The following is a 72,089-nucleotide window of genomic DNA, read 5'->3' as shown; positions in this document are numbered from 1 at the left end:
AAAGAGAGTAAACAGGAAGACAGCGGCCACTTGATGGATGCATGCGAAAGGAGGTCCTATATGTCGCCTGCTGCGGGAAACAGTTGGCCTCCTGCCCATGAGTTCCCCGACTGAGCCGCTCCATGTACAGCAAAAAAAATCTGAAGAAAAGTAGAAGTGCAGCCCCGATTGACTGGGCCAACAGAACAGTGACCTTTCATATTTATTCTAGTGTATTTTTTTTCAATTGTTTGAGCACATTTTAGAAAGCACGAATATTTTTTTGCAAAATTTCAGATACTGAAATAGTTTTAAAGTACAAAAAATAATTCAGCATTAAAAACAAGTTTTGAAAATTTCTTGACATTTTTTAGGAACAAGAACAAAAATAAAAACACAATTTTTTTAAAAGTGCAAACTTTTTTGACATATTGATCATTTCCTGAATTTATGATCAAGTTTTCAAACCGCGAATATTTTTTCAAATTTCGGAACATTTTTTGAACCTTCAAGACTTATTCAGTCTGAGAACACGTTTTCCCAAAAGAACATTTTCTGGAGTCCCTGAACATATTTTTTGAATTCTTACTAAATATTAAAAACATGAACATTTCTTAAAAAAACGTATTTAAAAAAAATGAATAAATTGTTTTCGAGAACGTGAGGCAATTTTTGGAATTTGTGAACCAACTATAAATTTCTATTTTTTTTAAACATGAACATATTTTAAACTTCTCAACAGATATTTGAAAAAGGGATCATTTCATGATATTACGAAAAAAACTGAAACCGTGAACATTTTTCAAAATGGTATATTCCTTGAAATTGCGAACGAAAATTTCAAACACAAACATTTTTTTGAAATTCTTGATCATTGCTTGAACTTATGACCAAATTTTAAACCGCAAACATTTTTTGAGATTGCTGAACATTTTTCAAACCTTTAACAGTTTTCCAATTTGAGAATAAATTTTCCAAAACGAACATTTTTCGAGTTCCTGATTTTTTTTATATTCTTACTAAATATTAAAAGTACAAACTTTTTTTCTAAATTCCTGTACAAATTTGAAACATCAACATTTTTTTCTTTGCGAACAAATTTTTAGAAAAATATTCTTGTTTCAAACTTTGTTTGTGAGTTTAAAAAATTGTTCATCATTACAAATTTTGTTTGGGATTTTTTCAATTACAGGAACAAAATTTGAAATTCCTAGACACTTTTTGAAAGCGGTTCTTTTAGGTATTTAAAAATAATATTTTTTGAAATTCTTGGACACTTTTTAAAACAAAAACATTTTTATGGAAATCCTGAACAAATTTTGAGAATGAGACTAGTTTTTTAATAACGAACATTTCATAAACAATTCTGAACAAATATTGAAAATGCAAACAAAATATGTATAGGTATGCATTTTTGGAAAAGTGAACAAAATTTGATAAATGTTAACATTTTTTTAAATTGCGAACAAAATGTTGAAAGCACGTACATTTTTATGAAAAAAATATGAACCAAATTTGAATACACGAGCATTTCATGAAATTATGAATATTTTAACATACAATGCAAAATTCGTTTAAATACCACAAACATATTGTGAAATTGTGAACAAAATTTTTAAAAATGAACACACTTCGAAGCAGAGAACAATTAATGAAATTCCCAAATTGTTCTTAATTTCTGAACAAAAGTTAAAAGCCTGAGCATTTGTTGAGTTTATGAAAAAAACGGAATTGTTTTTGTAAATATGAACAAAAATTTTAAATGAAATGTTTTTCTCAAATTTTGAAAAAATTATGAAATTATTAAGAAAATCGAAATTTTGCTAAAATAATTGAACGACTTTTGAAATTCTAAACTTTTTGAATTTTGAACTTTTTTCTGTTTCTGAACAAAAACTGAATATAGGAAATTGTGTGAGATTTGGAACAACTTTTTAGAAAATGTGTTTTTCTTTTGAAATTTCTGAACATATTTTGAAAAAGAAAGAAAAATTTAAAAGGTAAGACAAAAAAGTAAAACAAAAAACAAAAAATAAAAAAGTATAAAACTAGAAATAAAAAATAAAAATACAAAAAATGAAAGAAAATCAAGAAATACCGAGTGGAAACAAGGGAAAACCCGGCGTCGGCCGCATTGTAAGTGGGTCGGCCCAAGTATCGTTGTCCGTGTGCAAAACACCAACTATTTGCCGCAGAGTGCGGCGAATAGGGCTTTCCGAGGAATGGCTCATCATCATGAAGCCACTAGTTTTTTTTGGGAAATCTCGTGTGCTTTATTCATTCAAAACAAGTGTTATAGGTATAATGTTTGTGTCGTGGGGGCTATCCAACCGCACATGCCTACCGATACTTCAATTACAAGTAAACTTGACGAGATTATTGGCCTCTACATTAAAAGTCCGAGACTGAGGAGTAAAAAGAACTAGAAAGAAATCTATTACAACGATGTTTAATCTCGTGAACTCTCGCTGCATTAGGGCCTCTTGTCCCCCTAATGATGTCATTCACCACGTCCAGACGAGCCGAGGCAACACAAATGTTATGCGCATCCAAGTCCTCTGCGAGAGATAGTGCTTCCCGGCACGCATAGGTCTCCAAGATCAATGGATCATTGGCCCCTTAAATACCACCACCAAAGACCCCAAGTATAGCCTCGTATGGTCTTGGCATATAGCCACCACGATGCCTCCATGATATAACCGTGAGGCAACTTCGCTAACATTGATCTTGACCGTTCCAGGTGGAGGAGGACACCATGACTCCGCCGATGCTTGGGCTACAGCAGTAGGGCTTCGGTTCCCATCGTCGCTTGCAACTTGTCCAAGCTCAGATACAAAGTTATCAATCAAGAACATTATTTGCTCACTGCTTTGGAAGATGGCCTCATAAACGGCCTTGGGTCGGGCATACCAGATAGACCACATGGTGACCGCCATGCGAGTGAAGCTTTTTTGGTCATGTGTATCGCTGAGTTTGAAGGGCCAAACCTTGCATTAGGTTTAGTATTGACCGACATGTGAGAGACTATCCCCTCGTGCGACACTGCCCATACACACCTTACCATGGTACAAGATACCAGGGCATGACGCCATGAGTCTAGGCTGCCACAAAGTGGGCAGATGTCTCGGTCAACCATATTCCGTTTCTTCAGCACATCGGTGGTAGGAAGTGAGTGGTGCGCGAGTCTCCACATGAAGATTCTGATTTTCGACATAAGTTTTAGCTTCCACAGGGAGCACCGAGATTTCTCATCTCTTTGGACGTGAGACCAGCCACTGCGCCCTTCAATCCACTCCACTTGTTGCAGTTTTGTACTTAGCAGAAACTTGTAGGCTCACGAAAGGGAGAATTTGCCCTTCTTGTCACGTAACCACGTCCAAGAGTCTACAATATTATTAGTGCATGCAGGGATCCTCAAGATAGCATTCACGTCCATCGGCAGAAACGCCAAGCACACTAAGGCTTCATTCCATGCCGCTGTTGCTGAAGATAGCAGCTCTGAAACCATAGTAGGGGTGTTTGCGACCAGGGAAGTGATCGGACCTGGTGTTGTTTCTTTTGTAATCCAGTTGTCTACCCAGATGTTGGTGCTATGACCATTGCAGATCCACGTTATCAGTCCTTGCTTTGAGCAAGTCCCTCCCCTTAGTGATGGCCCTCCATATCTGGTATGGTTTCAACCCAAGCTCCACTTCTAGGATAGTACCATTGGGGAAGTAAGAGGCCTTCAAAATTCTTGCACTCGAAGTTTCTCGCTCGTGTAATAATCTCCATGTCTGTCTTGCCAAAAGAGCCAAGTAAAAAAATCTCTAGATCTTTAAACCTGAGTCCCCCATGTACTTTGGCCTCGTCATGATGTCCCAGGAGACCCACGTCGGTTTGCGCTCTCCTTGTTTGCAGCCCCACCAAAACTTCCGGATGGTAGATTTAATGTGGTCACGTAAACCTCGTGGGAGCTTGAAACACGACATCGAGTAAACTCGGATAGCTTGAGCCACATATTTAGTTAAAACATCTTTACCGCTAGCCGAGAGACATTTGCTCATCCAACCTTTCACCTTATTCCAAACCGTGTCACTTAGGTACTTAAAAGTTCCCTTCTTGGAGTGCCCGACATCTGTTGGTATCCCCAAGTATCGGTCGCCCAAGGGTTCATTAGGGACGTGTAGAAAGACCTTGACCACTTTCTGGCAATTTCTAGGCAACCCTTACGAAAGAAGATTGAGAACTTTTTCTTTGTCGATCCTTTGCCCCGAGGCCATGCAATAGGAATCCAAAAGGTTTGATACCTCCTCCGCTCCATTGACACTTGCCTTGAAAAGCAGCAGGGTGTCGTCCGCGAATAAAAGATGGTTCACTGCCGGGGACATTGGTGCAACCTTAATGCCGCTGAGTTGGGACGACTGATTCTGGGATTTCAAAAGGTCTGAGAGGCCCTTTGCTGCTAATACGAACAAGTATGGAAAGATATGATCTCCATGACGAATACCTCGTGTTGGTTTAAACTCTTTAGACTTGTTGCCATTGAACATCACTGAAAATGATATTGAGCTTACGATGTTCATAATTACTGACACCCATGGTGCTGCAAACCCCAACTTCTCCATAATTGCCTTTAGATAGGACCATTCCACCCGATCATATGCTTTCATCATGTCAAGTTTCAGTTCAGCGAAACTATTGCTCTTGGCTCTGTTGCACTTTATAAAATGCAGACATTCATAAGGAGATATAATGTTGTCGGTGATTTGCCTCTGAAGGACGAAAGCTGATTGTTCCTCAGAGATGATCTTCGGAAGAATTAGCTTGAGACAGTTTGATCGAACCTTAGAGGCAATCTTGTAAAAAACGTTACATAAACTGATAGGTCGAAATTGAGACATCGGCGTGGGGTTTTGACCTTAGGAATCAATACGAGTAGTGTATCATTAAGCCCCTCAGGGCTCTCTTCGTGACCTCCTCGCCATAAATGTATCAATGTTTCTGAAAGAAGTGAGCTGGGAACCCATCTGGTCCAGGAGCTTTAGTTGTTTTTTGTTTTGAAATAGGGAAGTTTTGACCTCTTTTGGATCATATGGGGCCATCAAAGTGTCGTTCATTGCATGGGTTACTTTGACGGGGACATGTTCTAGTACTTCTGCTACCCCTTGGGCCCCTTTGGACGTGTACAGATTCTTATAATACTCAATTGCTAATTGTTGCACCTCAAATCATCTGTTAACTTCCCATCAGTCTGTTGAAGGGCCTTGATCATATTCTTACGATGTCTCACGGACGCCCTCATGTGGAAGAAACAAGAATTGTGATCGCCTTCAGCCAACCATTGCACACAGGACCGTTGTCTCCACATCATCTCTTTACGTAGATAAAGCTCGATTAAACGGTCATCGATTTTTATTTCAGCATGGGAAGGACTCACGCGTGTCACATCGCTGCGGAGGCGTTCCAACTCCTTCTTGAGGCTGCGAATCTCTCCTCTGATGCTGCCGAAGGTAGACTTTGCCCACGCGCCCAAGTTGTTAGCTAGGTCCTTCAGTTTGGCCCGAACACCGTTCACTAACAGGTCATGGCCTTAAGTTCACCAACATCTAAGAACTATCAGTTTGAGCTCGGTGTGTGTCCCACGTTAACTCATACCTGAACAACTTCCCCTTCTTTCTTCCATCTAGTGATTCATCAAGTTGTATTCGAAGAGCTGAGTGGTGTGAGGTTGCCAGTATGAGATGCTCAACTATAGCTGATGGGAAACGAGCACACCATTCAGGGGTGCTAAGGGCTCAATCCAGACGAACACGAGTGAAAGTTCCACCTGCCACTTTCTTCTCAAAGCTCCATCTCGTCCCCTTGAACCCGAGGTCCAAAAGTTCGCATACATCGACCGCGTCACGGAAACCTTGGATCTGAGCTTGACTTCTAGAGCATCCCGAAACCACTAGTGCATTGGATGCATATAACATAAAATTCGTGGGCTAGCGTGGATGGGTTGGGGCCACACTAAGAGCAAATCCAACCATGCGACCCAAACAGATGCGCGTTTTGTTTGTTTTTGTTCGTTTGGATCGGCTCGTCCGCCTTCTTTTGTAAATGGGTCGGTCGTGCGTCCAACATGCCGACCCATTTTTCATTCGCGTAGTAGGCTTGCGGTCATTTTTAATCGCTTTGATAAATAGTATTACATAAAATAAAATTTATTTTAGATTAATAAATGTTCAATACAAAACATTTCATAGTTCAAGAATTACAAAAATATCTCATAGTTGATACATTTAAAAGAAAAGGTTGCCGATACATCTACTGGTTGCCGAGACGAGTCCACATATACCTAACCAAATTGTTTTGCAGTTGCATGTGAGTATCTCAATCGCGCATCTTATGATGAAACTTGACGAACTATGCAAATGTTGCCTCTCCTCCATGCTCAGGCTCAACATTGCCACAAGAAAACTCAAACCCTCGATCACAGAGATGTTCTGGACGCTCATCCTTTATGATCATGTTGTGCATGATCACACAAGCTGTCATCACCTCTCACAATTTTTCTTGCTCCATTTTCTAGCAGGATATCGAATGATGCCCCGTCAAAATTGAAGAACGCCAAAGGCACGCTCTAGATCTTTTCTAACACTCCCATGCTCTTGGGCAAATCTTTTTCTCTTCTCTCCTACAGGATTGGAGATTGTCTTCACAAGAGTAGACAACTGTGGATAGATACCGTCAGCTAGATAGTATCCATTGGTGTATTGGTGGACATTGATCTGAACATTGACCTCCGGGCAATTGCCTTCTGCCATCCTAGCAAACACTAGAGCACATTGATATCGTTGTGACATCCGGCCATGCCAAAGAAAACGCGCCAAATCTAGATATCTTGGGAAGCCATGGCCTCAGGTATGCACAAGCTCGGACATGGTCCTTATACTGTCCTTGCTAAGCAGAAGGACGGTTCTTTCACTTCCATTGCATATAACCTATGCTACCAAACATCCCCTGAACCCTCCTACTAGCATTCATCGACCATAACCGTGTTGTATCGACAGTTTTTGGCTCTCTCAAGTACTCCGACCCAAACACAGTTACGACAGCCCTGCAGAATCTATACATGGACTCAAGGTAGGTGGACTCACTCATCCGAACATACTCAACAATGAGATCGCCCAGGACTCCATATGCAAGCATCCGAATGGCAGCAGTGCATTTCTGATAAGAGGAGAAGCCAATCTTTGCAAGGGCATCCGTCTTGTACTCTAAATAGCTATCATACTCAACCACCCCCTCTCAAATACGGTTGAAAACATGTCTAGCCATCGGAAAACGGTGACAGAACAAGTGATGTTTGAAGAGCGGATTTGGGGTCTCGAAGTAGTCTTTCGAGAGTAGGAAATGGCCAGTCTCCCGGTTGCGATTCAGTGTCGGTGTGTGCCCCAGCATGGAGCCCTTAAACTGTGGTCGCTCCATACTTGCGTGGTCATGGACGACCAATGCAGCCACCACCATCTCCTCCTCACCAGATGAAGAATCATCCGAGTCCAACAGAACGTTGTAGAAAAAATATCGGAATTCAGTTGTACCTTGGGTAAAGAGTCAAACACCTTGCGGGCGTTGTGGAAGACTCCGGCCGGAGAGGAGCCTCCTGCCGAGAGAAAGTGGCGGAGCTGGGCGGCGGCCGCGGGAGACGAGGCTTTCGGAAGGTGAGTCCGTGGGGCGGATGGCTGGCGGCGATGGTGGAAGCGGGTGGCGGGGTGGGAGGCACGAGACGGGCAGGGGCGCTCGGGTGATTTAGAGGCGAAGAAGGAAGAGGAGACCGGCGTACGTGCCACCAACTGTCGGGCCATGGGAAGAGAAGGACGGGTGACGTGCATGCCCGCTTTGTGTCCGCGGCGACGCAAATGTTGTCCAAGTTTGGGTCTGTAATGGATCGCGGATGGACGAAAAACGGACGCGTGTCAGTTTGGATGGACGCATTGGATCGATTTTTATATGTGCGGCAATCCAAACGGCGACCCAAACGGACATAAACAGACGTAATGTGTGGCCCGGTTGAAGTTGCCTGCTGCCACCATTGCTCATGCCCTTAACGGATAGCTTTGGATGGCCGCTTTCGGCATAAGTATTTATGGACTGGTCCAGTCCCATCAATCCGCAAACAAATATAATGTCTAGTTTGAGGGTTAGTGCAGACGACCTTAACTCCCTCGAAAAAGAATACTTTTTTGAAGAGTTGAAGAAAATTTGAGAGTTCAGATTAGAGATGCCTTTAGCTTTATGCACAGCATGACAAGTAGACTAGACGCTTCGCTTTGCTTCTACGGAGCTGTTGCCTTTCTTCACTCTCCGTGTCAAAGTTCTCATCTATCACAATTCAATTCAGAGAAATGTTCTCATCTACTAGTGTGATTGAGACTCAGATTCAACTCACCAACTAATCAATCGACTCGACTGCATAATGAAGTAGGTTTTTTGCTTCCTTTCTTTGTGGATTGGGGGGTGGCTGTCGAGGGAAGTGACCACATGTTTTTATTCTTCCTTGCTTCTCTAAGTTTACATGCGAGCTACACAAAGAACAAAAGCGGGTTTTAAAGGGGACAGTGCATGTGCTAAAATCCACGATTTTGTTTTGCAAGAATCCACGAATTTATTTATCCACGCAGAAAACTAATTTACGGGTTTGAACAGTGAATAGTGCAAGTGCTAAAAATCAACGATTTCTTTTTGCAGGTCAAATGTTATAATATCTCAAAAGGAATTCTGTACAAATGTAGAATTCATTCTTTTTTGTGTGTGTGAGGAAATGTAGAATTCATTCATACATTCATGCGGACTTTTTTCTCAGAACTTTTGAAGCTTGGGATTTTGATTTTGTTTGTTTTTCCTAAAAAGCCGGCCAAATGGAGCCTGTGCTCTAAGACGAATTTCTTGGAGCATACTTACCGCTGTCAATAAAAGGGGAGATGTTAATATTTTGAAATATATTGAATTACTGATCCATATGCACGGACATATGTGTTTATTTCTTATGCTAGAAAGAAAGAGGTCGGATGTCAATTTGTTGCACCGGCCAACAAAGCACCGTGGTTTGTGTGATAGAGGTTAATTTCAACTTTCAACCAATCCCTTTCACCGGGAGCAATACATGGCTGTGGTTCAAGCGGAATTGCAAGACTTATTTTTTCTAGGGTAAAATTGCAAGACTTTTAGTCTTGACGTGTTGTTCACGCACAGGCGCAGTATTTGCCACAACTTTCAACCAATCCCTTTCACCACTAGCAATAGCATGCTATGTTGTTCACACGGAATTGCAAGATTTTTAGTCTCTCTTTCTCTCTCAACCAACCCTTTTCGGCAGGAGCATTCATGCGGAATTGTAAGATTTAATTTTAGTCTCTCTTTCCTAGCCTCCCCCCCCCCCCCCCCCCCTCTCTCTCTCTCACTCATACACACACAAGAAATACGAAGAAAGGATTGAAGATGGAGATGATTGTCTCAGCCATTGCAGGCGACCTAGTAAATCGGCTCATATCCTTCTTAATAAAGAAGCACGAGGGCCATGCAAATGTAGAGAAGAAGGTGGAAAGGCTACAACAGCTGCTTCTTCGGGTTCACATGGTCGTCGAGGAGTCCGAGGGGCGATACATCACCAACTCCATAATGTTGCTTGAGCTCAAGAGGCTTGTGGAGGCCATGTACCAAGGTTATCATGTCCTGGACACCATCAAATACAGGACCCTTTGCAGCTCAAGGGCCGAAAAAGAGGTTAGCAGCAGCCCCGATACCTTGTCAATCACGAGTTCTATCAACTGCTTTCGTACCACAAGAAGCACTAGTAAAATGTGTGATGACCTTGATAGTGTATTGGAGAACTTAGAAACAATGATTTCTAACATGACAGAGTTTGTCCTGCTTGTTGGAGGATGTGAGCGGATGCACCGCAGCCCTTATGACACGTACCTCTACACAGACAACTTCATGTTTGGCCGTCAAGTAGAAAAACAGCAAATCATGAGTGTTTTGCTACAAGAAAATATTCCTCCTTCTGCTCCAACTGTTCTTCCGATCATCAACACCAATAGAGTGGGCAAGAAAACTCTAGTCGCACATGTTTGTAACAACGATAGAGTTAAAGCACACTTCTCTTCAATCTTGCATCTGAAAGGAGAGAACATTCAGAAAACAGAGCATGGAGCTTTCATTCCAACCGGGAGGACTTTGGTTGTGGTTGAAATTAGTTCAGACATAGATGATGTTAGTTGGCAGATGTTTTATTCCACAGCCAAACGTATGGGAAAAGGAAGCAAGATCATCATCATAAGTAGGATCGAGAGTGTATCGAGGCTTGGAACCATAAGGCCCATGCACGTAAACAGCTTGTCGCTTGAGGAGTACAGTTACCTCTTCAAGGCCCTTGCATTCGGAAGCACGAATCCATACGACCACCCCCAGCTATCATCAACAGCGAGTGAGCTAGCTGTATTGATGGGAGGTTCACTCGTGGTAGCAAATGTGTGCGCCGATATCTTCAGAAAGAACCAAAATGTTCAGTTCTGGCAACATATACTCAACAAGTACAGAAACGTGGTAGCAAACAACCTCTCAGTGTTCCATGAACATCCAAAGCTTCTCATGGAGAGAGATCGGCAGGTGGATATAGCAAAACTTGTGTCGTCGACCTCTGCCCCGCTTCGCCTCATGCCGCCGCACTGCGAAGATGACGATTCTACGAGGGATTTACCCAAGGTGAGCTTTGGGGACCTGATCGCCGGCTCGGTTGTTCCACCGAAGGAGGAGTTTGAGTTAGTAGCATGGGAGTCACGGATACCGCCGTACAAAAAGTATGTTAACATTGCTAAATTCTCTGGTCAGATGAATGTTTCTGAACATGCGGTCCCGCCTAGCAAGAAGCGCAGAAAATTTAATCATACCAGGTAGTTTTGTTTATGGGACGAAGTCAAGAGAGGACAATGAGCTGATGTAAATCTGTACAAATTAATTTAGCTTTAGTATAAAGTTGTACTAAGCTTGAAACACTTATTTTGGGACGAAGGGAGTATCAGGTAACTGTTTTGGTAAAAATAACTAACTCATGTCATTCTGGAGCACCTTAATTAGAGACTGCTCGGTTCCTCTCTGCTCCGTCGACTCCGCTCCTAGAGCGGAGCAGGGCATAGTCATTTTAACGGAGCGGCTCACACCTAGCTCCACAGCTCCGTGGAGTGAAGAGATTTCAAACAGGGGCTTAATCAATGTTTTCACCTGCAGCTTGGTACGCATGCATAGCAGCTTCTTGTGCCAGCGCCACCTCAATCTTTTATTTTTTAGAAAGAAGAGCGCCCCACGTTAAATAAATAAAGTCATGATAATGAGAGAAACACAAAGTGTTGAACCCGCTTACAAGAGAGAAAGCCAAAACAAAATTGGTAAAACAAATACTCCCTCCATCCGAAAATACTTGTCCTAGAAATGGATGTATCTAGACTTATTTTAGTTAAAAATACATCCATTCTATACATTTTTAGGACAAGTATACATTCTATACATTTTTAGGACAAGTATTTTCGGACGAAGGGAGTAGAATAAAAAGAAGAAACACCACGTGGAAGCTTCTAAAGCTTTGTACCGGTGGATATAAGCTTCCGGAAACCACTACAGAAAACCACAAGAAGGCACATTATTAGGCCGGCCCACATGTAGAAGCGTACGAGGCGAGAGGATCATACATTACGCGATAAGCGAGACATAGCTTTTGCGCAAGTGCGTCCGTGGGCAAAATTGACAAAAATGACCCCTGGGGGAAAGAACTCACGAAGTGACCCCTCAGGAAAAATATGTCACCCGGCTGACCCTTTTGTGTGGCGTCCGACACCTAGGCGCCACACTACACTGTGTGACGCCTAGCCGTTCGGCGCCACACCCCCCGACCACCTGGTAGAGAGGGCCCATCCCCCAGGCCGTGTGATGCCTAAGCCTCAGGCGTCACACATTATAATGTGTGGCGCCGAGCGCTTAGGCGCCACACAATGACTTAACAGGCCACGGGCCAGCCCCCCTCCCCACCCCCTCCTCATTCCCCTCCCCCAGCCCCCTCTCCCAGCCACTGTCCCCTCTTCAAATCCTTCTCTAAATCACCAAATCTAAAGATTTGGACCGGGCATTTGTTGTCCAATCACTCCCCTAAGGTAATCCCCACCTCTCCCCTCATTCTCATCCAAAGAAAAGCTCGTGCCCACTTGGCCCGAAGTTCAATGTGCCTGGAATCGATGGTGCATGAGGCATTTCTGTGCAAACTTCTACCGGGCATGTGGTAGCAAGGAGTTGGCGGATGATCTTCAAGATTGTTGTCAAGCATTTTCGGACAAACGATTTGCAAGATTGTACAATGCTTTGCTTGTAAACAAAAAACTTGATGCAGGTGGGCTTGAGTTTCTGAACAGGCACATTGAACTTCGGGCCAAATGGGCACGAGCTTTTCTTTGGATGAGAATGAGGGGAGAGGTGGGGATTACCTTAGGGGAGTGATTGGACAACAAATGCCCGGTCCAAACCTTCAGATTTGGTGATTTAGAGAAGGATTTGAAGAGGGGCCAGTGGCTGGGAGAGGGGGCTGGGGGAGGGGAATGGGGAGGGGGTGGGGAGGGGGGCTGGCCCGTAGCCTGTTAAGTCATTGTGTGGCGCCTAAGCGCTCGGCGCCACACATTACAATGTGTGACGCCTGAGGCTTAGGCGTCACACGGCCTCGGGGGTGGGTCCTCTCTGCCAGGTGGTCGGGGGGTGTGGCGCCGAACGGCTAGGCGTCACACAGTGTAGTGTGGCGCCTAGGTATCGGGCGTGTGACAGCCCGATGCCGACGTTCCAAAAGATTCCCCTCTCTTTCCGTTTTCGTCGTGTGTCCATTTTTTATTTGTTGCATCATCATCGCATCATGCGTATCATCTGCATTGCATCGGCGTCTCCATTGCCGCCAGTTTTCAAAACTTGCATTCCTTAGTAGTTGCTGGTTCTCGTCGTTGTCCGTTCCAAGACCGACCGCACTCGCACGCGCCCGCGGCACTCTCGAAACCCTGTTTTAAAGGTGTGCGTAAAAATTTCTCTGATCGGTTTCAGATTTGACGTGCGGTCTTATTTTAATATAGCTAGGCCACCTGTCGAATTTCATCGCGATCGGAGTCCGTCTGGTACCCGAACGGTCGACCGTAGCGGCACCGTCTTCGGTTATTCGTCGGACGTGTGTCGATGTTTTTAAATCATTGCCGCGCCGCCCGTTCTCCCTCTCGTCTCCGGATATCCCCTCTACATGGCCACTTAGCACGTCCCGCGTTCGGAATTGTTTAATTCCGACCGCGCGGTTGAAACCGGAGCGAAAAACTGCTAAACCTAGCCCCCCCCCCATTTGTTATAAATAGACCCCTCCTAAATTTTAGACAGCTAACCCTAGCCGCCTCGAAAACCGTGCAATCCACCAAACCCAAGCCGGCCTCCTCTCTCCCTCTCCAGCCGTCGGGCCCGCGAAGCCCATCCGGGGCCCGCCCGAGCCCGCATCGCGCCGCCCGAGCCCGCATTGCGCCGCCGCGCTAGCCCAGGCAACCGCCGCCGCCGCCCGCCCTTGTCCCGAGGGCCCCGCGCACGTGCTGCATGCCGCGCCCTCGGCCGCCGCCGCCGCCCCGTTCGGTTCCCCGTCCCCGCGCCGCCCCGGACTCCCCGAGCCGCTGCCGCCTTCCTCACGCCGCGCGCCGCGCCGCTTGCTGCAGCCGCCGCCACCTTGGGCCATCGCCAGGGTCCGGATTCCGGCCGGATCCGTCGCCCCAAGCGCCGACGAGCCCTCATTCCCGTCCCGTCTGCTCGCGTCTTCCCCGCCAGCCTCGTCAACCCGCCGCCGGTTCCCTGGTGCGAAGAGAACGACGGAAGGGACGACGCCAGCGTCCCTGCGCAGCTGGGCCCTGCGCTAGCCGGCCTAGGTAGCCGCTGCAACCGCCCGTGCCCTAGGCGCTGCTGGGCCGCGCAGGAGCGCGCCGAGCCGGCCCAATCGCCCCGAGGCCCGACCGGCCTCCGTCCCCAGGCCGCCTCCGCCTCAGCCTGCATGGGCCGAGCCCACCCGGTGAGCTTATTCCCCGCCCAGTGCATCTTTTCTGCTATAATGCGCCTGAGGTTTCGACCCAATAGATTAGTAGGTTTTTCGGAGTTATAATAAATTTCAGATATATACGTTAGATTTTTAAACGTCCGTAGATATTTACCCGTATATCGGACCGGAGCGTTTTATATATGTATTTGGGGTAGAATTTCACGTAGAATCCGAATTTGAAACTTGCACATTTATTTGACGTAGTTTAGCGTGTCAAATGCTTTGTTTAGCGTGCTGTCCCAATAGGGGAACGACCGGTATTTATTTTTCGCGCGTGTTCGGATAGCCCGGACGCCGTAGTATAAATGCCCATGTTTTAGGATCATTTTTGCACGTATTTTAGAGCGGTCAATTGAATTTTTGCGTGTAGGAATTGCCGGTAGTTTATTTTCCCGTATATAGGTTATTTTCCCGCATTTTCGTGTGGCTTTATTTTGTGTTGCAAACCCCACATATTTTATATGTTTTCGGGGTAGAAAAAATCCATGGATTTTTCTGTGCTATTAGTTTTAGCTTTTGAGCAAGTTAGTTCGCGCGATATTTTGCCGTGATGCCTTTTTGTTTAATCCGTAGGATTTTTTTCGTGCGTCGCTTGACGGAGTTGTCAACTAGAGAGTTGATCTCGGATGTTTTGTTTAGCCCCTGGTATTTTTAGTTGCAATAGAAATGCATGTTTAGGTGTGTTTTGCTTGATCTCAAGTTGCTAGAAATAGTGCTGTTTTAGAGGAGCTGAAATATTTCTAAGTCTGGAATCTGCTATTATTTTGTTGTTGTCTTGTCTTGCTTGTATCTTGTGATATCTAGCTCTTTTGAGGTTGGTCCAATAGAGTTAGTTGTACCCCTTGTGTTTCTCTAGCATGCTGGAGATTTTCATGCCATTTGGAGTCCTGTAGCTTAGGATTTTGCTGCTGCCAATATAGCATCAGATCGAAAACTGCACTTTCATGAGGTGTTATTTTCACTAAGTCTGAAATAGTGTGTGGGAAGCCATTTTGTGACTTCTTTTCCTAGTGATCCTTGCTGCCATGTTAGTTGTTGTTAGTTGTTCGTAGTAGTGCTTCTTGCCCTCTTCCGTGTCATGCCTTGCTTGAGTTTATAGGAGTTGTGTAGTCGTAGTTGTGGGGCGTAGAAAATGCTATGTGGCTGATTTTGGCAGATTATAGTGAATTCTTGTTTTGCTCGTAGTTGTTGAACCGTAGCTCCGATTCGATCGTGTCGTACTTGAAACTTTCTTAGAATCTCGTGTAGTTTCATTTTCTCTTGCTGTTTGTTTGATTTGAGGTGCTCGTAGCCGCCGTTGCACACATATTGCATTCATGCCATCATATCTTGCGGTGCTTGTAACTTTTGATCCGTAGCTCCGTTGGAGATGTTCTTTATGTGTAGATTGCTTGCCTTGACGCGTAGAATCACGTGAACCTATTTGTTTTGCTGTTTAACAACTAATTAAATGCATTAGTTCAGATCTGGACAGAATTGGAAATTAACATGTGAGGTCGTTTCAGAGATGCTATATGTCATTTCCGACCTCATTTAAAATGTCTAGATAGGTAGTTTAACTTCCGCTTCACCTTCTGCATGTTTAACCATATTTAATATTGCCGTGTATTTAATCGGGATAGAACTAAATAAATGAATGTGGAGTTTCGTCAATATGCAACCCGTTGCATATTGAACTTCACTTAACGTGTAGTTTTGATTGTGTGAAATTGACATGCCGTGACTTGCATGAATTTAGCTGCTCATGCATCATTTATGTTGTGCATCGTGTGGTGAATTCCGTGTGTTGATTTACGTTTCCAGTTTGCTTCGTCTCGATAGAGTTCCGCAACGTGCCGGATTGTGAGGACCCGTTCGACTACGTCGGTTCGTCTGCTTCACGGAGGCATTCTTCTTCCAAGCAGGATCTCAGGCAAGATGATCATTTCCCCAGATACCATTACTATCATTGCCATGCTAGTTTTATCGCTTCTATCGATTATGTCTCGTTGCCTACCACATGTTAAATACCAGCCCCTCAACAATGCCATGATAACCTTCAACCTGTCCAACCTAGCAAACCACTGATTGGCTATGTTACTGCTTGCTTAACCCTGTGTAGCGTTCCTAGTTGCAGGTGCAGATGCTTTCATGTGAAAGCATGGGTTCCTTGTTATATCACCATATTAAATGCTATTTAATTTAATGCACCTATATACTTGGTAAAAGGTGGAAGGCTCAGCCTTCCTAGCCTGGTGTTTTGTTCCACCTTTGCCCCCTTAGTTTCGGCTACCGGTGTTATGTTCCATAAACGAGCGCTCCTAACACGATCGGGGTTGTTATGGGAACCCCCTTGATAATTCGCTTTAGATTAAAGCTGGTCTGGCAAGGCCCAACTTTGGTTCTACATTTGCCCAACATAATAATTTTGATAAATTGAAATGCATAGGGAGTTAGCGCTACCCGAGGAGTAATTTTACATAAACAAGGGGGCCAGTGCTGATGGTGTTGGTCCCAAACGGTCTGCCTGCGGGGCCACCGCGGGGAAACTCGAGGTTTGGCACCTGTAGCTAGTTCCATCCGTCGTGTCCTGAGAACGAGATACGCGGCTCCTATCGGGTTCGTCGACACGTCGGGCAGCCTTGCTGGATTAGTTTTACCATTGACGAGATATCTTGTGCATCGGGATTCCGGTGATGCTTTGGGTAATCTCAGAGTTGAGGTTTTCCACTAGGGAATCCGACGTGATCGCGAGCTTCGTGATTGAGGATTTCTATGCGGCTTGTGGTAATTTGTGATGTACTAGTTGGAGCACCCCTGCAGGGTTAAATCTTTTCGGAAAGCCGTGTCCGCGGTTATGTGGCAACGTGGATATTTTGTTTAACACTGGTTCTAGATAACTTGAAGTTAACTTAATTAAAACTTGCCAACTGTGTGCGTAACCGTGACTGTCTCCTTCGCGAGATCTTTCTCCGATCGAGGACACGGTGGGGTTATGTCTGACGTAGGTAGGTGTTCAGGATCATTGAATTGATCATCAGTAGCTCAGGTCCGTTATGCGTAGCTCTTCCCCTCTTGTTTCTTGTACTCGTAAGTTAGCCACCAAATATATGCTTAGCCGCCGCTGCAACCTCACCACTTAACCATACCTTACCCTTTAAGCTTTGCTAGTCTTGATACCTTTGGAAATGAGATTGCTGAGTCCCCTGTGGCTCACAGATTACTACAACACCAGTTGCAGGTACAGGTAAAGGTTACATGATGCGAGCGCGTTGATTGTTCATTTGGAGTTGCTTCTTCTTCTTCTTCATCGATCTAGGATGGGTTCCAGGCCGGCAGCCTCGGATAGCAAGGATGGACGTCGTTCTTCTTTTGTCGTTTGTTTTCGTCCGTAGTCGGACCCTGCTCTTACTCTTGATGATTATGTAATGTACTGATGTGACTCTAATGTAGCTTGTGGCGAGTGTAAGCCAACTCTCTATATATCTCATCTTTTCAGTACATGTACTTGTAACGATATCCATTCTTGCGACACGACGAGATGCGCTTCTATCCCTGACGAGGCCCTCGTGCCAAATTGAGGATAGGGTCGCATCTTGGGCGTGACAGGGCGCCACACAAAAGGGTCAGCCGGGTGACATATTTTCCCCGAGGGGTCACTCCGTGAGTTCTTTCCCCCCAGGGGTCATTTTTTGTCAATTTTGCCGCGTCCGTGCCCCCGTAAAATGCCATTTTTGGTGTAAGTGGGGAGAGTGGGCTAGTTCTTGTTTTTAGGCTAGGTGTTTGGTTCATTCTTTAAAATAATAATAGAAAGTACTCCAGTATTAAGGAGGGGCATGGCAATTTAGAGCAACTCTAGCAGACCCCGCATCCCGCCCGATCCGGCAAATAACCGTCAAAATACGGGTCGGGGCGAGAAAACCTGCCCGATCAGACCCCGCATCCCGCCCCGGTCCGCAAATATTTTTACGGGACACGACAAAATCTCGGTTCCAACCCGCGTATTCGCGGGTTTCCACCTCGCCGCTGCGGTGCCCCGCATATGAACGAAAGCGGTTGGTGGGGGGACATTTCAGCCCGCGCTTTACCCCACCAAAGCATATTCCGCGAATATGCACTTTTACGGGTCCGTTTGGGTGTTCTGCATCTGTGTCAGCCCGGATCAGCCCGCAAAAAATGTTTTACGCGAACTGCAAACACGTTTTGCGGGCCGGACGAATACGGGGTCTGCTAGAGTTGCTCTTAGGACCTGGCCTCACTCGTACCAAACAAAAACCTATAGTTTTCTTTCCCCTTGACCCATATTTGATCAATGCGAGCTCTTCTCCTTCACGTCCCCTCCCAGTTTCTTTCCGATCTTTTCTCGCAAAAAAAAAAAAACCTAGCTCTCTCCATAAACCATACCTACATTTACTTGTTGCGGCAGGGTAAGGGGGTACATGATGGATCCTGCTGAGGAGACTTAAGATCGTGAGTGTACATTTCCCATTCGTTTGATGATTTGATTGTTGTGTTGGTTGTTTCACAATGGAAATTGGCAGGATAAATTAGTTCATTTCATAGATGTCCCTTTTTCTACTGGTCTAGCCATCCTACCAATCAATTGTATTGATCGATCAGGATAAATTAGTTCATTTCATATATTTCAGAATTTTAAATACATATATTTTTTAAATAAATTGTATTAATTTTTTAATGGTGTGCCGTCCACTAAAAAATGTCAATGTAATATAAAAAATGCTTCGCAAAATGTATGCACCATGTTAAATGGTGTTTAAGATATTTATAAATGTTCACATGTTTAAAAATATATTCATAATGTTTTATAAAAAATCATAAAATTGTAAAACTTATTCATGTAATATATATTTTTATTTATAAATGCATTAATGTTTTGAGAAATATTTCAAAAAAATCTTCTTGACATGGTGTATTTATTAAATGATGTTCACTTAGTTAAACAAAATGTTCAACATGTATTTAAAAAAATATTCAGCATGTATCTGAAAATATTTAATGTGTATTCAAAAAATGATCAACATTTGTTCGAGGAATATGTAATATGTATTAAAAAAATATTCAACACATACTCAATAAAATGTTAAATGTCTGCTAAAACACACACACACACACACACACACACAGATATATATATATATAATATGTAAAGTCCAGTGTATAATCAAATGTCCAAACATTAAAACCAGGTGTATAAAAAAAATCATGGATTTGAAGAAAGAGATGAAAAAAATCCATGATTGAAAAGAAAAAGAAATGACGGAAAATGATTTTCTTTTAGCTTTTGTATTCACACTTCTATCAGAGGCACTATGCATTTTATAGGCTTTGCCATAAATAAATTTTACAATAAAATCCAGTTCCGAGACAGGAAATGCAATTTGGCTCCCAGAAACACGTGCTCATGTTCATGAAAAATAATTTTTCATATGTCAAAAAAGTCCCAACAAATATATTATGTGTTCTTTGTCACATCCAAATGCTACCTAAGAATTTTAGGCGAAAAGGTTAAGCAATTTGGCTTGTGCAAAAAAAAAACAAATTACACATCAATTGTTATCCCAAAATGTCACACCAAATTTGTTTTTTTAACGAGGAAAAATCATTGCTCCATTTTGCAGGAAAATTGTCAATCATGCTTGAGACAGTAAGACGAACATCTATAAAAAAATCAGAACTCTTTGAAATATTAACAATGATTTTTGGATTACTGTTTATCCGGGTGCCAATGCATCCGGCAGTCAAAACACATCTCCCGTTCCGAGACGGGCTAGAAGGCTACAGGGCTAGAGCATAGTAGAGCACCCCATCTTCTTGTGGGCCAGCTCCTTGAACATTTCCTTTTTTTTTCTTCAAATTAAAATTTTCAAAACTTGACCATGTTTAGAATGAAAAATATTTACATTCAGAATACCAAATGCATATCATTGGATACACCATGAGTTAAGTTTTACTATTGTATATTTTTGGTATTATAGATATGGATAGTTTTCTTTATAAACTTGGTTAAAGTTTGCTAAATTTAAAAATTTAACTTTTTAGAAAAGCTATATGCACTAGATTATGAAACATAGGGAGTATAAGCAAGCTCTCTTCTTCTGCCTTGTGTGATCGTCTCGCACAAAAGGATCAAATGTAAAGGAAATTTATTTATTTTTCAAAAGGGATGCAAAACATTTGCCTCATTCATTAATTAAAAAAGAAGTTAAGAGTTGCTTTTACAAACATTAAAGGGAATTTATTGGCCCGCCACTCCCTCAAAAGTCGAAAGTGTCCTCAGGCCGACTGAGCCGGCGTGTCTCTAACCGACTTGTTCCTGTAGGTCTAAAACCATCGAAGCTCAATATCTTGTTCAGAGAAAAGTTATGGATTACAGTGAGTCAAGTACTCCTATTTAGTCGTAGATTCACTAGAGGCTTGTTTGGTAGATTGTATGGATTTTGGGTCCTTTGCATGTGTGGCCTGAGTCAGCCATGCTAAGTGGAAAAACAAATCATGTTCTGTACATAGTTCATTTGTCTACGTCACCTCTAGCTTGGCTGAGCAGAAACACAAGCATCGTCTTTTGTTGCACGCCTGTTCTACTCACATGCAAAGTGATGTTGTTTGGTTAGATGCAAGGCATCTGGTATGGTAACCTTTTGTTATAGTGATGAGGTTACTAGCGCAAACACAAGCACAACATAGGCAACTAATAACAAGCATAAGATTAACTAGTTTTAAACACACACTCCCACCTTTCTCCATAAGGTTGTGCTTTTGGGTGAACTGGCTGATGCGTGCAGTTCTACACTCGTGTCAATCAATACATTATTAATTTACAAGCACTCCATTCAATTAATCTGTTTCTTAACTTCTTACCCCCTTTTCAACAACACTGCATAAATAACCAAGCTTCATTTCCGTTCTTTGGTTAATCCGTTGTTTTATATACGATTCAATCTTTTATGTGGATTTGAAAAAGTTCATGCATTTAAAAAAAGTCCACACATTAAAAATGTTCACGGATTTAGAAAAAGATTATAGATTTGGAAAATGTTCATGCATCTAAAAAGCTTCATGAGAAAGGAAAAACAGAAATAAAATAAAACAAAACAGAAGATCGAAGAGAAAACCAAAAAAAACAACAAAGAGAAGCCTCTTGAACCTTTCGAAAACACATCAAAAGCTTCTAGAAACTTCATAAAACCGGCTAGGAACATTCGCAAGATAAAAATAAAAATGCAACCTGCTACATGGGGCAGCCTATTACGTACAAGACGTGTGCGCTCTGCACCGATTGCCTGCAGCACTATAAGGGAAAATGCTACCCTTCCGACTATATTTGGGGCGGCCCAGTTTTCTTAGCCATCGGTTTTGGAAATTTTCTAGAGGTTTCCTGGACCTGTTTCTTTGTTTTTTTACCATCTTTTTCGTTTTAATGTTTCGGCTTCTTTTTTCTTCTTTCTTCTTTCTTCTGTCTTTTGTCTTTTTTATGTTTCTTATTTATTTTTAATTTTCTCTCAAGGGTATTTTATCTTTTTTAATAATTTCATGTCCAAAACTGTTTTTAAAATTCGGAAAATGATTTTGTTTTTTTCAAAAATATTTCCAATTTTAAATAATTGTCGTTTTTCAAAAGCATTCATGACTTCAAAAAATGTTTGTTATTTTGAGAAGATGTTTGGTATTTCCGTAGTAGTTACTTATTTTCAGAAAATGTTCGGGAGTTTCAAAACGTGTTCTTGTTTTTCAAAAATAAATATTGTTTTCGTGCTCAGTTTTTCCTTTTTTCTCTTTTTCCTTTTCCTATTCATTTTTATGACATTTTTTTATTTCAAAAAAATTCTCGTGTTCACAATTTATATTAAAATGTTTGTGCTTCAAAAAATAATCATAAATTTTAAAAAAATGTTCGTTTCCAAAATTTGTTCACAATTTAAATTACAATTTCCGATTTTTTTTGTTTGAGATTCACACAAAATTTTCAAAATTTCTAAACATCTCCATTTTCAAAATATGTTCACGAATTAGAAAATTGTTTCTGTTCTCAAAGTTTGTTCACAAATTCATTTTTTTTATAAAATGTTCCGTTTCATAAAATTTTGTTCTGATTTACAAAAGTTTTTCCAGTTTTCAAATGAAAAATATGTTCGTGGTTCCAAATTTGATCAAAATTTATAATTTGTTCACAAATTCAAAAAAATCTTCACGTTTTCAAGTTTCCACATTTTCTAATTTTTGTTTACATATTTCAAAACGATGTTTGTCTTTTTAATATTTATTAAGAATTTAATAATAATGTTCAGGGACTCCGGAAAATGTTGGTTTTGAAAAATGTGTTCTCAAATTGGAAAAGTGTTGAAGGTTCGAATTTTTTTCAGGAATTTTAAAAACTGTTCGCAGTTTAAAATGTTGGTCATAAATTCAAGCAATGCTCAAGTTTCCAATTTTTTTTGCAATTCATAAAAAAATTGCATTGAATTTTTTCTTCTTTTCCCTCAAAAACGTTCAGGAATTTTAAAAAAACTGTTTCTAATTCATAATTGTTTATGCCTAGTTACGCATTGGAGTATTGTTTTGTTTTCTCTGATGGAAATTCAAGTTTTGTCCTCTATTAGAAGGATAGAGTGGCAGTTACGTATCTTCTATTCTTAAATAGTTGCAATCCACTACTTGTTTTTCCTTCTCATGTAACCATGTCACATCATTAAATCATGCACTTAGTCAAAAGTACTAATTTTTTTCTTATACAACCATGCCACATCATCAAGTCATGCATGTGGTCATAAGTTATAATGTGTGCACTAATCTACACATTGCTTCACTAATTTTTGTTATGGGCATAAGCGGTATATACTTCAGAGTAAATATATGTAGATCATGTTACACTCTTTTTTTACGCATCTTTTGTCAAATGCTTCATATGACTTATTATTTTTAAAATATAAAACGAGAGCAATCTTAATGTTTTTAGCAATAGTTTTGTCTTTCGACACCTATTTATATATATGTTTATCATATTTTTTACAGCAACACGTGCGGGGCATCATCTAGTTATTTTATAGTTGTCCATGTGAACGACAAACGTGGACCCACGCATAAGCAAGAGGTGGGAGTTTGGTAGGAGAGAAACACCGCCGGCCCGATCCCAGCTGCAATAACCGGACCCAGATTTACGCTTCGTTTTGCTTCATCGGACTCGTACTTCCGAGTCAAAGTTCTCAGCTGACTCTTACTCTACTTCTGAGTCCCCACGTCAATCAATCAATCCCATTTCTTAATTTCTCGCCCTCTTTTCAACAGCACAGCATAAATAAATAATCAAGCCCCGTTTCTTTTCTTCAGCTTCCACCTTGCCTGCCTCCAAGACGGCAAATAATTAACCGATCAGACTCCGTCGCCGTTACGCATCATCCGTCTCCCGGCCGTCCATACTTAATTAATCGGGAGCGATTAGTTTATATATTTATATAAGGTGCTAACACGCACACACACGCCCTGTACGCCAATGCGTCAACTAGCTGCCACCACCCACACAACAAACCATATCCCACTCAACCGTCCTCTTCTCCCTTCCGTGGATAAATCCCATCTAGTCTTTTTGTCACGACTAAATGTTAGTTTTTTTTATGGATTAGAAAATAAGTTATTTTTTTCCAGCTTTTTTTCATAAGCAGCCTCCTTCATTTATTAGTATTCATAAACTAGTTGTGGGACTTCTATTCTAGATGCCTTAACAAGTTTTGGAACTGGTTTATTTTTTAAGCTAGAGAGAAGCAGCTTAGTTTTTAAGCCGTTGAAAGAAACTGGGCCTGAATTGTCTTAGGGTAGGGGCTGAGACGTGTTGTTGCGTGCTTACTGAGGCGCTTTTTTTTTTTAAGATTGGTCACCATGTCTGCCCCGCGGTTTATTGTGGCAATCTTCGTTTGTCATAAAAATGCAGAAAAAATGGTAGTTGATAGCTGATTGATGATCTTGTACACTCTAGTCCTACTAATAGTTGTACAGGTCTTGACTAACATTACAATTAGATGTGAAAATTCACTCAGAGGGTAGGGGTGCATTGGGCTCTTTAATAACCGTCAAAATACGGGTCCGCGTAAAAAAAACTGTCCGATCAGACCCCGCAAACGCGTCAGAACTGTAAAAAATTTTAGGGGCGCGGTAAAATCCCACCTCCAACCCATGAAAACACAGGTTCTCTCCTCGACCTGGCGGTGCCCTACATCGAAGACAATCGGTTGGCGGGAGGGACATTTCACCCCGCGCGCGTTCCTCGCCCCCTTCTGCAGCCTCCCGTCACTGGTTCTGCTCGTCCGTCGCCGGCTATTCCGGCCATATATGCGGATGGAATCACGCCTCCGGGGCGCCCCTCACCCGGTTCTACCTAGCCGCTTCACCGGCTCCCCGGATCCGCTGAGCCGAGTCACCGTCGCCGCCCTGGGATCCACCACCGCAGAGCCACCACCCGAGCCACCGGTGAGCATTGTGCTTGTGCTTTCGGATGCGATATGCATAGTTGGTTCATGCGGCGCTCGTATTTGTGATTTTAGATGGAATTGAACCCCAGTGAGAGGTTTTTGCTCGAGGATTCGTCCGATTCGGACGACTCGGATGTTGAGACGTTGTTCCTGGTTTTGCAATCTAGGTTTGTCATTGTTCGCAGTCCTGCTCGTTTTTGGGACAAACGATCCTTGAAAAACATCATGACATGATGTGTGATTCTTCACAATATGATTCTCGAAGATGAGAAAGACATGAACTTGGAGTTCTTCTACGATAATGTGGGTAGCCGTGTGAAACCAGCTGACCGCATTAGAGCATTTCTTCAAACTTATCGGAAGATTGAACATGCAAACACACACTTCGAGCTTTAGAAGGATCTCATTGAGCACCATTGACAAAGGACTGGGCGATAACAAATTCCATTTTCCATTCATTTCATTTAATTCATGTGTGATTTGTATTCGGAACAAGTTTTGCATTGAATTATTTAGTTTGCTTCGGTGATTTTAATAATTATTGTAATTTGGATGATTGTTGTATTGTAATATTAGTATTGTATCTTATATTGAATTAATAATTCTAAATATGTGGCATATGTTTTGAATTCAAATAAAACCCGATCTGTTTTGTGGGTTGGAGCGAGCTGCGGCCGAACAGACCCCGCATAGTGGAACTGTAAAACGGAATATTTGCGAATATTCCGTTTTACAGTTCCACTAGGCGGGGCCTGCTCGACCGCAGTCCGCACCAACCCGCAAAACCGTTTTCCGGCGAACTGTAAATGAGTTTTGCCTACGAGTTTGATAAAGATGCTCTAAGCATGGTTGGATGTTTTGCTCCAAACCGTATTTTCTTTTTTGCTCCTCGTGGTTTTATAGGGGTCGTAGATGCACGAGGCATGTTTGACCTAACCAAATCAAGGCACATGCAAGGACCACCAAACAAACATCTCAAGCATATGAGCTCACATTGGAAAGCTTGACCCTATCAGTCTATGTGATGTGAGGTATAGAAAAAACAGACATTAGAGGCAATTGCTCTTTATTACATTACTTTTCGCACCAAGATTCTCTACTTCTTTAGGTTGCAAGTTCTATAAAAAATACAATTCAATCACAGTTTTATTAAACTTAGTAATTTCAAGAAAATATCAACCATAGACGCCAATTTCCTTATTTAGAAAGTAATGAAAGGTAGCCATTTGAAGATACATTTCAGAAACTGTCATGCAAAATTAGCAGGATACATACATTATTCAGAAATCTACAACCGCAGACTGCTCTTGCGTGATTGTTATCAGGCCTAGCAATGCCGATGACATTTACTCAAGCCACAAGCACTAATTTCAGTAGTAGAACTTGTCAGGAAATCAAACTCATATCAAAAGCTTGCATGCGACACCTTTGAAAGCTTTGGCCAAGAGTAATAATAATTCAAATACCGATGGACTGGTGGTTGAATCTCACGCTGGCTCGGCGCAGGTCCAATGTTTTTTATCATACAATGCTCGTCGGCTGAGTCGAAGCTGCCTAGTCGTCGGCGCATGTGATCGACTGTTTGGCGTTGTCCAACGCAGGCCTCTTCGCTCATCTGTGGTGGAGGCTACATCCGTGGTCGTCGATGGTGAAGGCGGAGTCGCCCTCCTGGAGGCGTGATGACGATGACGCGGGATTTCAACCTCGACGGAGCTCTTCCCCTCGGCTGCGTGTGTGCGTTTTTGTGTAGGTTGCCAGATCACCCTGTGCACCTTATTGTGACAGGCGCATTATGACGGTTTTAGCTCAGTTTTTCGATTATTAACCGGACAACTCTCTCCGACCTTTTTTAATGAGATCGGTACCTAAGGGACCACGTTTAAAATAATAATAATAATTCAAATACCAGTAGTAGGTACAAATATTCAGATACTTGATGTACTTTGATCCCTTTATTTTCATAGAAACATATATATAGACATCGATGGCACCCAAGTATCTAGGCAAGACACAGACACGTAGAAATGTTTTAATTGTTACAATATGTAATTTAAATAGCATACAGCAAAAAGTGATACATTTGTTCAGTGAACTATGCTCCAAAGTTTGCAGAATATTGACATGAAGGTGATTATTTCATATTCCTATTTTTCTATAGTGTAGGTGGAAGAAGGAACTCATATATTAAAGGTGGTTTCCCCCGAGGGAGGCGTTTTGCCTCCAAGGAGCACGTGCTCCCGTGTGAGCCGGGAAAAATTAGTATTTTAAAAAAAGATCTGATTTTCTTTGTAGATGTTTCATGTAAGTGTCCTAAGCATCTTGACAATTTTCATACCAAATGCAGCATTAGTGTTTCTTCGATGAAAAAAAAAAACAAATTTGGGTGCCATTTGGGTGTAGCATTTGTATTTAATTTGATGTTTTTGTGCAGGCCAAAATGCTCAACTTTTTGGCCTAAAAATATTTAGGTAGCATTTGTATGTGACTGAATTTACATTTCAATAATTATTTTTGCACACAGGGGCATGTGTACCCGGGAGCCAAATCGGAGTTCTAGTTTTTCTGGTGCAACTCATTGCAGTTTGAGTGGGTGAAATGGCTTCCACATAACTTCGAACTTCTATTATTGTTTTCGGCAACCCCATACATTTCACAATCAATAGCATGCATGTTTTTTGAGCTAGCCTGCTAATTTTTCTAGATGTTACAATAAATTTATGTTAGTCTCTCCATCCCATAATATAATAGTGTTTTTAACACTACACTAATGTTAAAACACTTTTATATTATGGGACGGAAGGAGTACATACCATCATCTACAATGAAATGGTGCAGGCAGGCAGACATAAATGTACAACAATATCCACTTCAATTTCGGCTTTCATTTTTATGCTCAAACTTATTCTCAGGGATAAAAGAAAAACTATGAGCTTTCTGATCGAACTACTTGCCAAGAAACTAATCCTCAACAAGATGAGAATGAGAGTAAAGGGCAACAGTTTATATGTTTAGTTTATCTAATCTGGCCATGAAGAGGTACAATATCTACCCATCTTGGATGCCACTTATTAGGACAATGATCATGAAGAGGTGCAAAATCTTATGCGGAGCATGATGACAGGCTCAAGATACTTCTTGGCGAACGCCCACACTGAGTATTCAAGTAATTGATCTACCCGAATTTTAAGGTATATAAAAGTCAATTTTAATTAACAATGATTTTTAATTTAGTAGTGAGGACAAGAAAACGCATATCACAGAACAATGGAGTCTAACTACCTTCATATGCATTGGCATATCATACAAAAACAATTCATGCACACAAAATAAAGACCAATATGTAGCATAAACAGTTTCTTACAATTTTATCGCATTAGAAATATAGAGAGGTGGAAATGTGGTTCATCTCTCATAATAATTACAAGTGAAATCAACCTACGTGGTGGGACAACTTCTACCATGGTACCTTAGAACATGTATAATAGTTGATAAAATAGTCTTATCTTAAATTTTACATGTAATTTAGGGATGACAAATATATATATATATATATATATATATATATATATATATATATATATATATATATATATATATATATAACGGATCATTTTTTAGGCTTGATGAGACAAATTGTGCTAAGAAATTATTTGTTGTCTTCTTTAACAAGTCTTTTTTTATGATCTCTTTCTCTTCCGTATTATCAATTATTCCATGTGGCATTTTAAAGATAAAACCATGTACATGGACATGCCCTTACTAGAACCACCAAAGGTAGGAGTAGCACAAAACAGCTTACCTAACCACACACGCCACCATCGTTGTCAAGTCAAGGCGACAGCCACGTCGACGGCCCCGTTAGCATCACAAAGTCCAACCCATCCCAGCCAACCAGCCCCTACTCCCTCTCCGGCGACTGCCCTCCCGCACCTCCCCTGGGCCCGCCGTCAGCGACGCGCCCAGGCCCACGTGGCATCCCGATCATCCATCTCCCAGCCCATTTCCCCCCTCTCCAGAAAACAACCGAAAAAGTAGAAAAGAAAAGCCAGCGCGTGACGTCAGAAAGCGAGGCGCCAGTGCGGGAGGATCTTATCGGTGTCAGCTACCACCCGTCCCCTCTCCCTGCCGTGCGGGCCCGTGTGGCCACGCGGGCCCACGAACAGTGAGAGGGCGGTAGGTTTGACTGGGTGAGCAGGCATCGCTCCTCGGTCCTCGTCTCCACTCACAGACTCAGGCGGGGCAGTCTTGCAGAAAAGCCCCTCCGGATCCCGCAAACCTCCGCGCACCACCCCCGCTCTCCCTCCACACAGGAGAGGAGAGGAGAGGAGCACCAGAGCCGGGGAGCGAGCGAGCGAGCTCGGTCCCGCCGGACGGAGAAACCCCACCCCCACCCCGCCCCAGCAGCCAGCGCCGGAGCGCCTCCCGCCGCCGGTAATCGGTCTCCGGCTCGACTCCGCGCTCGTGCTTCGGCCGTCGATTTCCCTTCCCTTTTCCCCGGCATGATTTCTGTTTTCTCGCTCGATTTTCCCCCAGGTCCGCTCGAATTCCAGGGTCCGCCGTCTGCGCAGGGGAAGAGGAAGGAAGGAGGAAGCGGGGGGAGCGTCGGGGCCTTTGGTCGGCTTACTCCGTCGCTACGGTCCGAGGCCGTCGCGTCAGCTTCGCTTGCTCGGGCTGCTGGAGGTTCGTCTCCTTGTTCCGCGAGCCCGGATACCTCTCTGTTCCTCTTGCGGGCAGCTCCGATCCGTCTCGCCGCCCGCGGATTCGGCAATCCGGCTGTGGTTTTAGAATTTAGAGTAGAGTAGCGGCATAGCTTGCTCCACGCAAAAAGGGGAAGGGGGCAAGGGGGGTTGCAGCTGGCTCACGCCGTCGGCCCAGCGTGAACTGCGTCGGCGTAGCTCCGATCGGAATTTAACTGTGTGGTGACGCCTGGCTGCTTCTGTGGGGTGTGGGCGCAATCCAGCACTTGCTTGCACGCTTTGCGCTGGGGGGTTTGGAGTTTGGACACACTATCCATGTCTTGCTGGTGCTGTAGGCATGCTGTGGCCTTGCCCATGCTTTTCTCGCTTATGAGTTGAAGTGAGGGCTACATGGGGAGTGCACTTGTGTTGTGTGCAAGCCTTGTCTGCAGGGGATAAGGCTGCATCGGTAGGTAGCTCCGTGCTCGATTGGTCGATTTGCTATCGGCTAAGAGCTCCGGTGGCACTGCCGACGCCCATTTTCTGTGCTAGAATGTGAAATTATGGAGTATGGTGCATGGTTTAGCATGGCTTGTAGTATGAAGGTATGGTGGTCATGTCCACAAATGATGTATCATTCCTGTCGTTGTTGAGATCAGCTCTGTTAGAGTAAACCAGAGAATAATAAGGTACCTGCAGAGTTGTATGGTTGCGTGCCGGTGCATTTTGCCTTATCTTGTGCTAATATGCTATATTTCTAGTTCAGTTCATGATTCCCTGTTCTTTCTTATATCAGCATGGTCTTATTTCTTTGTAGGGTATGAGAGACGAAAACAACAGCTAGAGGATAGCTCAGATTAAGCCCTTTCATTAAGGATAGAATGGGTGGCTGCTGTTGTTTTTCATCAAGAGCGGAAGCGGACAGAGCACCGGTTCATATCTATGTATGTAGGCCCTGTTTTATGCTCTTTGAATTTACAGTATTCTCTGATTTGTGTGCCACTGTCAACTATGGAATGACCTGACATTAGCATCAGGATGGTCTCTACCCTCTGGCTTACATTTGTTTTATAGGAAGATCAAATCAGATTATCCACAATCACGATACTCATATATTTATATTTAAGTTGTTGTATGTAATACGCTATGCTCATTTGTTGATCTGGCATGTGCCGTTGTTCCAGAATTAGCTGATGTTTTACTTGCACATGCTTATAATAGCAGAGTGCTACAAGCTTAACTGTGTTCTTTGCAGTTTTGATGCACATGATAAATTATGTTACCTACGGTGTGCATCTCCCATTTCCCTGTCTTGGATCCTTGATGATTTGGCATTGTAGAATCTAGTCTCTAAACAATATGCTGCTTTACTGTAAACCTGTAATGTTGTGATATGTAGTGTACAGCCTTTTTTGCAAAAATCACCGCCTCCTATTTTCTTCCAATAATTTGCATAAATTGTCTTGATTAATACTGACTAGGCGGTACCTCTGTTTTTGTCAACCTTCCATATTATTAGTCACTTGATTTTGCTAAGAGCGTTGGCTTTGATTTATCCAGCATCAACAAAATCAAGAAGAGCATGAACCTTTGTCTTCTGCCTTTGATGGATCATCTCCGGCTTCTGCTATAGTCGCAGTTGACACAAACCTGGACACATCCACTCCTGACACTTATCGGGCGCCCCCTGCACCATTGCCTTATGATGTTAGCTTGCCAGTTACCGAAAACCCAGGTAAAGTTCTTATGAACTTTGAGGCTGATTAGAATTAACCAAATACTGGTAGTTATGCAAGCTTATAATTCTTTCATGTGCAGATTTGGAGAAGTCAGATATTAAAAGCAAAACAGATGATCAGCAGGAATCTTTAAAGGTGGATGAATATGAATCATGTGAAAAAGGTGCCCCTGAAGATAAGACTGAGGAGGAGGATGTTTGCCCAATCTGCCTCGAAGGTCCTCTTTCTCTTGATCCTGGATAAATAATTCTTTATATTGCCAGGATAAGAACTGAGTACTTCTTGATACTGTCTTTTACTTGGTTGTGGAATTGGATGAACATGTTTGTGCTACTCTTCCTATAGCCTGCCGATTTCTTGTTAACAGGGTAAATTGGTCAGGAAATTTATCTTATTTAGTTGAAACACAACCATTTGTTATTTCTCTAGTGACGGTAGAGGGATATGTTACAGAATCTGTCAGTCACACAAGTGCTGGTGCTCCAGTTATTTTTCTGTATTTGGTTCAGATGTATGCATTATTTGTTCATTTATATAAGATGGATAATTCTGCATTTTTATAAACCTTACTTTATCAGAACCTTAAACAGTTCACTTGTAGATGAATGCATGCAACCTCACATAGTGGACCTTTTTATTAGAGGAAAGCTGCATCAATGGATGTTCTAAATCTAAGTTATATGTTGTGCTGGATCATAAAATTCCCTATAATAACCTTTCTTTGTCCTCTCACCAGAATATGATGAAGAAAATCCCCGCTCCATTACCAAATGTGACCATCATTTCCATCTCTGTTGCATCCTCGAATGGATGGAGAGAAGTGAGACTTGCCCAGTCTGTGACCAGGTTAGTACAGTAAAACCCAATATAGCTCTCTCGAGGCACTGCCATTGAAACACATGGATGCCATTTCTGCTGTCATTTCCTGTATTCTTTATGTTTTTGTTATACATGTTGCATGGAAAGGTATATTTTAATGTATTTATGCTCCATAGTATATTCTGAAAAATGCCTAGATTGGAACTTACCGATGATGCTGACCAGCATGAATATTTTAATGTATTTATGTTTTTTTTTTGCTTAATATGGCTGCATGCATCATACCGATGCAGAGGCCGGGGATAAAAGAGAGGACAGCCTGTGAACATATCTTTGATTCGATCCGTGACGATTTTCTATCGGCTGTCATTTTCTTCAGAATCCCTTATTCGTGATAATTCTGTATTTGGACAAATTTCTGTATATAAACATGGTACCTTCCCTTGACAAAGCTTCTCGTTCTACGTTGCAGATAACTTTGATAGATGAGATGTACGAATAGCATGTTGACCCCGGCGGATCCTCTCTAGGAGCTCTTGCGTGCCTACCGAGGAGGTTTAGTACTAGTCCTTTTTTCTATGGGGGAAGTAAAACCAGCAACTATTCTGCTCCTAATATGATAGTATGATCTGGTGGAGGTGCTACTGGAATGCATCTTGGGAGAACAAAATGGGAAATAATGAAAGGAAGGAAACTGGAAGAAATATGCTCTAAAAAAACATCCATCCCTGCGTTTATACTAGCATTTGTGTCAAGCTGTGGCTGTTTATGGTAACAGGAGGATTAGCAGGCTGCATCTGCAATATGCACTTCATACTAGTTGAAAACTCTTGAATCTAGCTCTCTTTTTCATGCTTTCTGGATTTTGGGTCGCGTTTTCGGATTGAGCGTCTGTATAAACCATCACATACTAGATATAGGGTGACAGCAAGTATAAAAGAACTGCTTCTGAACTATGTTTTCATTTGTATATCCTTACCCCTGAATCTTCTCCCGATTGGCGATCCGAGCTGTCTCTGTTCATCTTATCTTTCTTGTTGAGTAGTCCATCTCCCGGCGCGGCGCGGTGCATAATTTTATCCACCGCGGGAAGTTGATGCTGTTGCTCTTGTTGACAAATATGTGTGAGCTCAGCTCTCTGTCCTGTCCGGATATTGTGGGTGATATATTTATCATGGTTAGTGTTGCGTGTAATCCCATGAAGGTTGACCTTTGAACAGGTCTGGTTGTGACAGCGAAGCCACACTTGAGACTTCATCCAGCGGTTTTGGTATGAAATGCTGCGCTGCTCTCTTGGGCCACAGGTGGCTGCAGTCCGAGGACATTGACACGGTCTCTCCTAAGTACATTTACTCGGCAATATCTTCATATAATAGGGTTATGTATATCCAAGTCAACTGCTATTTTCGTAGTACTTCTGTACCGGAATATTTGTAGTTGTAGTAGGCCGCTGACGCTTCCGGTCTCCTATTTGTACGTCCACGCATGCACATTTTTCATTTTCTTCTTCCTATATCGGTCATTTGCACGTAATTGATGGAGAGAAAGAAAGAAAAAAATAAGAATGAATAAATAAAAGAAAATTGTGGTTTGGGATGGGGTCGTATCCTATGTGACGGACTAACCGGGCACATATGAAATCCTCCGCAAGCCATCATATCATTCTCATATTTGAGATAGATAACCCAAACGTAAAGGGATGATATGGAGGATTCGGTTGAGTCATTTTTTTCTTCTCTCTCCTGTCCGGTTACTGACCGAAAGTGTTCGCATATGAGGGGCCATTTGAGGGGCTTGACTGTAAATGTTTTAATGTATTTTTCGAGACCAGCTTTGGCGATATGTTAGTGCAAGTCATACATGACATGCAAGTTACAAAAAGCATTGCCGTCAAATTCTTATGTGAAAGGAGTTTTGAATGCTTTTTTTTTACATTATATATCCCATATATTATTAATCTTATCAATAGTTAAATACAGTCTCAAAAATGCATTAGGCCATGCCCTGTATATATGATTGTTGGAAATCAAGTCGTGTGGCTTGGTGATTCTTAAATGAAGGATGTTTATAATCATCACATGTATGGTTAGGGCAACACCAGACCACACGCGTCCTGATCATAGAGTGGGTCATGTCACCGAATACATGCACAAATAACGAAATTGATGATGTTAGCAGGCAGTGGCGGAGGCAGGGGGTGCTGGCAGGGGCCTTGGCCTCCCCTATGCTCTCACAAATACATCTATATGTACTCTTAATCCTTCATTTTTCAGACAAAATTAGCTAGGTTTAGATGATTTGGCCCCCTCTAACAGTATATGACATGTTTTGGCCTCCTTTATATTCAGTTTCTGGCTCCGCCACTGTTAGCGGGTTTCTTTCGTCTTTTCAGTTTTGAAAATGTTTTATTTTTTAAATAAAAAATCTGACTGAAAAACCATTTTCATCATCAAATCCGTCGCAATGAGATCTTCGAAACTAGTTCTCGTATCAATATGTTTCGATGACTTTTTTGTTTAAAAGTTGCCATCTTTATTGCACATAAAGTGACATCATGATTACACCGAAGTTGCCATGATATATTTCAACAATTTTTTCTTCTACGTTTAAAGTAAATTTTGACATGTTATAAAAAATTAATTAAGAAACTAAATTTGCCATGAAGAATTACTAACATTTTCCATGATGCATGGAATAATTTTAACATTGTTCATACGTCAAAAAATTATGTCGTCAATTACTTTAAAAATGCATGGTCAATGATTCAAATTTGCCATGAACCAAAAACTAAAATTGCCATTGAATTACTTAAATTTGTCATGATACATGCACTAATATTTGCCATTGTTCATACAAAAAATATTTTTCATGTTCAAAATACTAGAATTATCATGGTTAAAATACAAAAATTGCCATGATCTATAAACTCAATTTGCCATGATGAATTACTACAATTTATCTTGATCCATGAATTTAATTTGTCATGTTTAACTACTAAAATTTGCCATGATCAATTAATAAGAATTCCCATGAAAATTAGTTGAAATACAATGATAGCTTTAAATGTAGAAGAAAAAACTAGATGAAACATGTCGTGGCAGCCTTACTGTAAACACTGTGGTAACTTAAATGTAAACATCATGAAATTTTTTGGCAAAAAAAAGTCATCAAAACATATCAATATCTGATCTAGTTTTGAAGATCTCATCAAGACGGATTTAATGATGAAAACGATTTTTAATTGAAATATTCATTTAAGTAATAAAACATTTTTAAGTCCAATAAACCAAAATAAGAAAGAAAAACTGCTGATGTCATATGTTTAATATGACAAGATGAATGATTATAAAGACGTGTGAACCATGTTGTCTCGTGTCACACGTATGAGCTTCATTTGGGTCTGTCTATGGCACATGTTGATGTGGTCATAAATATTGCACATCTAAGTGACTCAATCAACATAATAAGAAAAAAGGAAAAAGAAATACTCGCATGAATCTTCATATAAAATCAATGATATATTCCCTCCGGCCCGTATTAAGTGACGCGAAGAGAGAGTTAAGTTGGTATAAAATTATATGTAAATAACGTTAGTTAAATTTGGATAGAGAAAGTATGATTTAGATATGCAATTACTTAAACTTAAAACACGTCTAAATATGCCTTAGGCCTAGTTCGGTTAATCCCTTTCCTGCGGTGATCGAAGGGAATATGGAAGAATTTTGGCTTATAGAGGATTTAATCCTCCTCAATGCCCTTCAAATTCACCTCAACCGAACAAGTCCTTAGGTATATGAATCCTCGTCGCTGATCTCGCAAAGGGATGGCGAGTGTGGAAGAATTATCTCCTCTGCCAATGGGCCTTTGTTTATGCAAAAGGTCGCCAGCGACTGCATGTGGGTCCCGACGTGTTCCGGCCCACTTGCAGAGGCACACGTTTAATTCCATGGAGAGGGACGCCCGCTTAAATGCTCGAGCAAGCTGAGCCCTTTGGCAGTAGTTGGTAGAGAACTCTTCCACTCTTTGCTACGGTTTGCCCGGTCCAGGTCCAGGTCCAGCGCCCTGGATGGCACTGCAGAGTGGGACCGGGCCCACGTGCAGGGACGCATTGTGTGGTCAGAGGAGGGCCCACGTTCGCTGCACCGCTGCCTAGCTGGCCGGCCTTCCTTGGACACGGTCGCGCCGCGCCTTGTCCTCTTCTATAAACCGCGCGTACGTCGACTTCGCCGCCCGGTTCGCTGGCTGGAGTTGTGGCCTGCGGGACATGGACGGACGCGACCACCGTAGGAGGCTGTCGGCGTCGTCGTCCGGCCGGCGGGAGCGGCTCGGGCCGGCGCCCAGCCCCGCGTGGTCGCAGCAGCTCTCCGTTGGCAGCGGCCGGGCCAGGTCGTTGTTCCGGTCCATCGGCGTCTGGTTCAGCTCCCTGTCCACGCCGTCGTCTCCCACCTCCGCCAAGAAGAAGCGGCCCAAGCAGCTACCCCCGCCGGCGCTGGACGACGCCATCAAGAAGCCGCCTTGTAAGCTGCTCGATTTGCCTTTGCCCTGCTTGCTTGCCATCCCGGTCTTCTCGACGGCCGGCCGGCCGATCCGCTTGCTTATTAGTTTTCCGGCCCCTTGCTGACCTTGGATGTGCTGCTTTTACAGCGTTCGGCTACGGCACCGGGCGGGCGTCGATGCTCCGGGGAGCAGGAGGAGGGCTGTACGGCGGAGCGCGGAGGAGCGGGTCGCAGACGCAGTACGAGTTCCAGAGCTCCGTGTTCACCATGGAGGAGATCCTCAAGGCGACCAGCAACTTCTCGCCGGCGCTCAAGATCGGGCAGGGCGGCTTCGGGGCCGTGTACAAGGGCGTGCTCCCCGACGGCACGGTGGTCGCCGTCAAGCGCGCCAAGCAGCGGATGCAGAACCCGCACGTGGACGTGGAGTTCCGGAGCGAGGTGAAGATCATGGCGCGCATCGAGCACCAGAGCCTCGTCCGCTTCTACGGCTACCTGGAGCACGGCGAGGAGCGGGTGGTGGTCATCGAGCACGTCCCCAACGGCACCCTCCGCGAGCACCTCGACCGCCGCCACGGCCGCTTCCTCGAGCTCGCCGCCCGCCTCGACGTCGCCATCGACGTCGCCCACGCCGTCACATACCTGCACATGTACTCCGACCACCCCATCATCCACCGCGACATCAAGTCCTCCAACATCCTCCTCACCGCCTCGCTGCGCGCCAAGGTGGCCGACTTCGGCTTCGCGCGCCTCGGCGCCGGCGGCCTCGGCCACGGCGACGGGGGAGCGAGGCACGTGTCGACGCAGGTCAAGGGCACCGCGGGGTACCTCGACCCGGAGTACCTCAAGACATGCCAGCTCACGGACCGGAGCGACGTCTACTCCTTCGGCGTCCTCCTCGTCGAGATGGTGTCCGGGCGGCGGCCCATCGAGCCGAAGCGGGAGATGAAGGAGCGGCTGACGGCGAGGTGGGCGATGCGGAAGCTCGTGGAGGGGCGGGCGGCGGAGGACGTGCTGGACCCGTGCCTGCTGCGGACCAGCGCGGCGACCACGGCCGTGGAGGCCGTGCTGGAGCTGGCGTTCCGGTGCATGGGGCCAGTCAGGGACGAGCGGCCCAGCATGGACGACTGCTGCCGCGCGCTCTGGGCCGTCAGGAAGACATACAGGGACACGATGTCCGCCATGGCCGCCGCCGCCGACGCCTTCTCCGATCGGGCCAGCTCCTCCAGCGCCAGCACCGGCACCAGCACCACCGGCGATTTCTGCCGGATGTAATTTTATTTTTTTGATTTGGCCATCTTCATTCATGTGAATATTTGTTTTCCTTTATTTTTGGGAACACGACACGTGAGCTACTAGCTTTAAAGACTTGATCAAATGGGCCAATTGACCATGAACACAAGCGAGTGTAATTAAACACTTGATGTAGTACGTACTCATACAAATTTACACGAATTATAGTTTGTATTAGAGAATGTTGTGTGACTCTTCATGATACTTTTCTTAGAAGAAACCTATCTTGGAAGGCTGATTGACTTGTACAAACAAATTAATATGGTTACGATTTGCTATCACTCAACACCAATTTGCTATCACTCTCAGAACCTATCTTGGAAGGCTTGTTGATTGAATTTTGAACTCTTTTCCATTTTCAGTTACTTGTCGTTTTAGCGAAGGAGATGTCTTCTTATGGACAATAGCTAGTATATGGTAGTTGATTGAATTTGTAATTTGGGCAAGTCAATTTTGTGAGAGAAAGAATGGTTGGATGAGGAATAAAGCTGGAGAAATACAAAAGAAGGAAAACGGTTGGATATTAACTTAATGGGCCTAAAATCGACTTGCCCAACATATTGCCAGTCCACTTAATTATGTTTTTATGGGCATGATGTGACTGTTTTTATTTGATTTTTCGTTAATTAATCGAGCAATTTTCTTTAATTTTTTTTAATGAATCTGTTCCTAAAGGACCGCCTTTTAAAAACATATAGCCAGTCTGCTTATTAAAGCATGATTAATAATATAGTCAACAAACAGTTATAAGAAGTTATCATGTCATCTAGAGTTAACCTAATAGCCGACATGTACAATAGTAAGTTTTAAGTGTATACTACTTTATTAGTAACTAGCATAAATGCCCGTGCGTTACAACGGAAGAGAAATTAAGTTATCAGTATGAAGAAAAATGCCAGTTGCGTCATCAACCAAAACACCCACCAAAGGAGCAGAGGCTCTAGAGTCAATGCAATATAGTCTGTTCATAGATTTAATCGGCTTAATCGCCCAAATATAAATTTTAACAGAACTATATTACCAACTTACATATCATTTGTTATTAAGCTGGCTGAATCGCCTGAACCTGGCCATATCGCCCGCCCTGGTGAGGAGGGTGGTCGACTCGTGTAGCGAGAGGAGTGATTCGGGCAGGAGGCTGCTGCGGTTCCTGTCGTGGTGCCGCTCCAAGGACCCCGTCGGATTTGGGGATAAGGAGCACGACAGGGCGATTGCGGTGCTTGCACGGATGGGTGACCTCTACGGCCTCTCGTCACCGATGACAGGGCTGAGCTCCCTTGCGTCCTCGTCGGAAGCAGGCGGCCGGCGTCCTCTTACGCATACTTGACCCCGCCCCCTCGGCCTCACGTCACCGGCGACAAGGCTAGCCGAGCTCCCTCACCTCCTCACCGAAGCCGACGACCAGCTGGTCGCCTCCTCGCCGAAGCCGATGATCGGCTGGGAGCTCCCTTGCCTCCTCGGCTCCTCCTGCACATCCTCGCCCCCGTCTCCTCGCGCCAGCGCGCCCCCTCCTCGACCTCGTCTCCTCGTGCCCGAGCTGAGATGTCGGTGGTGGGCGTGCGTGGTCTCTAGAGAGGATAGGAAGACCCTGACCGCGGGGAGGGGGGATTTTGTAAAAACGAAACGTTTTTCAACTATAAACAATGGACTGTGGGTTTATTCAGCCAAACGACAGGGACTTTTTTGTAAAAATGCCTCGGCGGAAATTCCGACAGAAGCGATAGCCGCTTTATTATTAAGTAAAGATTGGCCCACACTACATTCACAAAGCGTCTTGGGGCTCATGCTACAACTGGCTATTTTATTTTTTTGGAAAAGGAGGTTAAACCCTCGGCCTCTGCATCAATCGATGCATGCAGTCATCTTTATTAATTATTCCATAAAGGTCTAACAAGAGTATACATCAATCCACCCAAAGCCACTACTCACACCTACAAACTCGATAATGTGGAGTGCTCTCACTCCACATATCTAAGACTGGTGTTGTTTCCAATACATCCACATAACGTATCGGGAACAACAGCCGATGTAGCACACCTAAAACACACACCTCACACACACGTTTTACAAGCCGCCATCATCATTGAACCACTGACCCATCTTCAGAAAGAGATCCGCATCATCCTTGCCAGTCCAATCATCCGTCGACGCCACCACGGCACCCAACGGCGCCATCGCCCTGCGCTCATCCGTCCAGATACGAAGACTCCGGGAGATCTGTCGTGCGTAGCACGTGCCAACCAGGCATGACTCAGCGTAGCACGTGTCGGCCGGGCATGACTTGACAGCTCCACCGAAATTCCGTGCAAGACGAAGCCGCTCCACCTCTTGCCTCAGTCTGCCAGCGCTGCTCCACAAACGATGCTCCCAAGAGAGAAATGGCACCGCAGTACCGTCATCGTCCGATCTGGAAGACCAGATCCTAGGGTTTCCCCCAAAGCAGTGCCCATCACCAGCAACCGTTCAGGACCCGTACAGTGCCCACCACCACTCAGCCCTCAAGGCGACGCCTTCAGGAAGGTCACGACGTCAAGGACGCCGCCGCCGCCCACCGGAGTTAGAGTTTTCACCCGAGAGGCAAGGGAGGGGAGCAGAGGAGAAGATGTATACCGACGTCTCCAAAAAAAATAACGGCGCCCTTAAGCGTCGTCGTCGGCGCGGCCGTCCTGGACCAACCAAGGGGTTTCCCCCAATCCGGATCTCCTCCACCGGCTTCACCCGCAGGTAGGGCCCCGGCAACCACGCAGGCACCGCCAAGAATCCGTAGGAGAGAGGCCCATAGATCAGGACCTGGGGGGCGCAGGTGGCGGTGCGGGCAGCGGTCGACGAAGGGGAGCAACACACCTCCACAACGACGCTTCCAAGAAAGATAGCGGCACCCGCGGGCGTCGCCGTCGCGGCTTCGATGAAGACCGGAGGAAGGATTTCTCCCGGAGCTGCGGTGGACATCCACCGCCACCGACCGCTGAGCATGGCCGCCATGTACCATCACGACCCCCAGCCAGGGCCACTGCACCGCACATCCTGGAAATGCTCGTGCCCAGCCGACACGCCCAACTACAACTGGCTATTAACCAAGAACCCGCTTTTTTTTTCTCTCTTCCACCTAGGTAAGGATATAATATTCTAATTTTTATAGCCTGTTTATGTCTCTTATTGTACTTGCTGTTCCGTGCTTCTTAACGGTGATGTCTCCGCCGAGGCATGGGCAGCTATGGCAATTGCTTCTCACAAAGCATAGGAAATCACGAGAGTGCATCACTCAAGCTCGTTTAGCCCTAAGCAAAACCCGATCCTAGTTTTGCACCTGAACTGAAGAATCACATGCTGACCAATCAAGGCATGTCGACTGTGCATCGTTATTTTGCTCAATACCGTTGGCACATATGACCGCTTACAATCATTTTCAGAGCATCGTTGTCCATATTTGTGTCTGTAGCCTGAAACTCCTCACGTTCAACCGCGCAACAGGGAAGGACACTCAAGTGGATTCTTAGTCCACTTGCTAATGTTATTCTTATTCATTTGGTGTTTGATTTTAGGTTCCACGAGGTTAGATGAATTTCGACATGTGTCCTAACCTATTTGTTTTCAGTTTTATCATTCAGTTTCTCTATTTGTCCAATACATGACCCAAAAGGCCAAGGCACCACACAACATTTCTGTTTTATATGTATACTTCTAACAAGTTCAATAACTATGTCAGCTTATGCATCTTCCAAAACTTTGAAACATTAGGTCTCCACCCAGACACATCCATATTAGTTTCAATGAATAACTATACAAGAATGCTAACTTCCAATCGATTGGAAAGTCAGAGACAGATCCGCACGATTTGTATGTCGTCCATTCAGGATCGAACGATCGTCGTCCAAAGTGAACACCAGCTTTAGAGGGATAAAAAGAAAGGGGGCGGGAAAGGATGGAATTCGAACAACCGACTTCCTACATGTACACCACCAAACTAACCATCCCACCTAAACTTTGTTGTCAAAACATCTCACACTGAATTTAATGCATAGTGGCTCTTTGTTTAGAGATAAAAAATCTGAACGAGTTGCTAATTTTATGGCGCATTTGGTGGAAAGATGAAGATTTTCGAAGACGTTGACGTCCATGATAATTTACATACCCCGGGGCGGGTGAGTTGTTGATTATGTATCCCGGTAACTTTCATGTAAATACATGGTAATATACGCCCATCGTGGCTGATAACTCACGCGCAAATATCGTGATAACTTTTGACCCAAGAAAAAAGTTGTTGACAAACATACACTGATAACTTATATGAAAACATAACATGGTAATATACGCACAATAAATATGATAATTTACTTAGCTGAAGTGTGATAATTTTTTGACGAGAGGAAAAAGTTGTTGAACCGCCTTTCCATGGTGACTCATGTCTACTAGGATGGTAATCTATGCACATCAGCATTGATAACTTACTTAGCCGATACATGATAACTATTTTTTGACTTGCGAAGAGGGGGGTGTTAAAAAATCACATGGTAAATCACATGGCGGGCAAGGATGGGCTTCGAACAGCGAAAACCAGAAGAAATGATAAAGTTTGGCTTGGTAACTTTGGCATGACCAGCGTGATAGATATGTTATGAACAACATGATAACTATACTGGTAGAAAAAGATGTTGTAAACAAATATTTATGCTAGTAGTTTCCATATTATAGTTTTATAGCTAAAAAATATGTTAAAATTGAGAATTGAAACCATTTTTTGACCATCCGGGATGGAAAAGTTGTTAAAATATACCCCAGGTAACTTTTGTGTAAATAGGATGATAACTACGTACAATTAACCTGATAACTTACATATAAACGCATTGATAACTTTTCACTTTAGGCAAAAAGTTCTAGAAATATGCCCTGATAACCTAGTGCAAATAACATGGTAATATATGCATCGGTCACCGATAACTTACATACAACACATCCCGATAACTATAGAAAAAAACATACCCGAGTGTGAAGTTACCTGTTCGACACCTACTTGCACTCATGTGTCTCCAAAACCCCATGAAAATTGAAATTCCCATCCGTTATTGTTTATATCTATTCCAACACACAACATTGCTGTTTTATATATTTACTAATTTCAGTTTTCTTGTTTCATAATGTATACACAAATACATCGTTTCTAAAAGATATGAATATGTATCAACTGAGCCAGGGTAATGAGTTATCTTTTTTTTTTAGAAAAGGAGGTTAAACCTCCGGCCTCTTCATCAATCGATGCATGCAACCATCTTATTAATTATTCCACAAAGATCTAACAAGAATATACATCAATTCACCCAAACCATCACTCACACCTACAAACTAGATTATGTGGAGTGCTCTCACTCCACATATCTAAGATCGGTGTTGTTTCCAATCCATCCATATAGCGTACCGGGAACAACAGACGGTGCAGCACACCTAAAACGCACACCTCACGCACACGTTTTATCAGTCGCCATCATCCTCGAACCACTGATCCATCTTCAGGAAAGAGATCTGCATCATCCTTGCCAGTCCAATCATCCGTCGACGTCCAACGGTGGCACCGCCCTGCGCTCATCCGTCCAGATACGAAGACTTCGGGAGATCTATCATGCGTAGCACCTGCCAACTAATTCTCTTAAAAAGTTATCTTACATTCTTAAAAAGTTCATCCTCACTACAATCAATTCTCTCAACATGCAGCATTCCACCTCATCAAGTGTGCCATATCACCATCCACTAACAATATTTTTCGGCCATGTATCACATCCGACATCCACTATCTTTAATTCTTGTAGCATGCACTCTTCCACCTCACCAAGTCATGCATGTCTACCACATCATAATTAGCCACATAATTATACACATCATGCATCTTAGACAAACTCATGTCATTAACATGTAATCTTATTCACGTGGTATGAAAAATTGACTTTATTTTATGATAGATATTGATCGTTAGAATGAGTTAAAGAGTGTAAATAAGACAATACATGCATACAAATATTTGCTAGTCTGTTATCTATTCGTAAATACTACAACATTTTTTTCATGTGGTCATTCTGAAATACTCCCTTCGTAAAGAAATATAAGAGCGTTTAGATCACTAAAATGGTGATCTAAGCACTCTTATATTTGTTTATAGAAAGAGTACTTTGTAGCTCGTGTCACACCTATTTATACATGCACAGGTCAGTTGGACTGATGCCAAGTAGCAATTATAGCACCTACAACACAACACAGAAGCCAGATATCCATTGAATTTTCATCTCAATCACACCAGTTTAGCAATACATCACCAAAGCGGACCATAACCTGTACTAGTAAACAAAAAAAAAATTCTAAGTAAAACAAAATATAATTCCTCGAAAATAAAAGAAATCAAATGGACCAATTAACCATGAACCAAACAAAAATAAGGGCTCCATTAGGAGGATTAGTTCAGGTCTATGAGATTTGTGACCACTATGTGTCGCCCGTACCGATTTCTAATAGAGATCGCCTATGGGTGATGACTAGCTAGCTAGCCCATTTAGTGCAGCTGCTCATTGCCTCATGGCGGCCATTCTAAGTTTGCTCTCTCCGGTTTTCTTTGTTTTTGTTTTCCATTAGTTTTCTTTGGTTTTCCTTTTTTCCTTTTTTTTCTCTTTTTTCCTTCTTGCTGATTTTTCTTTCTCTGTACGCTATACTTTGGTTTTCTTTGTTTCTAGATTTGGTTTTCCTTGTTTTATTTTTGATTATTTGTTGGTTTTTATTGGCTTTTGTTTTATCAACACGTGCCTACTTTTTCTCATTACACAGTGTACATTTTTATAACGGGCGTGAAATATTTTCCTTATATACGTTGGATATTTTTAAAATACATGATGTACATTTTTTTAAACTTCATGTTTGAACACTTTTTACATTATATAAACATTTTTGAAAATTTCATGGATATTTTCTGGAACACGTGAATATTTAGTTAAAATGTCACTTATATTTTTCGAATGGAAATACATTTCTTTTTGAACCAATGCGAACATTTTCTAAAATATATATGACATTTTTAAATATCACAAACATTGTTGTAAGACATGGGAATATTCCATTAAATTTATATACATCTTTAATGGTACCCAAAATTTTATTAGATCGAACAAACATTTTGTGACATTGTTGATCCATTTTTCAGAAGAGCATTCAAATATAGTTTTGAAACACAGGAACAATTTTGCATTTTCAGGACCATTTTTTTGGAGTTGTCAACATTTTTAAAATGTGCGCCAACCATTTTTTATATTATGTCAACATTTTTGAAATATATGCATTAAAAAGGTAATAAAGAAATTCAAGTGATGTCGGTATGACGTTAGCATGACGACCAACATCCCTACTGGTTCGTCCCACCGCATGCTCCCCTTCAGGCGACATGAGCTACAAGTGAGACATAGCCACGCCCTACAAGATTGCTGTGTAAGAAATGCAACCCATTTAACTTTGAAAATGTGTCGCCTACTTACTAAGAGAACCGGCTCAAAATGCTCCGATCATACGTACTAGCCTGCTCACGGCATTCCCTCAAAACAAACAAAAGAACAAACAAACAACATTTGTGGGAACGGGGGCTTGGTTACCCTGGCCCCTCTCTCGAAGGGCCATAAGCCATTTTTTTATCCTCTATTTTGAAATAGCTATAATTCACTAACTAATTTTTCTTATCATAAAATAATGTTACATCATAGGTCATGCAGGAGTCATAAATTACTTTTTTAATTAATCTCTTCATACAAATACGACCTCATGCATTATTATTTTTCTAGGGAAATAAGTCATGTAAGAAAATTTTATATTTGTTTTTGCATTAGTTTTAGTCTTTTACCCCTTATCCATACATTTTTTAACAAGATTCCCGTCGCAACTTGCGGGGCATACTCTAATTAGATAAGAGCATATCTAGCAGACCCCTTATAAAGCCGACCTGCGAAAGCCGTTTGCAGGTCGCGAAAAAATGCTTTTGCGGGCCGGCGTGGGCGACGGTCGAGCAGACCCCGCAAAATGGACCCGTATAAAAGAAGATCCATTTTGCGGGGTCTGCTCGACCGTCGCCCACGCCGGCCCGCAAAATATGTTATTTGCATTACATTTTCAGGCATTTAGTTGCATTTGAAGAATACTCATCCGAGATGCTGCCGTGTGTTGGATGTGAGCCGCAACACTGTTTCTAGGCAGTCGTCGCACTGCATGAGCTGCATCGGTAAGCCGGCGAGCCGCTGCGCGACCACCGAGCCTAGGCGACGGCCGGAAGAGTCTTTGCCGGCAAACCAACGCCGACAACTAGAGGATGAACCAGTACCTGCATGCGGTGCTGGAGCTTTGCCGGGGCTGTGCAGGGTGCTCCCCGACCAATCCATGGCTGTGGCGCAACCGTCGGTGGCCGGAAAAGCCAAATCCGGCGATCGCGGCAAAACAGCCGCCGATCTGTAGCTTTCCGGTGAGCCGAGCCACGAGGACGTGGGAGAGGTCGATCTAGGCCCCCCCCCCCCCCCCCGCGCGCGCGTGATCCCGGCGCCTGGTGTGGCCGGAATCAAAGGCGGCGGCCGACGGTGGTGGGTGGAGGAAAATTGCGGGTGAAATGTCCCACCAACCAATCGCTTCTAGATATATACAAGGCACCGACGGGTCGGGGGAGGGGGGGGGGGAGAACCTTCATTTTCGCGGGTTGGGGTGGCCATTTTAGTGCGCCCCGCAAAAAAAATACGGGTCGGACGCGGTTACGGAGTCTTGTGTGGCAACGTTTCTCGCCCCAACCTGTATTTTGACGGTTATTTACGGGTTTGACCCTTTTATGAGGTCTGCTAGAGATGCTCTAAGAAGGAGAATATGAAAGGAAAGGCAGTCTAGCGTGGCAAAATCAACAAAATTAACCCCTAAACGAAACAAATTCATAAACTGGACTACGTTTAAAATAAATTCACTCAGCTGACCCTTTTGTGTGGCGCCCGACAGTCGGGCGTCACACTACACTATGTAACGCCTAGCATATGGGCGTTACACTTCCGGCCAACGTGGCACCCGGGGCCACACTCCTCATTGTGTGGCGCCTAAGAGTAAGGAGCCACACTATATTGTGTGGCGCCTGACTGTAAGGAGTCACACTATTTTATACTAAAACTGATGTAATTTTTAATCCGTACATCCGATGAAAACGTGCCTTATATGAATATTATGTAATTTTTCGTGTTCTACGCAATGGTGACATTTTCAGCTATATTAGGATAATTTTTTTAATGAAAAATATGTTATAAAAATACATCATAATATAACTAACCATATTTTTAAGACTTAAATTTGACATGATGATAGCCATTGACCTATAACTCTTATGTATTTGAATCCTACATGAGTTTTGCACTACATAATGTGTACGTTCAGTCATGCCTATGCTTTCCATGTTAGTCATCTTTAACATGTTCATGTCTTGCATCTAAGTGACTAACATGATATAAATAACATTTCATTACAGAAAGCTACATTTTATGAGGTCCATGGTAAATCTAGTGAAGAAAGACCCAGTATGTCTTGAGCAAGAAGAATCATGGAGCCCATCAATCCATCACATGCAGCATGTCTTGTGTTCTTGTTTGTCCCCTTACATATTGCAATATATAGGATAACATGTACCTTGCAAAATTCAAAAAAAGCTTCTCCGAGTAAAAAGGGTCAGCTGAGTGAATTTATTTTAAACGCAGTCTAGTTTGTGAATTTGTTTTGTTTAGAGGTCAATTTTGTCGATTTTGCCGTCTAGCGTTCCAGAGCTGTCTGTCGTTGAAATATAAACTTTGATGAAACAAAAATAGAAGGCCCAACCTAAGCCAACACGAAGACTAAAAAGTGAGAAGAAACTAAAAGAGATCTCTGACACAGCCATCAGCCCTCCAAGCCTTAATATCTTCTCTGATTAGCTAATATCTTCTCTGATTAGGTCCAACACCCTGACAATGTTACAATGCCCCCTCTAATCCCTATTTCCACATGTATGACCAGCTCTATCTTGCCGCCGCATCGCCACACTCAACCATCAGCACGCTTGGCGCCCCAAGTTGGAATCAGCACTCCTTGCGAGTTGCGAGTAACATCATCTGCCTTTGAGAATCGCCTTTCTCGGTTATGGCGTGCCTCTCGCCGTTATTGTGTCCCTGTGCATGTCAAGCTATCGCTCTGGGTTTACGCTTTGGCTGCAAACTTGGATTTAAGTTGTTTTGTCGCAAAAATTGAGTAATCACAAGTCATGGGTTAAAACTTGATCTGCACATTTTGAATATTTGGAGTTCAAAAAGAAAAGGAGGAAAAACACATAGAAGGAGTGCTAACTGCTAAGGTAGTGCCGCTTGGCATAATACCAAAATGTTGTAATGCAGTTCATCTAAAAAAACTTGTTCTGATGCAGTAGCATTTCCAGGGCCTCAGTTAATTGTCACCAGGACAAATTATAAGTCGATCACCTGACACTTGAGACAGGAGTAGCTAGACACATTTGACCCAAATCCAGTTGTTGAACCAGCCATATGTACTTTATATATGCAATGAAATCTATCTTGATTTTCCAAGCACAAGCCTACAAAATGAGGATGACCAAACCTTAACTGGAAAGGTATAGAAACGGTCCGGCCGTCTGCAGGCCGGAGCTAACCAACAAACAACTTGACCAGAAAAACAAGTGTCCCGGCCGGCAGGATGATGGAAAGAAACACTTAACAAAGGCATCACACACATCACCACACAGTAATGTGTAGTAAGTTAGTGGCATACATTTGCATTTCTCCATCGTGCTTGACCTTGGCTACCTTTGCGTCTCTGATCTTCCCAAGACTAGTACTCGAGCTGCATTCCAAGGCATAAACCCTAGTTTTCTCCAGCCAACAAGAGCATAGGATAGCCCGATCGGTTGAGTTCAGCCATGGAGCTGGGTGATGATGGCAGGAAGGAGGAGGTTGGAAGAAGGGCTATGCGTAGGGGCGGCGACGGCGACGACGACAGGCAGCACCCCTGCGACGGCGACGACGAGGGGACGAGGCAGCCGTACAAGTGCGCGTTCTGCAGGAGGGGGTTCCCGACGGCGCAGGCCCTCGGCGGGCACATGAACGTGCACCGGAAGGACCGGCCGGCCACTAAGGCGGAGCCAAGGGGCGCGGGCGTCTGCAGTCAGGAGTCGCCGGCGGTCATCGACGCGCTCCTGGCGTATGGAGTGCTGGTTCATCCGGAGGCGAGCGGCGCCGCTGGAGGGAGCTCGAGGATCCGTGCCCAGCGGCCGCCGCGGGAGCTCCGGCTGTTCGGCCATGTCAACGACGCCGGTCGTGGCAAAGAAGATAAAGACGGCCGCGAAGCCAGAGATCGAGGAGGATGCTACGATGCGAGGGACGGCGACGATCACGGCGGACAAGAGGAGGGGGAGGAAGAGGTGGAGGAGTTGGATTTGGAGCTGAGACTCGGTGCAGCTGGTCAGTGATCCGATCGACTTGCTTCCATGCATCATCTTACTCCACCATTTTTTTGCTCGGAAATATGCATGGTATCGAGCCCGATCGAGTTCTCAGTTTTGGGTTTGGGAATTTCAGCGCTGAACAAGTTCTTCTGTTCATAATCAAAGCGAATTGTGAGGATGGGTGATGAACATATATATATAAATGACTGCTCAACATTGTGAGGGTTTTGCTTATGATCGATGTTTTTTCATTCATCAAAATGATATGCTTTGCACCAGTAGTGATTAGATCTATATGAATGCACACACTATTGTGCATTGAACTAAAAACTGATTATGTTTCACATACGAGGATTTGAAATCCGGTTCTCAAAAAGATTACTATAGTATGACAAGTGACTAGCTATTCTCATGCTGACAAATGTCCGACTTTACTAGCTACCTTGGATTTGGGATTTTATTTGGGACCTATACATGTCGGAGGACCAATATGATACTAATTCTGATACAAATGTCCGGTTTAAATATTTATGGTCTGATACTAATTCTCTGAAAGAGTTGTTGAACCAACTTCTTTGTATTCAAAAAAATTATGCACTATAATGCCATGAATGATGATCTACAAATAAACATTTTATTCATTAGTACAATGCATTAATTATGTTTTGATGGATGCTGGCAATTTGGGGCGCGTTGGGCTGAAGCACAAGGAAGGATGGTTTACGGCATTCTAGAATTTTAGGGTTGTGAGTTTCCCCTTCCGCAAGGCTAGGGTTTCATCTCCTCTCTGGCGACTCCGTCGCCTGAGAGTCTTCTCGTCCCGATCGACCCCCCGCCCCTCGTGTGGAACCTCGATCGGCTGTCCCCCGATTCACCCTCCTCCTTGGAAGCGATGGACCCCCTTGCGGATGCCCTGTCGGGCACCGGTGCTGGCGGCGGCTCCATGGGAACGCCGGATCTCGGCGACTTCATGGAGGAACTAAACCTCGAGGATGAAGTCTTTGACGATCTAGTGATAGATGAGGCTGATCCGGAGATCAATGAAAGCGTGAGATGGCTTGCGCTCGCTAGGGTTCACACCGACAAATCGTTCAGCCAGACGGCCTTCTACAAGGATATGCGTGCGGCCTGGAACCTTGCTCAGCCGGTGAAGTTTTGTCCGGTTGGTCCAAAGCTTTATTGTTGTGCAGGCATCATGTTTGGGAGATTGGGAACATATGATGGATCAAGGGCCCTGGCTCTTTAGGAACTTGATTGTGTTGATGGTTTCACAAGGGCTGAGGAGGTGCCAATGGTGTTCATGCCAATTTGGTTGCAGATCCACAAGATACCAGAGGGGTTCTACAAGAAGAACATCGTGGAGAATCTGCTCAGGAACTCGGGGGAGATTTTGGAGATGAGGCTAAACGGTAACACCCGTGGGGATTACATTAGGGTTAGGGTTCGGCATGTTGTTCGCTGCCCTCTAACCAAGTTTGTCAGTATCCTGATGGGGAAAGAACGCCAACTTTACCTGGTGCGATACGAAAAACTGGCGCGTTTGTGCAACGTATGTGGGCTGATTGGCCATGATTGTAAGGAGTGTGGATCAGGGGTGCATGAGGAGAAGGACAGGAAATATGGCATTTGGCTCTATGCACATGGGCTGAATAAACCCCCGTCCAATGAAAGTTTTGGCAGGGAAAGAAGTCAGAAGCAACCTGCACCTCAACCACAACAGAAGAAATCATCGGGGAAAGCTGCGATGGACCCGGAGATCTTGGATACGGCCTCAAGCCCGTCCAAAGAAGGACACACAAACATGCAAGTGGATCCCGCTGCTCGTAAAAGGCTTGCTATGGAGGATGTGGTGTGTTGGCGCTTACTGAGGAGAAGGGGGAGGATGATGAACCGACCTCACCTACTAGCAGTAGTAACAGCAAGAGAGACCGTGTTGAGTCAAGTGGTGTATCAGGTGAGATATCGGCGGCCTCCCACGAGGAGGACCGCCGGGAGCCATGAATCTCTTAGTATGTAACTGTCGAGGGGGGGGGGGGGGTAACTGCCGGACAGTTTGTGAGGTGTTGGCCCTCTCTAAGGCCAATTCCCTGGGGCTTGTTTTTCTGTCAAAAACAAGACAAGCCTGTACAAAGATGGAGAAACTAAAATGGAGGTCACATATGAAGGGTTTTGCGGGTGTATCAAGTGATGGGCTCAGTGGAGGGCTTGCGCTCTATTGGGATGAGAAGTTGCAAGTGATAGTGTTGGATTCCTGTGCACGGTACATAGACGTGTGGATTGAAGATCGGTCAATCGACAAGAGATGGAGAACGACGTTTGACTACGGCGAACCGCGTGCGGAGAACCGTCATCACATATGGAGCGCACTATCCCAGCTCCGCGCGGTCTCCTTGGAGCCGTGGTTAGTGTGTGGTGATTTTAACGAGGCGATGTGGCAGCACGAGCATCTATCTCGAACCCAGCGATCTGAGAATCAAATGATGATGTTCCGTGATTGCTTGATGCCATGTGAGCTGTGGGACCTCGGCTTTTCGGGGTTTCCTTTCACATACGACAATGGGCAAACATGTGAAAGGAACGTTCGACTCCGCCTCGATAGAGCGTGTGCGGATGATAATTGGAGGGAACTCTTCCCTGCCACGCAAGTCTCTCATCTAGCCTCATCGTGCTCTGATCATAGCCCGATCTTGATTCAGCTGAATCTTGTGGATCCGAAGAGGAATAGGACTTCACCCAGATATGAAATTATGTGGAAACTTCACCCGGCGCTGTCAAAAGTAGTGGCTAGAAGATGGGAGAAGAGTAAGCCTGCCGGCAACCTTGCGGCTGTGCGGGACGCCTTGCATGAAATGATGATTGGCCTTTGGGCATGGAGTAAAAAGAATTTTGGACATGTCGCTACAGAGCTTGAGAAGTTGCGGGCTGAGTTAGCTGATCTACAACTAAGAGATGCCGATAGGGCGTTGATCCGTCAGAAGATGAGCCAGCTTGATGAACTATTGTATCGAGAAGAGATGATGTGGTTGTAGAGGTCGCGCATTACGTGGCTGAAAGAAGGAGAGCGGAACACGGCTTACTTGCATAGGCGGGCAGTGTGGCGTGCGCGCAAGAATCATATCCAAAAGTTACGCCGCTCCGATTGGTCGTAGTGCTCCTCTCCGACGGACATGGAACTCATGGCAATGTCCTACTTCAAGGAGGTATATACTAAAGACCCAACACTAACACCGGATGTTGTGCTTGATGGTATTGTGCCAAAATTTACTGAACAAATGAACGCCACCTTAAGCGCCCCTTTTTCGAAGGAGGAAGTGTACAACGCGTTGTTTCAGATTGGGCCGCTGAAAGCCCCTAGAACAGATGGGTTTCCGGCAAGGTTCTACCAACGGAACTGGTCAGCCCTAAAGTCAGAAATAACTGCAACAGTGTTTGAGTTTTTTGGTCTCTGGAGCTATGCCGGAAGGGGTGAATGATAGAACGATTGTACTCATCCCGAAAGTTCCCCACCCCAAGGAACTCAAGGATTTCAGGCCGATCAGCTTATGCAATGTTATCTACAAAATTGTGTCTAAATGCTTGGTAAATCGTCTCCGTCCCTTGCTTTCAGATTTGATATCTGAGAACCAAAGCGCTTTTATCCCGAGCCAACTCATTTCTGATAATGCCATCATTGCTTTTGAGTGCATTCACCACATTCAATCCCTGAAGAGCAATAGTAATTCAGCCCGAGCATACAAGTTGGACCTCTCGAAGGTGTATGATCGGGTCGATTGGGATTTCTTGGAGAAGGCCCTTAGCAAATGGGGGTTCTCAAATTGGTGGATTGCATGGATCATGACGTGTGTTAAATCAGTCCGATATTCAGTCAAATTTAATAGGAAGCTACTGGATGTTTTTTTCACCTTCGAGAGGCCTTCGACAAGGTTACCCATCGTCTCCGTTCCTTTTTCTATTTGTGGCTAACGCTTTATCTGCTATTCTATCTAAATTAGTTACCGAGGGGAGCTTGAACGGGGTGACCATATGCCGTGGTGCACCGGAGATATCTCACTTCTTGTTTGCGGATGATACCATGCTGTTTTTTGAGGCTTCTGGCCAGCAAGCGGATGTTGTTAAAGGCTTGTTGAACACTTACTCCTCGACGGTCAACTCATAAACCCCGAGAAGTGTTCCATCCTTTTGTCTGAAAATTGCGGTGGGTCAGTGGCGGAGGAGATCATGACTATATTGGAGGTAACGCAACAAGTTTTCGAACCGAAATACCTTGGTCTCCCGGTTCGTGAAGGAAGAGTCCACAAAGGGCAATTCGAAACCCTACAAGATAGGATGAGGAAAAGACTAATCAATTGGAGTGAACAATATGTGTCGGCTGGAAATAAAGAAATTCTCATCAAGGATGTGGCGCAAGCAATACACACATACGTTATGAGTGTGTTCCGACTACCTGCTTTAGTTTGTGATGATCTAACCAAGATGATGCATCAGTACTGGTGGGGGGTTGAAAATGGCATGGCTTAGCTGGGAAAAGATGATGCTACCAAAGGCTATGGGGGGCATGGGCTTCCGCGACATGAGGGCCTTTAATCAGGCTTTGTTGGCCAAGCAAGCCTGGTGCCTCCTGGATTGCCATGAGAGCTTATGTGCGCGATTGTTGAAAGCTAAGTACTACCCGAGGGGGACTTGTTAGATATTGTCTTCTCATCAAGCTCCTCAGCGGTGTGGAAAGGTATTGTTTACGGGCTCGAGTTGGTGAAGAAAGGCATCATTTGGCGTGTTGGCAATGGCACACTGATAAAGACCTGGAGGGATGCTTGGATCCCGAGAGGACACAATTTCAGACCAGTCACTCCTAAGGGGAACTGTCGCTTCAATTGGGTGGCTGACTTCTTGAATGAGCATGGTGCATGGAATGTTGATCGGCTAAGGGAGCATTTTTGGGACTTGGATGTAAGGGAGATCCTGAAGATTCGCACATCTCCGACGAATGGACAGGACTTTGTCGCTTGGTTTCCAGAGCGGAATGGACAATTTACTGTCCGGAGCGCGTATCACCTTGCCACAGAAGTCCAATATTCGCTGCAGCTGTGCTCCTCTAGTAGCAATCCTTCAGGCCAGAGACCCATATGGCAGCAGATCTGGAGTTCACAAGTTCCCTTGAAGATGAAGATCATGGCGTGGAAGGCAGTCTCGGGTGCTCTGGCTACAAATGAATGCAAGAAGTATCGACATATCTCAACCCGAGATGGATGTCAGGTGTGCGACCGAGAGAAGGAGACTAGCTTCCATGCTCTTGTGTCCTGCGAGCATGCGAGGGGAGTCTGGACTCAGTTGAGATCAGTGTGGAGGCTCCCTAACCACAATAGTCTTCACGATACAGGGAAGGATTGGCTCCTCAATGTTCTTGCCAATTGTGATGATCACACGCGGGACTGCACGCTCATGCTGATATGGAGGATCTGGTCATTGCGCTCGGACCTAATACATGGGAAGGAGGTACCCCCGGTGACGGCTACGTCCGACTTTCTACAAAGCTATATGAATTCTCTACACTTGTGTAAAAGCTTCTCTACGGAAGAAATACTCAAAGGAAAGATGCCAATGGTGCAGGAAGCAATTGTGGAGATCCCTAGCCCTAGCACCCCTCTTCCATGGTCGCGGCCGCCGACGGACTGTGCTGCTCTTTCGGTGGATGGAGCTTTCATGCAAGAGGACTGGTCTGCCGCGGCAGGTATAATACTACGGCGCCATGATGGAAGTGTGATCTTCGTGGCTTACAGGTGCATTTTCAATTGTAATGATGCATTGGAAGTAGAACTACATGCCATTATGCAGGGTATGGCCTTAGCCTTGCAGCATTGTCCCCTGCCAATTGCCGTTCAATCAGACTCATCTGTGGCACTGGTGGCAATTACCGGGGAAAGCTTATCCAGATCAGCCTATGGACACTTGGTAGCGGAGATTCGGCATCATATGGAGGCTCGAGAGTTTGTTCCTTCTAAAATCAAGCGTGAGCAAAATAGGGTAGCACATCGGTTGGCATTGTATAGTCGTACAGAGTTTACTACTGTTGTATGGCTTGGGAGGAGCCCCCCTTGTATTGAGGAGTTGGTGCCTCTTGATTGTAACCCTATACATATGGAATAAAACTCTCATTATGTCGCAAAAAAAAGAATTTTAGGGTTATGATGAGCCAATTTGAATGTCTGGTTAAGTGAGTGGATGAAACAATCTGTTGTTTGGTTGAAGAAATGAGGGTCAAGTTGGATAAACATAACTTTTGTTTGGTTGGAGGACTGTGTTGACGTATAAATGCACAGTCCACCTTTCCGATTAGTGAGCTTTTGGGTGAACTGGCCATGATACCAAGCCAAGAAGTCTTGGGTTCAAGACCCGACTAATGTAATTTAAAAACAAAATTACAACCCATTTTTGGTCCACGTTTAGGTCCCGAGAGCCACACGTGACGGGGATGTTGACGTATAAATGAATAGTCCACCTTTCCCTGTCAGTTTGAGATTTTACATGAGTTCATTGGTGCGTGCAATTCTACATAATGAAATACATAATGAGTTACGACGAGATGTTTAAGATGCATGATGAACTTACCTTGTGCCATTAGCATCCGCATAAGAAAAATATAATTGAACTAGCAGATTTTAATTTCAATTTAGGATATTTTTATGTGTAACAAATATTGTAGCGTGTCATAATAAAAACTAAGTTATACATTAGTCAAATGTCCTATCTAATGAAAACCTAAATACATGCATAGTCAGGTGTTGGATGCATAAAGCTATTCTTTAATCACGTACCAAAAATCTAATCAAGTGTAACGACCAAGATGCGGTCCTTTCCGATCTGGGAATCGAAGCCCCGAATAGGAAAGAAGCGCATCTAACCATTTCGCAAGCAGGTAACACAGCACAAATAATAATAAAAGTAGACAATCCGGGATTCAATTGTCTTCTCATTAATAACTCAGAGTACATCACAGATACAACCAAGGTAGTTCCGCTACGTACTACAAAACATACAAATGCTATGCTACCCTGCCTGCAGGCCCACGATCACGACCACGCCTCAGTCCTCCGGATAGTTCACGTAGAGGCGGTATGTCTCCTCGTCGTACTGCCACGCCAGCTGAGTGCCGTCGGGATCATCTGTCTCAGGGGTACCTGTACCTGTTTGGGAATTTCGGAGGAATCCGTGAGCCACGGGGACTCGGCAATCTATGACCTTGGTGCCAGAACTAGTCATGTTATTAGGTAGGGTAAGGTGAAGTGTATAGGTTGCAGCATCCTAAGCTTGATTTAGTGGCTAACTTACGTAAAGCAATTATGAAGGTGGTCTACACTAGCGGACATGAGTACTTGATCACTAAGTGATCCTGAACACCTACCTACGGCATTCATAACCCCACCGTGTTCCCGACCGAAAAGAGATCTTCGAGGGGACAGTCACGGTTACGCACACAGTTGGCAAATTTTATTAGCTTATGTTTGAGTTATCTAATACCGGATGTTAACAAAATATTCCAAGTTGCCACAAAACCGCGGGCACGGCTTTCCGAAAGATTGATCCCTGCAGGGGTGCTCCAACTAGTCCATCACAAACGTACACATGCCGCAAAGGCATCCTCTATCACGAATCTCGTGATCTCGTCGGATTCCTTAGAGGAAAACCTCAACTCTGGGGAAAACCAAAGCTTCCCTGGGATTCCTATACGCAAGATATACCGCTAAGGTAAGACAAGGCTATTAGGACCTCCCGACGTGTCGACGACCCTGATAAGAGCCGTGTATCTCAGTCTCACGACACGCCGGATAAGCGAAGCGTACGGTGGCCAGAGAAATCTCCCGAGTTGCCCCGGGATGGCCCCGCACGGTGCTCTAGTTTGGACCAACACTCATGAGGAGCACTGGCCCGGGTTGTTGATTAAAATCCTCGGGGTAGCTATTCCCTATGCAGTTTATTATTAAGTGATTAGCAAATTAACACCAATGTTGGGTCCTGCCGCACAAGACTTAGCACTACGCGATTTATCGAGGGGGTCCCCATAACAACCCCGAACGTGTTAGGAGCGATCATTATGGAATCAAACACCGGTAACTGGTAACTAAGGCGGCAATAACAGAACAAAGCACCCGGCAAAAGGCTAGGCCTTCCGTCATTTACCAAGTGTATAGGTGCATTTAAAAAAAATTAGAATTTTAAGATAATGATAGCAAGCTAATGTTATCACATGAGTCAAAGCACCTGCATCTAGCAACGCTAACATTAGTAGCTGAGCAAAGCCTACTTAGCCATACAAGTTTTGCTAGGAAGGGATCAGTGTTTGGGTTCATGGCATATCAAGAGGCAATTTAATTCAGTGGTAGGCAGCGAGCAATATGACATGGAAACGCAAACTAGCATAACAAGTCTAGAGATGGAATCAAGGTCATATCATCTTGCCTGTGATATCCTCAGCTTGGAATGGTTCTGGTTCGTCCTGCACGTACTCTCCTGACTCCACGTATTCATTCTCCCATCCCGGTGCTATCCAACATAATAATAACAACCAATGAAAAGCAGCACCACAAGATGCAACAAGCACATGATGCATGAGATGAAAAATGAGCATGCATCACTATTTCTATCTCTAGCACAAGCAAAAGAAACTACTACAAGTTTCTGGACAGAACTGTACACTAAGCTATTTTGACATTCATGAGAGTGACATGATCAGATGCTTCTCATGAAAACGATGCAAAACCATATAAAGAACATTACAATCGGAGCTACGGATCAACGGGAATCAACGAAACAAGATATGAAGCCCTACGTGACAAAAACAACACCACACACTCCAATGGCACAAATCTGGTATTCCCAGGTTGCCAAGATAAATAACAACCCAACATGAATGGATTGGAGCAAGGAAGAACACCACAACATCAACTAATCACCCACAATCATCAAAATGACTATATTACACAATCTGCCATAATCTGCATCTTAGCTCTGTTGGAATTATGCCCTAGAGGCAATAATAAATATAGTTATTATTATAATTCCTGTATCAAGATAATCGTTTATTATCCATGCTATAATTGTATTGAATGAAGACTCATTTACATGTGTGGATACATAGACAAAACACCGTCCCTAGCAAGCCTCTAGTTGGCTAGCCAGTTGATCAAAGATAGTCAGTGTCTTGTGATTATGAACAAGGTATTGTTGCTTGATAACTGGATCACGTCATTAGGAGAATCATGTGATGGACTAGACCCAAACTAATAGACGTAGCATGTTGATCGTGTCATTTTGTTGCTACTGTTTTCTGCGAGTCAAGTATTTATTCCTATGACCATGAGATCATATAACTCACTAACACCGGAGGAATACTTTGTGTGTATCAAACGTCGCAACGTAACTGGGTGACTATAAAGATGCTCTACAGGTATCTCCGAAGGTGTTAGTTGAGTTAGTATGGATCAAGACTGGGATTTATCACTCCGTGTGAACGGAGAGGTATCTCGGGGCCCACTCGGTAATACAACATCACACACAAGCCTTGCAAGCAATGTGACTTAGTGTAAGTTGCGGGATCTTGTATTACGAAACGAGTAAAGAGACTTGTCGGTAAACGAGATTGAAATAGGTATACGGATACTAACGATCGAATCTCGGGCAAGTAACATACCGAAGGACAAAGGGAATGACATACGGGATTATATGAATCCTTGGCACTAAGGTTCAAACGATAAGATCTTCGTAGAATATGTAGGATCCAATATGGGCATCCAGGTCCCGCTATTGGATATTGACCGAGGAGTCTCTCGGGTCATGTCTACATAGTTCTCGAACCCGCAGGGTCTGCACACTTAAGGTTCGACGTTGTTTTATGCGTATTTCAGTTATATGGTTGGTTACCGAATGTTGTTCGGAGTCCCGGATGAGATCACGGACGTCACGAGGGTTTCCGGAATAGTCCGGAAACGAAGATTGATATATAGGATGACCTCATTTGATTACCGGAAGGTTTTCGGAGTTACCGGGAATGTACCGGGAATGACGAATGGGTTCCGGGAGTTCACCGGGGGGGGGGGGCAACCCACCCCGGGGAAGCCCATAGGCCTTGAGGGTAGCACACCAGCCCTTAGTGGGCTGGTGGGACAGCCCAAAAGGGCTCTATGTGCCAAGAAGAAAAAATCAAGAGAAAAAACAAGGAGGAGGTGGGAAGGAAGGGGGACTCCCTCCCACCAAACCAAGTCCAACTCGGTTTGGGGGGGGGAGTCCTCCCCCCTAGGACTCGGCCGACCCCCTTGGGGCTCCTTGAGCCCCAAGGCAAGGTCCCCTCCCTCCCACCTATATATACGGAGGTTTTAGGGCTGATTTGAGACGACTTTTCCACGGCAGCCCGACCACATACCTCCACGGTTTTTCCTCTAGATCGCGTTTCTGCGGAGCTCGGGCGGAGCTCTGCTGAGACAAGGTCATCACCAACCTCCGGAGCGCCGTCACGCTGCCGGAGAACTCTTCTACCTCTCCGTCTCTCTTGCTGGATCAAGAAGGCCGAGATCATCGTCGAGCTGTACGTGTGCTGAACGCGGAGGTGCCGTCCGTTCGGTACTAGATCGTGGGACTGATCGCGGGATTGTTCGCGGGGCGGATCGAGGGACGTGAGGACGTTCCACTACATCAACCGCGTTCACTAACGCTTCTGCTGTACGATCTACAAGGGTACGTAGATCACTCATCCCCTCTCGTAGATGGACATCACCATGATAGGTCTTCGTGCGCGTAGGAAATTTTTTGTTTCCCATGCGACGTTCCCCAACAGTGGTATCAGAGCTAGGTTCATGCGTAGATGTCTTCTCGAGTAGAACACAAAAGTTTTTGTGGGCGGTGATATGCGTTTTGCTGCCCTCCTTAGTCTTTTCTTGATTCAGCGGTATTGTTGGATTGAAGCGGCTTGGACCGACATTACTCGTACGCTTACGAGAGACTGGTTTCATCGTTACGAGTAACTCCGTTGCTCAAAGATGACTGGCAAGTGTCGGTTTCTCCAACTTTAGTTGAATCGGATTTGACCGAGGAGGTCCTTGGATGAGGTTAAATAGCAACTCATATATCTCCCTTGTGGTGTTTGCGTAAGTAAGATGCGATCCTACTAGATACCCATGGTCACCACGTAAAACATGCAACAACAAAATTAGAGGATGTCTAACTTGTTTTTGCAGGGTATGCTTGTGATGTGATATGGCCAATGATGTGATGTGATATATTGGATGTATGAGATGATCATGTTGTAATAGAAATATCGACTTGCACGTCGATGGTACGGCAACCGGCAGGAGCCATAGGGTTGTCTTTATACTAACGTGTGTGTTTGCAGATGCGTTTACTATTTTGCTAGGATGTAGCTTTAGTAGTAATAGCATGAGTAGCACGACAACCCCGATGGCAACACGTTGATGGAGATCATGGTGTGGCGCCGGTGACAAGAAGATCGTGCCGGTGCTTTGGTGATGGAGATCAAGAAGCACGTGATGATGGCCATATCATGTCACTTATGAATTGCATGTGATGTTAATCCTTTTATGCACCTTATTTTGCTTAGAACGACGGTAGCATTATGAGGTGATCTCTCACTAAAATTTCAAGACGAAATTGTGTTCTCCCCGACTGTGCACCGTTGCTACAGTTCGTCGTTTCGAGACACCACGTGATGATCGGGTGTGATAGACTCAACGTTCACATACAACGGGTGCAAAACAGTTGTGCACGCGGACCACTCGGGTTAAGCTTGACGAGCCTAGCATGTGCAGACATGGCCTCGGAACACATGAGATCGAAAGGTCGATCATGAATCATATAGATGATATGATTAGCATAGGGATACTTACCACTGAAACTATACTCAACTCACGTGATGATCGGACTTGAGCTAGTGTAAGTGGATCATGAACCACTCAAATGACTAGAGAGATGTACTTTTTGAGTGGGAGTTTAGCGAATAATTTGATTAAGTTAAACTCTAATTATATTGAACATAGTCTAAGTCCACTTTGAATATATTTGTGTTGTAGATCATGGCTCACGCGACAGTCATCCTGAATTTTAATACGTTCCTAGAGAAAGCTAAGTTGAAAGATGATGGAAGCAACTTTGTAGACTGGGCTCGTAATCTTAAGCTAATCTTACAAGCTGGGAAGAAGGATTATGTCCTTAATGCTGCGTTAGGAGATGAACCACCCGCTACGGCTGATCAGGATGTTAAGAACGCTTGGTTAGCACGTAAGGAGGACTACTCAATAGTTCAATGTGCAGTCTTGTATGGCTTAGAACCGGGACTTCAACGTCGCTTTGAGCGTCATGGAGCATTTGAGATGTTCCAGGAGTTGGAGTTTATCTTTCAGAAGAACGCCCGGATCGAGAGGTATGAGACCTCCGATAAATTCTATGCTTGCAAGATGGAGGAAAACTCATCTGTCAGTGAACATGTGCTCAAAATGTCTGGGTACTCAAACCGTCTAGCTGAGCTGGGGATTGAACTCCTGCAAGAAGCTATCACTGACAGAATCCTTCAATCACTGCCGCCAAGCTATAAAGGCTTTGTGTTGAACTACAACATGCAAGGGATGAACAAGTCTCCCGGCGAGTTGTTTGCGATGTTGAAAGTCGCAGAGTCTGAACTCCGTAAAGAGCATCAAGTGTTGATGGTGAATAAGACCACTAGTTTCAAGAGAAACGGCAAAGGCAAGAAGGGCAATTCGAAGAAGAGCGGCAAGCCTGTTGCCAATCCGACGAAGAAACCCAAAGCTGGACCTAAGCCGGAAACGTAGTGTTACTATTGCAAGGGTATGGGTCACTGGAAGCGCAATTGCCCCAAGTACCTGGCAGATAAGAAGGCGGGCAAACAAAAATCAGGTATATTTGATATACATGTTATTGATGTGTACTTAACCGGATCTCGTAGTAGTGCCTGGGTATTCGATACCGGTTCTGTTGCTCACATTTGCAACTCGAAACAGGAACTGCGGAATAGGCGAGGGCTGGCGAAAGATGAAGTGACGATGCGCGTAGGAAATGGTTCCAAGGTTGATGCAATCGCCGTCGGCACAGTGTCACTTCAGTTACCGTCAGGATTAGTGATGAACTTAAATCATTGTTATTTAGTGCCTGCATTGAGCATAAACATTATATCTGGATCTTGTTTATTGCGAGACGGTTACTCTTTTAAGTCAGAGAATAATGGTTGTTCTATTTCTATGAGTAACATCTTTTATGGTCATGCACCGAATGTGAGAGGATTGTTCATATTGAATCTTGATAGCAATACGCATATACATAACATTGAGATCAAAAGAGTTAGAATTAACAATGATAGCGCCATATTTTTGTGGCACTGCCGCTTAGGTCATATTGGTGTAAAGCGCATGAAGAAACTCCATGCTGATGGACTTTTGGAGTCACTTGACTTTGATTCACTTGACACGTGCGAACCATGCCTCATGGGCAAGATGACTAAGACTCCGTTCTCAGGAACAATGGAGCGTGCAAGTGACTTGTTGGAAATCATACATACCGATGTGTGTGGTCCGATGAGCGTGGAGGCACGCGACGGATATCGTTATTTTCTCACCTTCACTGACGATTTAAGTAGATATGGTTATGTCTACTTGATGAAGCACAAGTCTGAAATATTTGAAAAGTTCAAGCAATTTCAGAGTGAAGTGGAAAAGCATCGTAACAAGAAGATCAAGTTCCTACGGTCTGATCGTGGGGGTGAATATCTGAGTTTCGAGTTTGGTGCTCACTTAAGGCAATGTGGAATTGTTTCATAGTTAACACCGCCTGGAACACCACATCGTAATGGTGTGTCCGAACGTCGTAATCGTACTCTATTAGAGATGGTGCGATCTATGATGTCTCTTACTAATTTGCCGTTATCATTTTGGGGCTATGCATTAGAAACAGCTGCATTCACTTTAAATAGGGCACCATCAAAATCCATTGAGATGACACCATACGAACTGTGGTATGGCAAAAGGCCAAAGTTGTCGTTTCTTAAAGTTTGGGGATGTGATGCTTATGTCAAAAAGCTTCAGCCTGAAAAGCTGGAACCCAAAGCGGAAAAGTGCGTCTTCATAGGTTACCCAAAAAAGACAGTTGGGTACACCTTCTATCTCAAATCCGAGGGCAAAGTGTTTGTTGCTAAAAACGGAGCTTTTCTCGAGAAGGAGTTTCTCTCGAGAGAATTGAGTGGGAGGAAGATAGAACTTGACGAGGTTGTCGAACCTCTCATCCCTCTGGATGGTGGCGCAGGGCAAGGGGAAACCTCTGTCATTGCGACGCCGGTTGAGGAGGAAGTTAATGATGATGATCATGAAACTCCAGTTCAAGTTTCTGTCGAACCACGCAGGTCGATGAGACCATGTGCTGCTCCAGAGTGGTACGGTAATCCCATCTTATCAATCATGTTGTTAGACAACAATGAACCTGTGAATTATGAAGAAGCAATGGTGGGCCCAGATTCCAACTAATGGCTGGAAGCCATGAAGTCCGAGATAGGATCCATGTATGAGAACAAAGTGTGGACTTTGGAGGTACTGCCTGAGGGCCGCAAGGCCATTCAGAACAAATGGATCTTTAAGAGGAAAACGGACGCGGACGGTAATGTGACCGTTTATAAAGCTCGACTTGTGGCAACGGGTTTTTCACAAGTTCAAGGAGTTGACTACGATGAGACTTTCTCACCCGTAGCGATGCTGAAGTCCGTCAGAATCATGTTAGCAATAGCTGCATTTTTCGATTATGAAATCTGGCAAATGGATGTCAAAACGGCGTTCCTTAATGGTTTCCTTAAGGAAGAGTTGTATATGATACAACCCGAAGGTTTTGTCGATCCTAAGAATGCTATCAAGGTGTGCAAGCTCCAGCGATCCATTTATGGACTGGTGCAAGCATCTCGGAGTTGGAACAAACGTTTTGATGAGGTGATCAAAGCATTTGGGTTTATACAAGTGGTTGGAGAATCTTGTATTTACAAGAAAGTGAGTGGGAGCTCTGTGGCGTTTCTAATATTATATGTGGATGACATATTACTGATTGGAAACAACGTAGAGTTTTTGGAGAGCATAAAAGGTTACTTGAATAAAAGTTTCTCTATGAAGGACCTAGGAGAAGCTGCTTACATTCTAGGCATTAAGATCTATAGCGATAGATCAAAACGCCTGATAGGACTTTCAAAAAGCACATACCTTGATAAAGTTTTGAAGAGGTTCAAAATGGAACAGTCCAAGAAAGGGTTCTTGCCAGTTTTACAAGGTACGAGATTGAGTAAGACTCAGTGCCCAGCAACTGATGAAGATAGAGAGCATATGCGCTCCGTCCCCTATGCTTCAGCCATAGGTTCTATCATGTATGCGATGCTGTGCACTAGACCGGATGTTAGCCTGGCCATAAGTATGGCAGGTAGGATCAAGAGTAATCCAGGAGTGGATCACTGGACAGCGGTCAAGAATATCCTGAAGTACCTGAAAAGGACTAAGGAGATGTTTCTCGTGTATGGAGGTGACGAAGAGCTCGCCGTAAAAGGTTACGTCGATGCAAGCTTTGACACAGATCCGGACGACTCTAAGTCGCAAACCGGATACGTATTTATTCTTAATGGGGGTGCAGTAAGCTGGTGCAGTTCCAAGCAAAGCGTCGTAGCAGATTCTACATGTGAAGCGGAGTACATGGCTGCCTCGGAGGCGGCTAAGGAGGGTGTCTGGATGAAGCAGTTCATGACGGATCTTGGAGTGGTGCCAAGCGCACTGAATCCAATAACCTTGTTCTGTGAAAACACTGGTGCCATTGCCTTAGCAAAGGAACCGCGGTTTCACAAGAAGACCAGACACATCAAACGTCGCTTCAACCTCATCCGCGACTACGTCGAGGGAGAGGACGTGAATATATGCAAAGTGCACACGGATCTGAAAGTAGAAGACCCGCTGACTAAACCTCTTCCACGGCCAAAACATGATCAACACCAGAACTGTATGGGTGTTAGATTTATTACAATGTAATTCACATGGTGATGTGAGGGCTAGATTATTGACTCTAGTGCAAGTGGGAGACTGTTGGAATTATGCCCTAGAGGCAATAATAAATATAGTTATTATTATAATTCCTGTATCAAGATAATCGTTTATTATCCATGCTATAATTGTATTGAATGAAGACTCATTTACATGTGTGGATACATAGACAAAACACCATCCCTAGCAAGCCTCTAGTTGGCTAGCCAGTTGATCAAAGATAGTAAGTGCCTTCTGATTATGAACAAAGTGTTGTTGCTTGATAACTGGATCACGTCATTAGGAGAATCACGTGATGGACTAGACCCAAACTAATAGACGTAGCATGTTGATCGTGTCATTTTGTTGCTACTGTTTTCTGCGTGTCAAGTATTTATTCCTATGACCATGAGATCATATAACTCACTAACACCGGAGGAATACTTTGTGTGTATCAAACGTCGCAACGTAACTGGGTGACTATAAAGATGCTCTACAGGTATCTCCGAAGGTGTTAGTTGAGTTAGTATGGATCAAGACTGGGATTTGTCACTCCGTGTGAACGGAGAGGTATCTCGGGGCCCACTCGGTAATACAACATCACACACAAGCCTTGCAAGCAATGTGACTTAGTGTATGTTGTGGGATCTTGTATTACGGAACGAGTAAAGAGACTTGTCGGTAAACAAGATTGAAATAGGTATGCGGATACTAACGATCGAATCTCGGGCAAGTAACATACCGAAGGACAAAGGGAATGACATACGGGATTATATGACTCCTTGGCACTGAGGTTCAAACGATAAGATCTTCGTAGAATATGTAGGATCCAATATGGGCATCCAGGTCCCGCTATTGGATATTGACCGAGGAGTCTCTCGGGTCATGTCTACATAGTTCTCGAACCCGCAGGGTCTGCACACTTAAGGTTCGACGTTGTTTTATGCGTATTTCAGTTATATGGTTGGTTACCGAATGTTGTTCGGAGTCCCGGATGAGATCACGGACGTCACGAGGGTTTCCGGAATAGTCCGGAAACGAAGATTGATATATAGGATGACCTCATTAGATTACCGAAAGGTTTTCGGAGTTACCGGGAATGTACCGGGAATGACGAATGGGTTCCGGGAGTTCACCGGGGGGGGGGGGGGGGGAAACCCACCCCGGGGAAGCCCATAGGCCTTGAGGGTGGCACACCAGCCCTTAGTGGGCTGGTGAGACAGCCCAAAAGGGCTCTATGCACCAAGAAGAAAAAATCAAGAGAAAAGAAAAAAAAAGGAGGAGGTGGGAAGGAAGGGGGACTCCCTCCCACCAAACCAAGTCAAACTCGGTTTGGGGGGGGGGAGTCCTCCCCCCTTGGACTCGGCCGACCCCCTTGGGGCTCCTTGAGCCCCAAGGCAAGGTCCCCTCCCTCCCACCTATATATACGGAGGTTTTAGGGCTGATTTGAGACGACTTTTCCACGGCAGCCTGACCACATACCTCCACGGTTTTTCCTCTAGATCGCGTTTCTGCGGAGCTCGGGCGGAGCCCTGCTGAGACAAGGTCATCACCAACCTCCGGAGCGCCGTCACGCTGCCGGAGAACTCTTCTACCTCTCCGTCTCTCTTGCTGGATCAAGAAGGCCGAGATCATCGTCGAGCTGTACGTGTGCTGAACGCGGAGGTGCCGTCCGTTCGGTACTAGATCGTGGGACTGATCGCGGGATTGTTCGCGGGGCGGATCGAGGGACGTGAGGACGTTCCACTACATCAACCGCGTTCACTAACGCTTCTGCTGTACGATCTATAAGGGTACGTAGATCACTCATCCCCTCTCGTAGATGGACATCACCATGATAGGTCTTCGTGCGCGTAGGAAATTTTTTGTTTCCCATGCGACGTTCCCCAACAAGCTCTTTGTGAGCTACATGCAACATAGCTACAGCCGTCCAAATATGACAAATAATATGTGGCTGTAGCCAACCAAGAACACTACAAGCACCAGCAATAATCACAGCAAAAGGAATCAAACACAAGGAGATACAAGGCTGCCAACTTTCCCAAAACCATGAGATCTCACGGACTTGGTGAAAATTCCTGCACCTGACTTTCTGTCTTTGTTCTGGAGCTTTTTGAAAGCAACCAAAACATAACCTACAGGACTCCAAATGAGTGGAAATTTGACAGTGAGATTCACTAACATACCAGGTACAAAATCCTAGCACTGAACTAAGGCTAGATCACAACACAATGACCAACACAACCTCATCTATAGGAGAAGAAAATGTTTCCAGATTCTCAGACTTAGTGAAATTCCAGATTTCACTAAGCTGGACTTTTTCAGCCACATGCCCACTTTGTCTACGCATAGTTTGCACACAAATAACACCAAGTGATAAATGACACCACTATGGTGTAGAGCAAAACCCCTACTACTATCACACAAAAGCTCATGCCCTTGGGCTCCACCTATTCCATGGAAACAAAGAGCAAACTTGCAAAAAATCTGAATATGTCAACTCCATAAAGTATCCCAATGGAAAAACTAACTTCACCACTGGATTCCTTGGGAGATTCTACCCCAAAATCATATATAATATGTGGGCACTTACTTGGAACAAGTGACCACAAATTAAGGAAGAGGAAACTACTTCAAACCATGCCTAGTGAATAGGGCATCATTTCATGTAGTTCCACTATATCAACTACCACATGGTTGAGCTCATGTGCACAATGACAAAGTGACATGGGGGTTTGAACCCCATGTTTGTGTCATGCACATCAACTTCACAACCCCTTCTACTAAGCTTCCCAACATACAAATCACCATGCCCTCTCACATATGGACATGTGAAGGTGCACAAGTGTTGCAAGGTGGGGATGTTTTCACCACATGCATATCAAGAACTCACATGCATATCATCTAGTTAGAACCCACACCACCTACACATGCTAGCAACACAAAGAATGATAACACATGCATATGGCAATCACACACACCAACATGCCTACACTAGCTACACCTCATGTATGTGCAACACACACACACACATGCACATCTCTCACAAGCACCCAAACAAACACCTCATCACCTACCACTACTACACAATACAAGCAAGGTGATAAAATGCCAATCTCAACTAAGGTGAAAAGCACAAGACCATAAGCACATGCATCACTACTCTACTAAGTGCATATTCACACACACAAGAGCATCACCACTTTCTCACACACTCACTTGTGGCCAACATCATGTGTATGCACACACATCACATACACCTCTCTCAAGCACACCTACATGCCCCACATCATCTAGCACTACTATAACAGCAAAAGGGAAAAAACAAAACAATGCCATGACCACCTATGGTTGGCACAAGATCAGCAACAACAAGGAAGGGAGTAGAAATTACAGCAAAAGGAAAAAAAAAAGGAGGGCACCCTGGGATTCGAACCCAGAACCCACTGGTTGCAACAACAGAGCCACACCACTCTGCTACTGTCCTCTTATCGATAGAACAGAGGATGTGTACAGTGTAACAAGTCCCTGCTGGCTACTGTGCCAAAGCATACGAGGAAAAATAAAAGGTGCCGAGGGGGGATCGAACCCACACCCTCTCATCAGGCACAACAGAACGCTACCACTACGCTACGGCTCGGGAGTCTGACAGAGGGGAGGGGGTAACTCTGAAGAGCATTCCCCTCTGCATCTCTGCTGCCCGACGAACGGCCGGAACAGGGGAGGTGCTCGCCGGCGACATAGGCTAAATCGGCCAACAGCTCATGGAGGGGAGGAAGCCCACACACACACGAGCTCATTTCACATGCTAACTACACCCGAGGGGCTCTACAACGGCGTGACGACGGTGAGCGGCGGCTCCGGCGACAGAGACCACACGTGCTATGATTCTACCGCAACGATGCCCGATCTGGGACAGGGAGGAGGGAGGAGGTGCACTACCTCGCGCACGAGTCGAGGAGGGAGCGGCTCGTAGAGGAAGTAGTGGAAGAAGGCCATCGGCGAAGCTTCTCGTCAGAGGGGAAGCGCCGCCGGGAAGTAGTGGATGCAGCACGGGGGTGGTCGATCCAGCGCGGGGAACGGGTTCCTGGAGGCGTCCTCGAGCTGCTGGTGCCGTCGCAGAGGAGGTAGAGGTAGGAGATCGACGACGGCGACGAACTTCTACCCGTCGGCCATGGCGGACCCGTGCTCTTCTTACCTTGCTGCGGCGAGAGAGAGAGGGGGGATCGAGATCTGGACGGTGCGGCGGCGGGGAGGAACCCTAACGCGTTTGCACGGACGCCAAGGGATTAAATAGCGAGAGAGGAGGAGGCGAGAGCGTGCCGTCGGCCATGTGTTGTCGCTCCTCTCGGTGGAGCAGAGGGGAGGGGAAAGAGAGCATGACAGGTGGGGCCGCCTGCCTCGCTGGAAAGGGAGGAGGAAGACGCGCCGCACGCGTGAGCTGGGGTGGAAATGGGCTGGGCCGTGTTGAAGGGTGCGCTACTGGCGACGGATAGAGGAGGGGAGCCCTGAGGGGGTTTATTTATTTAAAACAAACACAGAAAAGGATTTCAAACAAATGGCATTACTGTTGGGGTTAAAAACAAAACAAAAATGCCCCTGGTCATAAGGAATTATGACCTATTTGAATTAAATAGAAAAGAAATATTTGGAGCAATTTCAATAAATGCAAAACAGCAATTTTTTTACTGTTTTGAATTTATTTGCACCCTTAGAACTAAGATGCAAAACAGCAAAACACATCTTGACATCCTCCACAAAATATACTAAATCATGGGCATTTTTAAGAGAGGGAAGGGAGAAGAGAATCTTGACATAGGAGAAATAGAGAGGAGGGGTGGAGATGGTTTTGAAACCCAAGCATATCCTATCACATGCACACCCCACATAAATGTTGGAATTATGCCCTAGAGGCAATGATAAATATAGTTATTATTATAATTCCTGTATCAAGATAATCGTTTATTATCCATGCTATAATTGTATTGAATGAAGACTCATTTACATGTGTGGATACATAGACAAAACACTATCCCTAGCAAGCCTCTAGTTGGCTAGCCAGTTGATCAAAGATAGTCAGTGTCTTCTGATTATGAACAAGGTGTTGTTGCTTGATAGCTGGATCACGTCATTAGGAGAATCACGTGATGGACTAGACCCAAACTAATAGACATAGCATGTTGATCGTGTCATTTTGTTGCTACTGTTTTCTGCGTGTCAAGTATTTGTTCCTATGACCATGAGATCATATAACTCACTAACACCGGAGGAATACTTTGTGTGTATCAAACGTCGCAACGTAACTGGGTGACTATAAAGATGCTCTACAGGTATCTCCGAAGGTGTTCGTTGAGTTAGTAAGGATCAAGACTGGGATTTGTCACTCCGTGTGACGGAGAGGTATCTCGGGGCCCACTCGGTAATACAACATCACACACAAGCCTTGCAAGCAATGTGACTTAGTGTAAGTTGCGGGATCTTGTATTACGTAACGAGTAAAGAGACTTGCCGGTAAACGAGATTGAAATAGGTATGCGGATACTGACGATCGAATCTCGGGCAAGTAACATACCGAAGGACAAAGGGAATGACATACGGGATTATATGAATCCTTGGCACTGAGGTTCAAACGATAAGATCTTCGTAGAATATGTAGGATCCAATATGGGCATCCAGGTCCCGCTATTGGATATTGACCGAGGAGTCTCTTGGTTCATGTCTACATAGTTCTCGAACCCGCAGGATCTGCACACTTAAGGTTCGACGTTGTTTTATGCGTATTTGAGTTATATGGTTGGTTACCGAATGTTGTTCGGAGTCCCGGATGAGATCACGGACGTCACGAGGGTTTCCGGAATGGTCCGGAAATGAAGATTGATATATAGGATGACCTCATTTGATTACCGGAAGGTTTTTGGAGTTACCGGGAATGTACCGGGAATGACGAATGGGTTCCGGGAGTTCACCGGGGGGGGCAACCCACCCCGGGGAAGCCCATAGGCCTTGGGGGTTGCACACCAGCCCTTAGTGGGCTGGTGGGACAGCCCAAGAAGGCCCTATGCGCCATAGGAAGAAAATCAAAGAGAAAAAAAGGAGGAGGTGGGAAAGGGAAGAAGGACTCCACCTTCCAAACCAAGTAGGAAGAAAATCAAAGAGAAAAGAAAAAAAAGGAGGAGGTGGGAAAGGAAAGAAGGACTCCACCCACCAAACCAAGTAGGACTCGGTTTGGGGGGGGAGACCTTCCCCCCTTGGCTCGGCCGACCCCCTTGGGGCTCCTTGAGCGCCAAGGCAAGGCTCCCCCTCTCCCACCTATATATACGGAGGTTTTAGGGCTGATTTGAGACGACTTTTCCACGGCAGCCCGACCACATACCTCCACGGTTTTTCCTCTAGATCGTGTTTCTGCGGTGCTCGGGCGGAGCCCTGCTGAGACAAGATCATCACCAACCTCCGGAGCGCCGTCACGCTGCCGGAGAACTCTTCTACCTCTCCGTCTCTCTTGCTGGATCAAGAAGGCCGAGATCATCGTCGAGTTGTACGTGTGCTGAACGCGGAGGTGCCGTCCGTTCGGCACTAGATCGTGGGACTGATCGCGGGACGGTTTGCAGGGCGGATCGAGGGACGTGAGGACGTTCCACTACATCAACCGCGTTCACTAACGCTTCTGCTGTACGGTCTACAAGGGTACGTAGATCACACATCCCCTCTCGTAGATGGACATCACCATGATAGGTCTTCGTGCGCGTAGGAAAATTTTTGTTTCCCATGCGATGTTCCCCAACAGTGGCATCATGAGCTAGGTTCATGCGTAGATGTCTTCTCGAGTAGAACACAAAAGTTTTTGTGGGCGGTGATATGCGTTTTGCTGCCCTCCTTAGTCTTTTCTTGATTCCGCGGTATTGTTGGATTGAAGCGGCTTGGACCGACATTACTCGTATGCTTACGAGAGACTGGTTTCATCGCTACGAGTAACCCCGTTGCTCAAAGATGACTGGCAAGTG

At 44.5% G+C, this 72,089-nt stretch overlaps 2 protein-coding genes across 3 annotated transcripts; both read left to right on the top strand.

The window, feature by feature from the left end:
- The first annotated feature begins 28,839 nt into the window (after positions 1-28,839).
- LOC123401943 (probable E3 ubiquitin-protein ligase RHB1A) lies at positions 28,840-32,742 on the top strand. Of its 2 annotated transcripts, XM_045095808.1 has the most exons (7): positions 28,840-28,983; positions 29,086-29,232; positions 30,046-30,172; positions 30,789-30,963; positions 31,047-31,184; positions 31,704-31,813; positions 32,259-32,742. In XM_045095808.1, the coding sequence occupies exons 3-7, from the start codon at positions 30,110-30,112 to the stop codon at positions 32,286-32,288; spliced, it is 516 nt and encodes a 171-aa protein (XP_044951743.1). In that variant the 5' UTR covers positions 28,840-28,983; positions 29,086-29,232; positions 30,046-30,109; the 3' UTR covers positions 32,289-32,742. The 2 variants fall into 2 exon arrangements, with proteins under 2 accessions (XP_044951743.1, XP_044951744.1); XM_045095809.1 differs by lacking the exons at positions 28,840-28,983; positions 29,086-29,232 and adding an exon at positions 29,619-29,833.
- Positions 32,743-35,831: 3,089 nt separating this feature from the next.
- LOC123403004 (calmodulin-binding receptor-like cytoplasmic kinase 2) lies at positions 35,832-37,853 on the top strand. The gene is made up of 2 exons (XM_045096981.1): positions 35,832-36,303; positions 36,431-37,853. Exons 1-2 carry the CDS (start codon positions 36,051-36,053, stop codon positions 37,552-37,554), a joined length of 1,377 nt encoding a protein of 458 aa, XP_044952916.1. The 5' UTR covers positions 35,832-36,050; the 3' UTR covers positions 37,555-37,853.
- Positions 37,854-72,089: the final 34,236 nt, after the last annotated feature.

The sequence above is a fragment of the Hordeum vulgare genome, chromosome 6H (genome assembly GCF_904849725.1).
Source record: "Hordeum vulgare subsp. vulgare chromosome 6H, MorexV3_pseudomolecules_assembly, whole genome shotgun sequence".
Classification (NCBI taxonomy): domain Eukaryota; kingdom Viridiplantae; phylum Streptophyta; class Magnoliopsida; order Poales; family Poaceae; genus Hordeum; species Hordeum vulgare.
The sequence above is the reverse complement of the archived record's forward strand: the minus strand, read 5'-3'. Positions and strand labels throughout refer to the sequence as shown.

Coding starts and splice junctions, on each gene's coding strand:
- LOC123401943 (XM_045095808.1), top strand. CDS start 30,110: ATGGGTGGCTGCTGTTGTTTTTCATCAAGAGCGGAAGCGGACAGAGCA. Junction 30,964..31,046: donor GCCAGTTACCGAAAACCCAG/GTAAAGTTCTTA, acceptor TTTCATGTGCAG/ATTTGGAGAAGTCAGATATT. Junction 31,814..32,258: donor CTTGCCCAGTCTGTGACCAG/GTTAGTACAGTA, acceptor TCTACGTTGCAG/ATAACTTTGATAGATGAGAT.
- LOC123403004 (XM_045096981.1), top strand. CDS start 36,051: ATGGACGGACGCGACCACCGTAGGAGGCTGTCGGCGTCGTCGTCCGGC. Junction 36,304..36,430: donor CGCCATCAAGAAGCCGCCTT/GTAAGCTGCTCG, acceptor CTGCTTTTACAG/CGTTCGGCTACGGCACCGGG.